Source organism: Ruditapes philippinarum, unplaced genomic scaffold (genome assembly GCF_026571515.1).
Source record: "Ruditapes philippinarum isolate M1 unplaced genomic scaffold, ASM2657151v2 ctg2361_1_1_1_1, whole genome shotgun sequence".
NCBI classification, from domain to species: domain Eukaryota; kingdom Metazoa; phylum Mollusca; class Bivalvia; order Venerida; family Veneridae; genus Ruditapes; species Ruditapes philippinarum.
The window spans coordinates 1-58365 of NW_026853050.1; the positions used below are offsets into that span (position 1 = coordinate 1).

General features: G+C 31.9%; 1 protein-coding gene across 1 annotated transcript; it reads left to right on the forward strand.

Annotated features, from left to right (window-relative positions):
- Positions 1–18708: 18708 nt before the first annotated feature.
- On the forward strand, positions 18709–42363 carry LOC132732437 (tyrosine-protein kinase HCK-like). The gene is made up of 15 exons (XM_060718853.1): positions 18709–19030; positions 28528–28611; positions 29366–29430; positions 29795–29915; positions 31380–31497; positions 31942–32046; positions 32209–32303; positions 34744–34899; positions 35348–35494; positions 36229–36485; positions 37125–37281; positions 37662–37793; positions 39263–39472; positions 41829–41915; positions 42227–42363. Exons 1-15 carry the CDS (start codon positions 18742–18744, stop codon positions 42361–42363), a joined length of 2160 nt encoding a protein of 719 aa, XP_060574836.1. The 5' UTR covers positions 18709–18741.
- Positions 42364–58365: the final 16002 nt, after the last annotated feature.

The following is a 58365-nucleotide window of genomic DNA, read 5'->3' on the forward strand; positions in this document are numbered from 1 at the left end:
AAAAAAGGGACTTCAAACTTTATATGTAAATGCACCTCACGAGTTCTACCTACCACATCCACTATCCTGTTTAATGGTCAAAGGTCAAGGGTAATAATGACCAACAAGGGGAAAGAAATAAATGGTCATATAAATAAATGCTTTGACCTAAAGCATTCAAAACTTTCTAATACAACACATTTTAGTTCGGTACGGTGACATTACCTTTGATTTTGTACTTTTAAAATATGTTTGGCATGCAATACTTACCATGTCGCATCATATATACTGTTAGTAGGTTGTTGATGTTATCTGTTTGAAATATTATAAATTACAAATTTAAAGAGACTCGGATACATTGTACTTTTTGCCTAATGAGACAGAAGCAGGCACGAGTGAACTTTGTTCAAGACATACATTTACTAAATAAACTTGTCAATTGACCTAAAGTCATCGTCATGTTGTAAGATAAACATTAATTGGTATATGTTTCTGTCTGTCAAATTTGGTCGGACACACATTGATTGATGGATTCCCCAATTATATATTTTAAACAGATTACGTCAACAAATCTTACAACAGCATACGTGGGTGTGCCATGGGTAATGAGCAATATCTGCATTCGCGTATTTTTTATATGCAAACTCAAATGTCATTGATTTGTTCCACAGATTAATCCAAAACTCAGCTCATTATTGTCAATGAGTTTAGCATGATTGAAATATTTATTGCGAAAATACATATATATATATAAGTTTGCTACCACTATGACGTTTAGCAATTTTATTGAATTTGAGGTGCGGACATTAACAAAAGTTGTATATATCAACATAAGAATAATTCATAATGATCAGAAAAAAAAAAACCACTGTCAATTATAAATGAGGATAGTCCATTATTGTTTCCACAGAAGAGGCTGTCCCTGTTCATCTTCTAGCCTTGTAGGAGTACCGGTTTGTCCACTAGATGGGCAGACCGTCGGCTGCAGATCTCTGCGGCACCACGGAGTGTGATAATAAGGGGAGCGGTAGTTTACCCAGTAGGTTCAGTAGTACCATATATATACACTAAGATGGGGGATTTTGTAAAATAATTTGGCATAAACGTTCATCATCGTAAGAAGAATTGCCCGGTATACAGACACATCTATAACCTTGAATCATAAAAGGTCAAATGTCAAGTAAGGGTCAACACTAAATGTTTACATTTCAGACGAAGGCTTATGTCCAAATGTAAATTGTGTTAAAACATAAGGCTTTGGCTAAAATAATAAAGAAGTTATAACAGATTAGTTATAATCTGTCCAAGTGACCTGACCTTCCAACACAGGGATGTGGCTGTATACTGCGACACATCGTCTCGTGATGGTGGACATTGTGCCAAGTTATTTCAAAAACAACCCACTCATTCATATAGAATGGAGGTGTTTAACCTCTAAGTGGACTTGACCTTCAGTGCGGAAATGTGTCTTATACTGGGACACCTCTACTTATGACGGTGAACATTTGTTTGCTAAATTAATTTCAAAATCCTCGATCCATGTAGTGGAGTACAAAGCGGTGCCGAAAATATTTCATGCCAGTTTGGACAGTGTTGTGGGACAAATTACCATAGGTTACATTTGTATAGCTATTCATATATTTACAGCTGTGTAGGTGGTTGTTGCATTGCGTTTGAGTCACAGGTTGTCTGCTAACCTACCAATTCTATGAGCTCGAAAAACAATTTGCAAGGCTGTATAAGGCGTCATGTGGCATTTGCAAATCCGGTTTCAAGAGTTGAGCAATTCCTTAAAGTATTTAATTTTGTTCTTCGGGGTGGAATACATTCGTTGACAAACAAATTAAAGTCTTGTATACCAATATTGTAACGAAATCTTGATTATACAATAGTTCTGGTAAATAGAAACATTACGTCAGGTTTCCATAATTGAGCTCGTTAATCTTTGGGGTCTAATCGCGTGAGTATTCCAGTTTTGAGGTATCCGATCAAATAGAGAATATACTTGAATCCCTAAAGAAAGTCCAACACAACACAATTGAAAATGTTGCAGCTCGGTTTGATTGAGCCTGTTCAATGGACGGTACTGGAAAGTGCAAGTTACCGTCCACGCCCCTTAGCACCGGCTTAAGCAGAATCAACATTTAACACGAAAATGGTGAAATTTTGAATTTAGAAACATCCTCAAATGTGTGAACCACTCAGTCAGCATGCTACCCTGATCTTTGTGTTTGGGCGACATATGCGCTTGCTAGCACCTTGATTAATGAGGGGGGGGGGGGGGGGGGGGGGGAGGTGAATGATAAATTTCAAAAATCCATCAATTCTCTGATGTATCAGATTATTATCTAATATACATTATATAACAGCTTTCACAAACCGTCATTCAAACTTTTAAGAGAATCTACATGTGACAGAGGTTTTGTATAACACTTACATTTTAATAAGACAGACAACTGTCGACAATACGAGATGCTCAGTAGCCTTCAAGTCGCAGCTAACCCAGATGATAAAAAAACGACATTTAGAAGAGACCTGTGTTATAAAAATGACGCTAATAAATGGAGAAAAATGTTCTAGAATATAAATCGTTTTTGTGTGCCATATTTCATTCAAAAACGCGCCGAATTTTTTTAGACAGGTTAGTCACAAATCAGAAGTCAAAAGTCATAAGTTGCAAGTCATAAGACACAAGTTAAAAAAGGGCAGGTTTATATGGAAGCACTGGAGGGCCCTTTTGACTTCTGACTTAATGACTTTTGACTATTGACTTGGGAGTTATGACTTGTGACTTCTAAGTTGTGACTTGTAATTTGTGATGATGCATTGCCGCTCATTTTAAGCCAGGAGATGCAACATGGCGGCACAGGGATTTGTCAGATGATGTAAGTTTTTTATAGTTTGCTTGAATATTCTTCTTAAATAATGTAATTTAGCGATGTTATCATATCCATCACTAATCGGGCAATACAATTTGGACGGTCTGGTGTATTTTTGTTTACTGAGATCTTGATGCGTTACCATAAGAAATTAACACTCTCCCTCAATGTAAGAAAAGTGACTCCTTTCAAGCCTCACGGGGGTACCGAGTCTAACTCCATCAATCAAACAATCTAACTTAATAATGAAACTTATAAGTACTTAAGATTTAAACTTGCAGATAAGCTCGAGTTTTCAAAAATATATGCCAAATCAGTTATTGGCTTCTCGTTAAGATTGAATTATTACAAAAAAGCATTTACTGATATAAAATGATGATACTATGATAAGTGTTTTATACAAGAATCGTTGTAATTATCTATACCCAAGTATATATATATACATAATTATTCTGACCACTATATATACATGTACATAGAAAAGGTTGTCGGAATGATCGATTTCGTTTAGTGTATTAATGCCATTCACAAAACAACTAAAAATCAAGAAACACTCTTCTTTAAATGACTGATCATGCATAAAATACAATATTACACACCAAAATTTTTATTCATCAAGGTTATTCATCTGGTCCTCTCCATGTATATGAGAATTAGATTTATCACTGGGATTCGGGTTGGTAAACACATTCGAGGACGTCCCCATATTTATAGTTTACTGTTCATTACTGGAACAAAAGCTCCTCAGATGAAAAAACGGCATTATTATATTTGAAAGCCAGAACTAGACCCCAGGAGGCCATAAGTGGCTCAAAAACACTTTGGGGTTCAGCTAGCTAGTTGATCAGCTAGACCTTGTCAGAAATCAAAATAATAAAAAAAAAATTGCTATCAAGTAATAGTGTAACAGAATACCGTTAGGGCCATCGTGGTTGAACGTTATAATCCAGAGGGCGACGATGTGATAGTGCGACAACGCGATGGCGATAGTACGAGAGTACAGTGACGATAGTACAATAGTGCGATGATGACAACGCGACAATGCAATGGCGACAATGCGATGGCGAAATGCGATAGTACGTTGACAATAATGTGATAGTCTATAGCATTGTCGTCCTCGTGTTATCGCGTTGCCGTCATCGTACTATCACCATCGTGTTGTCGCACTATCAGCATTGTCGCCCTCTGGAATAAACGTACCAACCACGATGGCCCTAACGGTATTCCGTAAACTGTGCTTTTCGCTTTCTTTAAGCTTACTTGACAGAAAGAATTAACTTTGATAAAGTTAGTCTTCTAAACTAAAGTGATTCAGTTTTAATTGTGCTTAGGCCAAATCGAAAAAATATGTTGGTTTGGTAGTGCCCGCTACTTCCCAAACTTCAATTGCTTTTAGGGTCATCGACTTGATTTTGTTTTATTACAGCGATATGTATCCTGTTCTCCCATAAATTACCTTCCCCTAATAAGAATATGCCATTTGTAATAAAGATTAGTAACGGAATATATTGCTATGTTTTATTAAAACAACTAAAACGATTATCTCCATGACAGTATACTTGTGTCGTTAATGGTTAGTATTACAAAATTGTAATTCTGAACTTCAATTAATTGAGAAATGTTTGAATGAAGTACACAAAATTCACAAAATACTATCTCTTTGTGCAACAGTGATTAAATTAATATTATTAAACACCAGGTAAGCAATGTTGATAAAATGAAAGCATAAAATGAAGCACCTTTCGAAATTTTATCTTTTTTGTAATTTACAGGACATACATAGGAAACAACGTAAAAAAAAGGCAAGTCATAGACAACATTAAAAAACAGAAAGGCCAAAGAAGAAAAAAACAGCCCCCAACTACTAGTTCGCTGCTCCAAGAAATGGAACAAAAATATTATAATAAATACTGATTTTTTTTCTACTTCAATTGTTTATTGTTAAATAGAAGTTCTTTTTTAAAATCAATATTATAATAATACTAACATTTTTAAAAAGATATTGTCATGTTGGGCTTTTAGAACACAATTGTGTTAATCGTCCTTGATTTACATCCTGTCATTTATAGCTCGACTAAAATTCGAAAACTAAGGGAGAAGCTTCCACCTCATCCGGGCGTCGGGCGTTAGTTTAATGTTCTGTCCAATTTTCATACCACACAATTACGTTCCCCAAGTCCCTTAAATTTAGATATCGCTTTGAAAGTTTGCAGACTTGTTAACCACATGACCCCAACCACCTGAAGACATTGGTAGATAACTCTGTCAAGCATTTTCGTAAAATTGACTGCCTTGACGACTAAGATGGTTTTCATTTTACTACCAAGAACTAAGAATAGTCGAGTGTGCTGCCCATGACGCTCTATTGTAGTTTTTTAAAATTCAGCGTGAGCTTAAGTAGAACTTTGCTCGAGAATGATATTGTTGTCATCTAGAGGAAAATAAAACAATAAAGAAACCACCTTCCGTGTGCTGGTTTCTCGTATCCAAAGCTGTGCTATGTCAATCTTAAAATTTGCTAGAGCTAAAATAGGACTGGTAGAATAAGAACAAAAATCAATAGTTTTTGGTGCATGACCTTGCCTCTACACGGGCGCTTTTATACTAGGGCTAGAAAAAGTCTAGTTGTTTAATCCATTTTGAGGGATTATTGCGAAACGGTTGTATTTTAAACTAGATAAAGAAGGAGATACAAAACTGTTTTGCACCAGCCCCCTCGAATTATATTTTTAGTTGCATTTTATGATACACGTACAGCTTTATTGGCGGTTGAATATCTGTTCCTTTGCCAATCCCCAAACCATATATTAAATTCCATGCATTTGTATAGAGGTCGAATACGTAAAATGTCCCAAGACCACAAGTGTTTGAAGTCCACTACTTCACAAGTAGGAAGTCAAAAGTCACAAGTAGGAAGTCACAAGTAAGAAGTCAAAAGTCACAAAATAGGAAGTCTCTAGTCAGAAATAACGAAGTCACAAAGTCAGACCATTGTGCACGAAGTGTCATTGCAATATCGTTTAAAACGTCCTTAGCTTTACAAATGCGTCATCCTGGAAATTTCCTTGAAGCTGACCTTACCACGGATAACTACTATTCGACCTAATAAGAGCCAATGCTTCTATAAGCGCCATCCCCTTTTCCATTGTAAGTGTTCAGCGCCCAGGATAAATTGTCTAAAAAGAAAAAAATCAACTGACCACAATCGACATTTTAAAAATTTTTAATGCATGTCCGCGGGCCTAGAAAATTTCACTGTACAAGGAAAGACTGTGAATATATTCACATTTCAAACACATTGTAGTGATTTGTCAATAAACGGGACCACTTTAAATACGAGATATCAACAGAATTTGCATAGCTGTGACTCTTACATATTGTATACTTTTGTACGACCTGACTCCAAATAAGCGCCCACGTTTCACAATTTTCTAAGCGCCCTGGGCGATTACTAGGAAGAATACGGTAGTACTGGCTAGATATCCTGTGCAAGTTTCGTACTAGGGCGTTTGGTCTACAAAGATGAACGTGAGGCAGTGAATTTATTTTAATAGCCAGATTCTAATTAACAAGGGGAAAGACTATAAATGGTCATATAATCTAAATGCTTTGACCTAAAGCATTCAAACTTTCTAATACATACACATTTTAGTTCGGTACGGTGACATTACCTTTGATTTTGTTACTTTAAAATATGTTTGGCATGCAATACTTACCATGTCGCATCATCATATACTGTTAGTAGGTTGTTGATGTTATCTGTTTGAAATATGTATAAATTACAATTTAAAGAGACTCGGATACATTGTACTTTTGCTAATGAGACAGAAGCAGGCACGAGTGAACTTTGTTCAAGACATACATTTATAATTAAACTTGTCAATTGACCTAAAGTCATCGTCATGTTGTAAGATAAACATTAATTGGTATATGTTGTCTGTCTGTCAAATTTGGTCGGACACATTGATTGATGGATTCCCCAATTATATATTTTAAACAGATTACGTCAACAATCTTACAACAGCATACGTGGGTGTGCCATGGTAATGAGCAATATCTGCAATTCGCGTATTTTTATATGCAAAACTCAAATGTCATTGATTGTTCCACAGATTAATCCAAAACTCCAAGCTCATTATTGTCAATGAGTTTAGCATGATTGAAATATTTATTGCGAATACATATATATATATAAGTATGCTACCACTATGACGTTTAGCAATTTTATTGAATTTGAGGTGCGGACATTAACAAAAGTTGTATATATCAACATAAGAATAATATCATAATTGATCAGAAAAGAAAAAAACCACTGTCAATTATAAATGAGGATAGTCCATTATTGTTCCACAGAAAGAGGCTGTCCCTGTTCATCTTCTAGCCTTGTAGGAGTACCGGTTTGTCCACTAGATGGCAGACCGCTCGGTGCAGATATCTGCGGCACCACGGAGTGTGATATAGCGGTAGTTACCGGAGTAGGTTCAGTAGTACCATATATATACATAAGATGGAGGGATTTTGAAATAATTTGGCATAAACGTTCATCATCGTAAGAAGAATTGCCCGGTATACAGACACATCTATAACCTTGAATCATAAAAGGTCAATGTCAAGTAAGGGTCAACACCAAATGTTTACATTTCAGACGAAGGCTTATGTCCAAATGTAAATTGTGTTAAAACATAAAGGCTTTGGCTAAAATAATAAAGAAGTTATAACAGATTAGTTATAATCTGTCCAAGTGACCTTGACCTTCAACACAGGGATGTGGCTGTATACTGCGACACATCGTCTCGTGATGGTGGACATTTGTGCCAAGTTATTTCAAAACCCACTCATTCATATAGAAGTGGATGTTTAACCTCTAAGTGTGACTTTGACCTTCAGTGCGGAAATGTGTCTTATACTGGGACACATCTACTTATGACGGTGAACATTTGTGCTAAATTATTTCAAAATCCTCGATCCATGTAGTGAGTACAAAGCGGTGACGAAATATTTCATGCCAGTTTGACAGTGTTGTGGAGACAAATTACATACATTTGTAGTAGCTATTCATATATTTACAGCTGTGTAGTGGTGTTGCATTGCCGTTTGAGTCACAGGTTGTCTGCTAACCTTACCAATTCTATGAGCTCGAAAAACAATTGCAAGGCTGTATAAGCGTCATGTGGCATTTGCAAATCCGGTTTCAAGAGTTGAGCAAATTCCTTAAAGTATTTAATTTTGTTCTTCGGGGTGGAATACATTCGTTGACAACAAATTAAGTCTTGTATACCAATATTTGTAACGAAATCTTGATTATACAATAGTTCTGGTAAATAGAACATTACGTCAGGTTTTCCATAATTGAGCTCGTTATTCTTTTGGGGTCTAATCGCGTGAGTATTCCAGTTTTGAGGTATCCGATCAAATAGAGAAATACTGAATCCCTAAAGAAAGTCCAACACAACACAATTGAAAATGTTGCAGGCTCGGTTTGATTGAGCCTGTTCATGGACGGTACTGGAAAGTGCAAGTTACCGTCCACGCCCCTTAGCACCGGCTTAAGCAGAATTCAACATTTAACACGAAAATGGTGAAATTTTGAATTTAGAAACATCCTCAAATGTGTGAACCACTCAGTCAGCATGCTACCCTGATCTTTGTGTTTGGGCGACACTATGCGCTTGCTAGCACCTTGATTAATGTGAATATAAATTTCAAAAATCCATCAATTCTCTGATGTATCAGATATTATCTTAATATACATTATATTAACAGCTTTCACAACCGTCATTCAAACTTTTAAGAGAATCTACATGTGACAGAGGTTTGTATAACACTTACATTTTTAATAAGACAAGACAACTGTCGACAATACGAGATGCTCAGTAGCCTTCAAGTCGCAGCTAACCCAGATGATAAAATACGACTTTAGAAGAGACTGTGTTATAAAATACGCTAATAAATGGAGAAAAATGTTCTAGAATATAAATCGATTTTGTGTGCCATATTTCATTCAAAAACGCGCCGAATTTTTTTAGACAGGTAAGTCACAAATCAGAAGTCAAAAGTCATAAGTTGCAAGTCATAAGACACAAGTTAAAAAAGGGCAGGTTTATATTAACCTACCATTTTTACTTGTGTCTTATGACTTGCGACTTGTGACATTTAACTTATGACTTAGGACTTGTGACTTTTGACTTGTCTGTTGGACATGATAATTCGGCGCGTTTTTTTAATAAAATATGAACTAAATAAATAAATAAAATAAACTAAACTTCTTTGTCAAAAACGAGTTAAAACTTCTTTGTCAAAAACGAGGTTTAAGTTATGAGTTTAAGTACTACTTTGCTTATTTAATGATTATATAATGTATGTTTTAAGTAAACTTAACAATTTTTACATAGATTATTTTTGTTCAATGAATTTTATCAGTTAATTTTAATATAATCTACGTTTTAAGTACTTGCGTTTGTTTAATTTTAATATGGTGGCGGTGATACGAGTACAGAAATGGCCCTATCTGTGCGTCTGACCTTTATGAGTGTAACCTTTAGTTAACTATTGCTACACAGATTCAGATTTTTGTAAACTACTATATTTCTTCACAATGTGCATGTACATTTAAACTAAGCTTTGGGTGTGAAGTTTTTTCTTCAAACTTACACACTGCATACAACTTATTTAAAACAACATCTATTTTACATGTAGTAACAATAGGTTATTCTATGCACCGCAATTTAATTTGTTATCGTTGTTGTTTGTCATTGTTTGATCGACTATGTAGTTTAATAATAATTGAACAAATTTTAGGATATTATGTTGATAGTGATATTAAGTAAACATCAGCAAAACCTTAGTAAAGAGAAGGACAATGGTTTATGTCCTTATGAGGTGTAGTTGTATGGGTCGTTGTACGGTCCAATAAAACGAGGGGTGTTGTAACTTGACCTTTTCTGAAAAACTAATAGAGCTGTTATAAAAAGTTTAATTGCATTTGCTAGTCATATATATTCGTGCTTAACATCCATATAATACACGAAAATCAATGCACGCTTCATATCAGCAATTCATATTAGTAGTTGGTATGGTTTATATACTGGGCAAAAAAATCAAATGGTTATCTTCAAGATTTCAGAAAGAGAGACAAAACGTAGTCTTAAACAGAAATAACATTCTTTAATGTGCAAAATAAATCTTTAATATATCTTTATTGGTTTTCCAGAAATAGGTCATGTGGCAATAATTTTCGAACACCCCTTGCTTTGTGTATATGTTCCTACTATAGTTTAAAAAAATGAAACAATTGGTTTCAGAAATAAAAGTGAAATCTTTGAGGTTTTTTTCTTTGCAACCAGAAACACCTTTGCATGTACCTCATTGAGGGAGTTGCATGCCAATGTGAAACATACTACTGCCCATGATGCCGCGCCAACATGACACAAAAAATCTGTGTGATGACCAAGACATCTGGTAGAAGTGAACATTTTTGCCAGGTAATATGAAAATCCAATCATCAGTGAATGACTTATATTCGAGACACGATACATTACACCACAAGTTGACCTTTGACTTCTAAATGTGACATTGACCCATTGACCTTGGACCTTCAAACTTAATATGTAAATGCACCTTCACGAGTTCTACCTACCACATCCACTATCCTGTTTAATGGTCAAAAGGTCAAGGTAATTGTGACCAACAAAGGGAAAGACTTTAAATGGTCATATAATCTAAGTGCTTTGACCTAAAGCATTCAAACTTTCTAATATATAATATTATATACACACTTTAGTTCGGTACTGTGACATTGACCTTTGACTTTGTTACTTTAAAATATGTTTGGCATGCAATACTTACCATGTCGCATCAACATATGCTGTTTGAAGGTTGTTGATGTTATCTGTTTGAAATATGTATAAATTACAATTTAAAGAGATTTGGATACATTGTAGAGAAGCAGGCACGAGTGAACTTTGTTCAAGACATACATTTGTAATTAAACTTGTCAATTGACCTAAAGTCATCGTCATGTTGTAAGATAAACATTAATTGATATATGTTGTTTGTCTGTCAAATTTGGTCGGACACATTGATTGATGGATTCCCCAGTTATATATTTTTAAACAGATTACGCCAACAATCTTACAACAGCATACGTGGGTGCGCCATGGTAATGAGCCATATCTGCAATTCGCGTATTTTTTATATGCAAAACTCAAATGTCATTGACTGTTCCAGTTTTGGGTTTCTTGAGATTAATCCAAAACTAACCAAGCTAATTATTGTCAATGAGTTCAGCATGATTGAAATATTTATTGCGAATACATGTATATATAAGTACGCTACCACTATGACGTTTAGCAATTTTATTGAATTTGAGGTGCGGACATTAACAAAAGTTGTATATATCAACATAAGAATAATATCATAATTGATCAGAAAAGAAAAAATCACTGTCAATTATAAATGAGGATAGTCCATTATTGTTCCACAGAAAGAGGCTGTCCCTGTTCATCTTCTAGCCTTGTAGGAATACCGGTTTGTCCACTGGATGGCGGACCGCTCGGTGCAGACGTCTGCGGCACCACAGAGAGTGATATAGCGGTAGTTACCCGAGTAGGTTCAGTAGTACCATTTATATACATAAGATGGAGGGATTTTGAAATAATTTGGCATACATTCATCATCGAAAGAAGATGTGCCCGGTATACAGACACATCTCTAACCTTGAATCAAAAAGGTCAATGGCAAGTAAGGGTCAACACCAAATGTTGACATTTGAGACGAAGGCTTATGTCCAACTGTAAATTGTGTTAAAACATATAGGTTTTGGCTAAAATAATAAAGAAGTTATAACAGATTAGTTATAATCTGTCCAAGTGACCTTGACCTTCAACACAGGGATGTGGCTGTATACTGTGACACATAGTCTCGTAATGGTGGATATTTGTGCCAAGTTATTTCAAAACCCACTCATTCATATAGTGTGACTTTGACCTTCAGTGCGGAACTGTGTCTTATACTGGGGAACATCTACTTATGATGATGAACATTTGTCCTAAATTATTTCAAAATCCTCCATCCATGTAGAAAGTACAAAGCGGTGACGAAAAATTTCACCCCAGTTTGACAGTGTTGTGGAGACAAATAACATACATTTGTAGAAGCTATTCATATATTTACAACTGTGTAGTGGTGTTGCATTGTCGTTTGAGTCACAGGTTGTCTGCTAACCTTACCAATTCAACAATTGCAAGGCCGTATAAGCGTCATGTGGCATTAGCAAATCCGGTTTCAAGAGTTGAGCCAATTCTTTAAAGTATTTAATTTTGTTCTTCGGGATGTAATACATTCGTTGACAACAAATTACGTCTTGTATATCAACATTTGTACCGAAATCTTGACTATCAAACAGTTCTGGTAAATAGAACATTACGTCAGGTTTTCCATAATTGAGCTCGTTATTCTTTTAGGGTCTAATCGCGTGAGTATTCCAGTTTTGAGGTATTCGATCAAGGTGTGTTTGAATTATATCTATGAAGCAAAATTTCAGATTAACAGAATGACTGGGTCGAGTTCATCATATCGTCGAGAATAACGCAATTCTTTAAAGAAGCTCAGCCACCACTGTAAACCTTGTTGTCGAAAAGAGTCCAACGAACGTTCAATTCGCTGATTGGTAGTACTGTTAAAAGGCATACATCAGAGCTTTTTGTTCCAGCATCACAACGTATGATACGAGGTGCCTTTTTAATTGACTTCAGGAAATCTCAAAAATACTTTAAAATGAGCTTTGAATAATTGTTTGTATCCGATACCTTTGGCCAGATCGGTCTTCTACTAAATTCATCAGTAGCACCATTGATACAAAATCCAAACGGTTTATACTTGTCATAACCATCTAAATGCCAAATATAGTTGGGACCTTTCACACAATAAACACGCCTTTTGAGACGGTGGGTTCTTCTCAGATGAGTGCCCTCAGGATCTAACATCTTCATTACCTCCATAACTTCCTGATGAGTTGTCTTCACATTATGATTAACTCCAAGCCGTCGTCACAAAGACCTATAACCCAGAGTTTTTTCCACAAGCTCTTGATGAATGGTATCAATAACTGTATCAATTATTGGAGAGTAGGGTTGTAATCCCCGACGTTTTAGGTTAACCTTCTTTAGGATTCTATATAAGTGCCGCATTGGCAACAAAATCCCATGTCTATTTAATAAAAATCCTAGAATATCTGTGAATTTGAAACCAAGTTTGAAATATTCAATAAAAAGTTTGGACCTCTGATTCAAAGTTTTCTTTGGCAAATAGGCTGATACAACACAATATCACCACATCAATAAGTGCCAAAATCATTAATATAATGAACCCGATCTTCATTTTTATTTCTGTTCAACAATATCAGTATCTGTCGGTATCTGTAAAGGATATAAATATAGTGTGAACAGTCAGGATAATAAGTGCAAATAACAACACTATATCTGGTACTATATGTTCTAGCAAAGAGTAAAGAAAAATCTAACTTGCATTGTTCATGATTTTTTGTTTGTTTCAATCTTTAAATCGCATGTCAAGGGTTTGCTTTGGATAATACATAACAGAATTTATTTAAGTCTGATAGTGCAGAAAGGTTGGAGCTTACAGACACTCTCTAGAATCTCTTATAGGAACGTCGGCGATGGGTGTTTAGTTTCTTACCCAGTCAAGCACCAGCTAGCACAAACCTAGCAGGGATTTAACCTAGACTGCCAGCAAATCCTCCAATTACAAGTCAAATGTGTGAACCACTCAGTCAGCCTGCTACCCTGATCTTTGCTTTCAGGCGACACTATGCGCTAGCTAGCACCTTGATAAATGTGAATATAAATTTAAAAAATCCATCAATTCTCGGATGTATCAGATATTATCTTAATATGCATTATATTAACAGCTTTCACAACCGTCATTAAAACTTTTAAGAGAATCTACATGTGACAGAGGTTTGTATTACACTTACATTTTTAATAATACAAAACAACTGTCGACAATACGAGATGCTCAGTAGCCTTCAAGTCGCAGCTAACCCAGATGATAAAATACGACTTTAGAAGAGACTGTGTTATTAAATACCCTAGTTAATGGAGAAAATTGTTCTAGAATATAAAGCGTTTTTGTCTGTCATATTTCATTCAAAAACGCGCAATGATTGATCGTCATATAAATAAATATTCATTTTCCCCGATAGATCTCGCGGTTGGGAATTTTACCATTGACTTTGCTTTTAAGAGACTGCAAATGCATAGCGTTAATCAAGTGGGTATCATTTGAATCACAAACGCGTTTTTATCGGACATATTTTTATATGTTTTTTACATGATTTTATGTTCTGTAAATTTTCAAGTGCGTTTAACATATTATGTTTTTTGTGACTTAAAATGTCTTAATAAGTATGCTATGATAACAGTTTCATATAATTGAACTTGAAACGTCCACTTTTGTCATATTGTGAACTTAATCAATGCTAGGAGAATCGCTATGATTATTATAACTTTGAAAAATGACGCGATTTACTTAAGAAATAACATCGGCCTGAGAGGTGTATATCGGCTATTTAACACCGGTTTGGAGTTTTGATGCGTAGGAATTGACCGCGAAGGCCGTAGGCCTGAGTGGTTAATTTTGTCGCATCAAAACGACAAAACCGGTGTTAAATAGCCGATATACACCTCTCCGGCCGATGTTATTTCGATTCTAAGACGATAAAATAAGGAAAATCACTAAACTTATTTTACAAGCGGAAATAACTTCCGATGCCGATTTTCGTCACAGGCAAAAGTATCGGACCTGGGAAGAAAAAATATGACCAGATTGATAAAAAAAACCTGTGTTCATCTTAAAAGTGTCAAAAAAAACAACAAAAAAATGTATATAATGACCCCCTTTAAAAATATACTATAAGTTAAGAGAAGGCCGGAAACTCCAGATTCGAGCCTACGAGCAAGGGATTCATTTCCCGGGCCGTTGTGAAAACAATTGGCCAGACAATTAAAAAAAACTTTTATCACTATTTCACGTTTATATAAAGCTTCAAAATGAGACCAACCCCAAGTCTCTAGCCCTTCCCGTTCGTGAAATATCTATCAGGAAACGAGCGACTTCGTGCTAAAAATCCTTGGTAGACATAATTGCGGCACAACAATTCGGTACATAAACATAGACTAATACATGTATGTCAGCTGACTACGGGTCAAAATTACTTGAATTTACTAAATAATATTACTAAATACATTAAGTTGGACCACTCACAACCGTCAGTAGCATCTGATACACGCAAAATTTGAATTTCTAACATTTCCACGGTCTTTAGATTACTTTCTACGCCATTGTCAATCAGCTGTTCGATATTTTGTAACGAGTCTTCTGATTGGCCAATAGCAACGAAAACCGGAACGTTTCACACAAGATGCATAATGGCGTAGAAAGCGATTGAAAGACCGTGTAAATGTTTGAAACTCGAATCTCATGTGTATTAGATGCTACTGACTTAACTTATAGTATATTTTTAAAGGGGGTCATTATATACATTTTTTTTGTTGTTTTTTTTGACACTTTTAAGATGAACACAGGTTTTTTTTATCAATCTGGTCATATTTTTTCTTCCCAGGTCCGATACTTTTGCCTGTGATTTTCGTATAACGCTGTTCGATTTTCGCACCCTACTGTTGCGAAGATATAGAAATTATCAAACAAAAGAAATAATAAGAAAAAAAACGTTATTTTATCAAGTTTTCAACAATAAAAACTTACGTCGTATCGTGTTTACATCAGTGCCATATTTATCATTCTTGTATGTATGAAATAAGGTCAGCTTGTTTATGAATGAGTTGTTTACTTTGGATGACGTCATTTACGCTGCTAACGGATTGGCGCCGTTTTGTCAAAGTATTTATTAAATGATATGGATCTAATATGTTATGTAGTGTATGTGAGATATTATTTCGGTATTGTATGAAAAGAAAACATTATAAGAACTGAAAATATAAATAAAAATGCTTTTTATTGTTGCTTTAAAATGCTTTGTAAACTATACAATCGAGGGTGAAAACATAACATCGCATATACAAGTAGTCCCTAACCGGTGTTTATTGTCAGTTTAACACCAGTTTTTTCCTTCTTTGTCTATAGTGACAAAATCACGTGAGTGTTAGAATAAATCATATTTGTGTCTAAACTTTGATATGCCGCTCTTTTTTTTAAGATCTGATATAGGGATTGTTGAAAAAATTGTTCAATTAACATAATGTTGTTTAAAAATTTGTCTCAAGAATTTTTATGACCGGAATATTATGGCATTTACATTTATTTTTCATTTCTGGTTATTTTCAATATTATCGCAAAAGTCAAATTCTCTGATAACTAATGCTTAAACATGACACTGATTTAATAGACATTACGCACGAAATAATAAGGCGTACCAAATCAAGACTATACTAGATAGCCATAGTTTTAGCTATATTTGGGACCAACAATTTGAAATCGACATCCCTTTTGATATAATTAAGAAAATATTGTATGAGTCATACCTGCAAACATGGTAAGGGGAAATCGAAATTCATTCATATGCGATATATTAATATGAATTCGAGCTTGAGAAATACCTTAAAATCATCTACGAAAATAAACATCGAATAGCATTAACTAGATCTAGAAGTTCGTTACATAGCTTAAATATTGAAACCGGAAGATCCAACAATACTTAAAGGGAAGACATTTAATATGAATTAAATCGAATCGGAATACCATTATCTTCTAGTTTGTCCTATTTTATCGTGATTTAAGGAAAAATATTTCAAGCCTTACCCCTGTCACTGCCCGAATATCAAACATTTGGGGTTCTGTTATGAACTCGTTCGAAAAAAACTATTTATAATGAAGCTAAATTTATATTCTATGCGAATTTAAGTCGCGACGTTATTACAGCGTTTTCATAAACACGATTTTTTTTCCGGGTTTTGTTGATGTATTACTAGATTATTACTAGCTTTACTAGTGGGGAAAGACCTCGGGTGCCCTTCCGTGCACTCTTTTAGACACGAACGGGCACCTGAGTAAAAACCACCAACGTTCCGTAAGCTACCTGGCTAGCTTCCTCACATGAAAGAATCCAGAGTCCCTGTCGGGATTCGATCCTACAGCGGTGAGGGGCAAGTGGTTTGAAGTCAGTGGACTCCAATGAAACCTTTTTTTAGCTTATTCAATTCATATTTAAATGATAAATATTTCTTAAAAGTTAATTATAATCAATTAAGTATTAATCATTATTGACAATCATTTACTCTTCTGTAAACCATGTTCTCTTTGTATAATATATATACGTTGTATGCTAAAAACATTGTAAAATGTTTAAAGATCCTGTATGTTGTAATTAAGGTTGTTACCAAACTTAGGTGAAATTTTGTATACTTATGTATATAATTATGCGTCTAAAACAATTTTCTCTCAAACATCAAATAATATGAAAAATATTTACAAAATATTTGTCCACATTATATGTAATTGTTAAAATATATGCATTCATTTCTTACTGAAAAAAATGACTTAGACTTTATGGAAAATAAATACCTAATTACCTCTCTTTATTAACATGAAAGTGTAAATTCGATAATATCTTTACAAATAATGCTTCTTGGAACTTACAATATTAATAAATTTTCATTTGAGCATTATATTTATGACATAAAACCATAAAAAATGAGTTGCGGGATTTTTAATGTTGAATAAACTATTATTGTATTATATTGTTTTGTATTGCTTGTTTTGGTGAAGACAAACCCATAAAAATGTTTATAATATGATCTTAATATAAGTGCAATGTCATTGGTCCATACAGTAGTCAACAGAACATTTTACAAAATCATATTCAGTGGTATAGTAGTATATTCACTGGCTAAATTGGATTTTCCCAGTCTAAAAATAGATTGAGACTCTACATCGTAGACGGTTAATTACACGTGCGTATTTAAAAAGATAATTGTTGTGTTTTGTTCATTATGGCATATTTACCGATTAAAATAAAATTACTTTACTATTATACTTAAAAGCTACACCGGGATGATGAGTATAAATGTACGTGCAGCGTTTCCTAGTCGTTGCACGTTTGACACGTGCATCTTTTTTCCCGCGCTTCAACGAATCAGGCAAATGTTGTACATGTGTAAGGTTGTACATTTTGTATTTCTTTTTAATCTCTAGCCTTTTTATATAATAAAACAATTATTGACCACTGAATCATTGAATATGATGTGATATTCACCGGCAGAAAGTTATATTGACCTCGGCTGTCGCCAAGGTCGATATGTCATCTGCCGGTAAATATGGCATCACATTCAATGGCACACTAATCAATAATTGTATATCAAAAACTTCAAATTATTAAAAAGAGTAAAAATTTGTTTCGTTTCTTGAAAGAATAAATATACTATGTGAGAAATAAACTGAAATTCAGAAGTAATTTCAAACTGAATAATTTTTTATGAAAAATATCATTATGTGACTTGATCCATTCATGTTTATTTAACCTATTTTCTTATCTCAAATAGTTAAATGTGAAGGGGTACTTAAAGTGTATTTCGTAAAATATATTCAGGATTTCAGATATATATAACATTGCAAGTAATATTAACTTTTATCCTTAATACGCACATTAGTTGGGTTTTTTTTGTATGTAATAATTCTTGCATTAGAATATTTTTTACAAACACGATGATGTGAAATATCGATGTTTCTTAAGGCAGTGATTAGTTTGGAATATGTATTTTAGTTCTAACAAATATGTTTCCTTTATTTGCGGAAAAATGCTTTTTCTAAAATAATATCGATATTCTTCATATATTATTTTTCAGAAGTTATGGCTGAACAAATCGAGACAGACATAAGCGGCAATGCAAACTGGAGACTGAAGAAAGTAAATGAACTCTGGTTTTTAGATATAGGTGGCAAACTAAAAAGGCTTAAAATGTTGGACACTGCAATTAAAGTTGATTTGAAGGAAAACATAATTTTTGCAGACGAAGACATGTATCAGATAATTGACGAAAATGGTGAAGTAATGATTACAGAAATAAAGAACATTGATCAGGATGTTCCTTTCGTGAGAAAAAGTAGGAAACAGAAGGAGGAAGTGGGACTTTTTGCAGGTATTTTTTTAACTAAAATATTTACAAGTGTTTTATTTAACACTTTACTCCGCAGATATTCTTTGGAACTCACTTAGCCAGTAGTATATAGATACTCATTAAACTCACTTATTCATTACTCCATAGATACTCATTAAACTCACTTATGCATTACTCCATAGATACATATTTGAACTCACTTATTCATTACTCCATAGATACACATTTTAACTCATTTATTCATTACTCCATAGATACTCATTAAACTCACTTATTCATTACTCCATAGATACTCATTAAACTCACTTATGCATTACTCCATAGATACTCATTAAACTCACTTATTCATTTCTCCATAGATACTCATTAAACTCACTTATGCATTACTCCATAGATACTAATTTTAACTCATTTATTTATTACTCCATAGATACTCATTTAACTCACTTATTCATTACTCCCTTGATACTCATTTAACTCACTTGTTCATTACTCCATAGACACTCATTTAACTCACTTATTCATTACACCATAGGCACTCATTTAATCTAACTTATTCATTACACCATAGACACTCTTTTAATTTACTTATTCATTACTCCTTAGACACTCATTTAATCTCACTTATTCATTACTCCATAGACACTCATTTAACTCACATATTCATTACCTGAAAGATACTCATTTTACTCACTTATTCATTACTCCATAAACACTCATTTAACACACTTATTCATTACTCCGTAGATACTTCTTTAACTCACTTTAGCGTACACTATATTATCAATAAAATACAGGCACAAGAAATTCCATTCAAAACATTTATAGAAACTTTTCAAGTTCTATGTTTTGATTTTTAAAAGGATTTCTTTATATTGGAAATTTTTAGCAAAAAAGGTTATACTCATTGATAATAACCGATAGATTAACATTAAGAGTGGTAAGTAGATGTACTAAAATAATGTCCAAAACTAGGTTGACATTGCTTTGAATACTCGAATTACATAATTATTTTCATCGCAAAACTAAAAATGATAAGGAAAAATCAGATTATATTGACAAAAATAAACATACTGAATTGTGTAAGTCACCCAGTGCATTATGAATTTATGCAAATTAGCTGAGGAGTCAACAGTAATTCAATATTGCACAGCAGTCAAAACAAATAAGTGGTGATGGATGACCATAATTATTATACTCAATTATTTATAAGCTGATAGAACCTATTGCTAATCATTTTAATATATTTTGATTTCTTGTACAAAGTTATATAACTGCACTTCAGTAATGGCACTTGGCTGATCCAAAGATTTTTATCAGTTAAATATTAATTTAGCAATATGTTAAGAAGTATTATAAAGCTAATGAAATTTTCATTCTTACATAATTTTAATATTTTGATTAATATTAATGTGTAATTCAATAAGACGTAGAAGATATTTTTTAAAATCACCTGAAAAGTAATATTATAAAAAGGTATTATTTATCAGTGATTAGTTGTTATCAAGCATATGGAGAAAAGAGTGAACGTTTGCATTATCTTAAAAAAAAATAATAAAAAAAGAACTAGAGAAATGAAAGCTGATTTCACACCGTCCTTGAACCGATAGCAAAAATATTTCAGTTGTTAGGGAATAAATAAATAAAGCCGCAAAGAAGAGATTAAATCAATCAATAAATCTAATATCTTTAAATACAAAATGTGTATATCTGTCAGTCGTTAATACACATACCGAGTTTTGACGAAAATATCGATATGGATTTCAGGTAGAAACCCTCTTAATTACTGGCTAAATAATGCTAAATATGATAAATAAAATTTTGTCTCAAACTATCAAACCAGCATGGTAAAAGTATTTAATACTTATCAAGATATAACAATGCACCTCTGATTATATCAAACCAGAATGGTAAAAGTATTTAATACTTATCAAGATATAACAATGCACCTTTGAAAATATTTAGGCAATCTTTGAAGAGAATTTTAGGGTATTTAAATACGGCTTCTAAAGCAGGAAAAGTGTCAAACTAGTGTTAAAGTTGGTAGACTAAGATTTTTGAACAAATTCTAAACAATTTTAGTAGAAACAATCAGTTTGCTTGTATGGTTTGTAAGCTGGATGTTATTATTTGTTTCTTATCAGTAGTCAATAGGAAAACATTTTCATTAGGATGATATCATATATTATTTAAAGGCTCCTTAATTCTTATAAAGAGTCCATCTTAATACCAAGATATAGTTCAGAGAAGTGTCCTTACGGTACATTTTGTTAAAAATAGACAGAAATGTCTCCTAAAGGTATATAACGAACATTTGATGTAAATTTTGTAGTTCCTAAAAGTGCCCATTAGCTTGGTCATACCTTAAAGGGTATAAAGCTTTGCATCTTTTGGGTGTAGTTTACAACATATAGAGGCTTGAACATATATCGGTACGATACTTTTTTCAAGCAAGGTGAAATGGTGCGATACGGAATAATGGCGGATTTTAGACTGTAAACACATGTCAGAGTGAGTATATTTATAAAAACTGTGAATTTTGTGTGGAGTATGTGGGACTTTGACCTACATGTATTTCTTCGAAATCATAGAAATTCAGGTACAATGGTCAAAACGTTATTGAAAGGAAATTGGCAGTAACTGATTCTGTGTCCGTGACAAAGTCATAAAATTAAAGCCAATACCGTGAATGTTACTTGATAATTTCTACTTACAGCTTATGTAAATGCTCATTATTGAGCTACACAGCAAATAAATATGTTTTGTGCTACGATATATATTTACGTACTGTTGACAATATATTTATGTGTATGACGAGTTTTGATATAATAAGATTACTGTACGCTTCAAATGACCCGATAGTGTTGACAGCGCTAATAGCTACTTGAAACTATATACCATAAATTATCTGTTTTTTGGAGGTTTGGGGAGGAGTTGGGCTTACACTTTGAATTTCTCACATAATCCCGTCACCTTTATTTCAAGAATTACCTTCCCTTTGATCTCTGAGTTTCGTGATATTTTTGTACTCTGTAGATTTTTCTACTTTCTATTTTATTTCTGAAAATTTTATTTCGAATTCTATGCAGTTTCATGAAGTGCAAAACAGAAATTTGATTTGACAATCTATATTTTACTACCATTGTTCATCTCAAAATTGCCAAAAATCACTATTTTGCATTGTTTGTTTTTTTTCATCAAAACTGATTTCAAAGTGCTGCAACATCTCAATGAATTGAGATAGAGTAAAAGGCTTTTCAGCGTCGGTTACTAGTTACCCTTACATCGACCTGAGGCCATCCTAGCATGTCACATGTCCAAAATTTTCTTGGCGATGAAGGGGACTACCGCCCCGCCCCCTTCAAACTCCAAAAACAGAAGGGGGCACATCCCCTGATGTAACATTTAGAAGGGGTCAGCGCAGAAAAAGTGGTCACTTTTTTTAACAACATTTCTCAAACGAAAAACAGTGTTTGGGACCTAAATAGTGCATTTTTCTACTGTTTGAGGCCTCAAAACTGGGGGGACAAAAAGCCGTCAAAAAACGTCTAAATAAGGGAAAAAGGTTAAGTATTTCAGAATCCAAGAACCTGATTACGATCACCAGGCAAAGGAAAAATAAGAAATGAATTTCAAGGCACTTTAGGAACAGGAAACGTCAATCGGAGTGCAATCTTTTAGAATGCGTCACCCGGTGGAAGAACGACTGATATTGTCTTTGTTAGTTTTAGGACAAACCAAGGGCATGCTTCTTAGTTTATCAAAAGAAAGAATTTGACAGTTTTGACATTTTATTTCAAACAAACATCTCAAACAATATTGAACAAGACTATAAGAGAGATTATGTGTACAATGGATATCCATTTTGGATAGTTTGTAGCTCGAATGTTAAATTTCGTGATGCTAATTTCCGATTGTTTTTCGTAAGTATTGTAATTTAAGGTCTATATACATGTATGTTATTTCACACACTATTTACACTTGCTGAATATTGAAATAAATGTAAAATATCGTGTTGAAGTTTCTGTTTTTATAAATCTTACTCATAAAATCGTTATGATATCCTAATCATGTATATGGTTTTCTCTCTCAATGTCTTGCTGATTGGTGGAATGTCCTTCCTTGCTAAATATCATGCAACATTTTTCACATATATATGGGCTTAAGACTATACTCAGATAAAATCTTCCATAATCAAGGAAAACATACAGGAGGCCTATGTGCATTGCCATGTGTGTCTAGCGGATCATTCGTTAGATTGGTCATGTCACATACATTCTACACTGTCCAGTATGAAGCTGTGTCTAGATCTAATTAAGCTATTTTTCGCACACACCATAACATATTACTGAAAAAACACACATCTCGAATAAGATAGTCTTCTAAATTTAGTTGTATTAGTATATAGAACTGTCCTTCCTTATTTCTATTTTTGAATGCTATGACCATACGCATAATTTATGTATGATGTTGTAAACTGTTCACGTAATAGAACTGCTTTCAACCATACCAGTAACTAATTGTAAATACGTAGAGAACAGATATCAGCCGATCATGAAAACGCATCGTAAGGAACCAAAGTATTAGCATACAGGTAGTATATCGGACCAGTTATCATGCGCACAGTAAGAAATAGTAAGAAATGTTGTAGATATATGCGAAAAGGATAGTTTAAACTTTTCGTGTATTATGTTTTGCTATTTATAGTAAAATGTTGTTGCTGTAACTAATATCTGCCATTATCCATGACATCAACGGATGTTTCTAAATTCAAAATTTTACCGTTTCGTGTTTAAACGTTAAATTCTACTTAAGCCGCTGCTAAGGGCGAGGCCGTCAGTTTGTACTTTAGAATACTGTCCATGAACAGGCTCAATCCAACCTAGTATGTAGTATTTTTTTTAATTTTTGCTTTTTTTATTTACTTTCTTTGGATTCTTATTTCTTGTATCTTAAAGTATTAAAGAATGTAGTAATTCAGACAGATGACAAATCAACAATAAACCTATTTATTCTTTAACTGTGGATTATTTCTCTTATTACATACAAGAAAAAATTTGAATATTAACACTTAAACAATGCCATGGTGTGGTTAAGTGATATGATGAATAAGTATTTTTCCTATGTATTCATCTATTATGTTTTTATATCATCTAATTGCACATAGAAAACTGTAATTATTTAGAACAGATATCAGTCGATCATGAAAACGCATCGTAAGGAACCAAAGTATTAGCATACATGTAGTTTATCGGAAAAACTGCAAAAGAGAATGTATTCTGTTTAAATGATATCACGTTTTCTTAATAATATCTACAAAAATGTCCTAATAATTCAATTATTACAAAATGCCAAAGTCCTCCAAATATACTCTGATAATTTTTTGAATCCATTTCATTTTTTGTTCTTTGAAAGGGAACAAATTATTTGACGGTCAAGATCATTTAAAGGTCATATCTAAATTATTACACAGGTCTGTTCGGTCACACGTGTTATTTTGTCCACATATGAATCAAATCCATATATAAATAACAAAAATATGACAATTTAACCAACATTCAAGCTTTGACCTTGCTGGTCAAGGTGATTGATTCCTGAAGGTCAAGGTCAATTCAACCTTTAAAAAATAAAAAAGTTGTTTTGTCAACGTATGAAAACAAATGATTTATTAACTACAAAGTAACAGCCAATAATAGCAAATGTCAGTAAAGGTTAAATAATTTGACATTCAATGTCAAGGTCAGACATGAGTCAAGGTCAATTTGAGTTTGACATCTATGAAGGTCCTGACCTAAAAAATGTTGTGTTTTACTATGAAGTTAATTAGCCAGTAAATGAAAACAAGAAAATTTTATTAATTTTACCTTAGCAGTCAATGTCGGTTAAATGTCAAGGTCACATCTAAATTATTGAATATGTTTGTCCAGTAACAAGTCTTGTTTTGTCCAAGTTTAAATCAAATTAGTACTTAAATAACAAAATTATGACAATTGAACCAAAATTCAATAATTTGACCCAAACGGTCAATGTAATTTAAAGCTAAAGACCAAGGTCATGTCAGCCTTTTTAGAAGGTCTTGTCCAAAATGTTGTTTTGTCAAAATATGAAGATAATCCATTTGTTATTAATAACCAAGTTACAGTCAATTGTAGCAAAACTCAGTGAACATTCAAAAATTTAACTGATATACATGAAGATCGTATCTTAAGAATGTTCTGTTTTAATATGAAGTCAATATATTCAATAATAACAAGTTTAAGCCAGTTACAGGAAAAAAAAATAAAAAAAAAAATTTTACCTTCAACGTCAAGGTCAATTATGAGAGAAGGTCAAGATCTGACTACTTGATGTAAAGGGTTATCCTGATAGATTATTATGCTTAAGTTTGAAGCCAGTCCATTCATCAATAACAAAGTTATAGCCACTAATAGCAAAAAAAACAAGCACAATTTAGACTTTTGTCATTAATTTTATGAAAGAATGCCAAGGTCTGTCTTGTTTACTTTAAGGTCTATTCTTAAAAAATATGCTCAAGTTTGAAGACAATTTATTCAAATATAACAAAGTTACAGCCACTAATAGCAAAATTTTAATATTTTACCTTGAAGATCAAGGTCATTTATAAATGAAGGTCAATGTATGTCTAGACTACTAAAAGGTATAGTCCAAAGGGTTGGTGTGGGCAAGTATAAATACAATCCACCAAGAACTTAAAAAAATATCATCAAGGTACAAGTTTGCGGATGGGAACATCTACGGCAATGGCGACACCGACATAACTGTTACAATACCTCTTTTATCAAAAAAATAAAATAAGTCGTGCTAAAAAGAGAATTTACTCGACAATACTTGTTATAAAATCTTAAAATGGTAAATAATGTTGTTTTATAAAGTTTTTGTCCATTTTCGAAATGTTTGCTACACAAAATGTCTCTATTATTTAACACCAATGGCTTTTGCACACGAACATAATAAAACGCCCTAGAGTAGATTTAAAAAAACCAACATGATGTTACTTTCGCATGGAACCTTCAAAGTGACACTTCTTTGTTATTTATTGACAAACGGCGTATGGTCCCCAAGTTATAGTAAGCGTATGTCATAAACAAGAAAACAATAGGCGGAACTAATCAAAATGGAATTCAGAAAGATCAGAGGTTATTAGGCTGCATATCGCAGATAAGACTTTTAGAAGACAAAGTTAAAAAGCAGGCAACATAACCCTAGGGTGATTCAACAATTAATCAAGTAGGAATATTGGAACAACCCAACTAGATAATGCCAAATAGGTTACACTAAAAATAACACAAACACAACAATGATGTGGTACTGAACGATTTGATTTCTTTATATCATGACGAAATCCAAAGTATGATCGTGAAAAAGGTTTGCTAAAATAGTGAAATATTAATTTAAAAAATAAACAACAACAACAAAACAAGTATATAGTGCTTAACATTTACCACAATTTTTAACTGAAACAATATAATTGTTCGAGGGTTTGACAAGTGCCCTTTTCAAGCGGAACTCTCAGTTCAAATGATGACAGATAGTCACAGAGCTTTTGCAATGTCCAAGGGGTAGCATTTTTAGTTGAATTGAGATATTTTTTATTTGTTCGTCAAATTTTATATATTCACTATTTGCTCAAATCGTGGACTCAGGCAATGTTAGTTGTAAGTTGCTTGGGACCATCAATCTTTATAGAGTTAAGTTTGGGAACATATCTTTTTAGTGTAATGTTAGGCATTTGAAAGTCCTTACAGTTTTCTCGAATCATGTCTCCTGGATTTAAATGGGTCTTGCTCCATGGATTACTTGATTTTTAAACAAAACTAATGTTATCTTTCGGCACCAGTATTATCTTAATACAGATTTATCAGAAACTTAGTAAAACGTTGAATTGCACAAACATTTATAATTTATTTTTCACAGTGGTTTCAAATATATTGACAATTTCTTGAATAGTTGATATTACATTTTATCTAGGGTTTGAGGAAACTGCTGCCACAACACCGGGACTGAAATAAAATGTTTCACTTTTCATTATACGAGGAACATTCATCATATATCATCCATATAACCCTTCGAAGAAATACATTTTTAGCCTTTAAATTCACTCTGTAAAGGCAAATAAGTACGCTTATTTTGGCACACCTTGCTGACACTGGAAAATGGCACTACCTTACTCACTTCGAGGGTCATATCGACGTCCAGTTAGAGTGTTCTGCAAACAGGGAAACAAGAAAAAATCACAGGGACTTAGGTCCAGTGAATAAAATAGAGAAAATAAGAATCCCTAAAGAAGGCCTAACACGTCAAAATTGAAAATGTTGCAAAAAGGCTCGGTTTGATTGAGCCTGTTCATGGACGGTACTGTCAAGTGCAAACTACCGTCCACGCCCCCTAGCATCGGCTTAAGCAGAATTCAACATTTAAACATGAAATGGTAAAATTTTGAATTTAGAAACATCCGCAGATGTGTTCATACGGCGGTTATCATGAAACCTTCAATGTGACACAGTAGTGTCATTCCATGAAAAGCGGCGAAAAATGCCCCCCCCCCCCCCCCAGTAAAAAAAGCGTGTGCCCTAAACGAGAAAACAATGGGCGGAACAAAACAAAATGGAATTTTAAGAGGCGGGTATAGTTGAACCAGTTTTTCTTTTCTTGGAACCATATAGAGTCTATATTCGATTTTTCATAAATTCATCGCGTATATTTAAAAATCAACTATTTTTACAATAACTTTTATATATATAATAATTTCGGTTCAAAGACTTTATCTAACATCAAAATTTTATATGTCCATTGATAAGATGCGTATAATGAAGCCATTGTTTAGCACGCGACTCATCTGGCACCTCCATGCTAGATGAAATTTCCGGCATATGTAAAACGGAAATACCATTATGATATGCGGGAAATAATCTTCCAAGGTCAGTGGCCTGTGGTAAAGACAATTCTAACTGCCTTATTGTTGTTTAGTACAAAAGCGTTTTGGGGCATTTTGTAACCAAAATATTGATGTAATTTGACACACATTAAAGAGTTTACCAAATTTAAAATATCACCACATTCTGCACTGCTCGTGAGCATGTGCTTATTGTTGTGTTGAGTTATTACAAAATATATTTGATCAAATGTCGATTAGATCTATGTGTTAGAGTTATCTCACCAAACCTACATAGCTCTATTTGCACTGAAAATAAAAAATGATTGCAAGTTTATCCCGTTCTGGCACAATATTGAATGATTATATAATGATAATGTTTACCTTCAATCTCCTGTAAATGTGATTCTTCCATCATTAGCAATAACTGATCCTATGAAAAACCTTGTGATGGTTTGAAAAGGTCTTTATCTATTTTATTGTAAATTATGAGTTAGGTCAAGGTTGCAAACGGTAATAAGAACCATTGCCTTTTTGTTATGGAAAACTTACTTTAAAATGACATATTATGGTTCGGGGCTCTTACTAATAAATGTATTTTGATGCATTTTGATTCCTTTTTTAGGGAATAAAAGAAAAGAACTCACTTTAGATAATAGACAAGAAGAAAGTTATGACATCGGGAGTGATTTATACGTAAAAAAGAAGGGTAAGTGAATTTTGGAATGAAATTAAATGAAATAAAGCTATTTAAAAAAGAAATTACCATGGTTATTTTGAAGTTATTTATGTAGATTCGTTATAAAAAAGACTAAAAGTAAAGAACATTTTTATATAGACAACATACAAGTTACTTTCAATAAATGGGTTTGAAGTGTTGTTTTGTATGGGTTTTTTTAAACACTAGTTGTGTTGATGTATATTCCAGAAGAAGCAGTTATGACATTTCATCAATTTTTAGGAGAATGTGTTCGATACGGAAACTTGTTTTAATGACTTATGATAAATAAGAAATAAAAAAATAATGATAAGATAACGTTGCAAAATGTTATGAGTGTTCTGTTTGTTGGTCGTTTAATACGCCGATATTTACATGAATTTTTGGTTGAATCTGGGCCTACGATCCACCTTTACGCTTTCCTGAATAAGTAACAAGTAATTGCCAATTTTATTGCATGTGACCGACTTCTTATACCACATGATTTTTGAATCAATGTTGAGAGATGAATGACTCAAAGTAAAAGTTAATTTATAACAAAGAAATAAAACGAGAGATGCCTGTATTATAAACCCAATGCTTTTCCTATTGAGATAAGCAAGCTGACTAAAATATGTCCCAAAGAATTTTCAATTATCATTTAAACATCTTATTTAAAAAATGCAACAATCTAAAATGGCAAATTCTTGTTTACCTGATTATTTTTAATGCAATATTTGTAACAGTTTTTCCTTTTATTTTAAAGGAAAATTCCGGGTATTCATTGATCGCATAAGACAAATTAAGAAAAAGAAACCAGAGCAGAAAAAGGTACGATTTGCTTCACTGTATGATTTCCATCTGATATAAGATTAAGATCGTGTCGACTTTTTTAACATTTTTGCAATTTATTTCAGTCATCCGTCCTTTAAATAATTAATGTGCAGAATATTGTAAAAACAGGAAACAATATTTTATAGAAAATACATGCAATTTCACTTATACAATTAGTATTTTCATTTCCTACATTATACCCAGGAATACCACTAACAAACAGTGTAAATCAAGAGTTTGCTTACAGACTATGTTTTCTTTCAAGATCTAGCATAGAAATTTTAGTTGATAAAAAAATCAAAAAACAATTTTGGTACCGGTACTTAGGCTTGCGATTATTATATTTTGGAGTTTATTGTAGACAGAGGAGCCTTTATACGAAGCTATCGATATGAATGACAGCCTACGTGATGATTTAAGTGTTACTGATTTTGATGACGAGGACACTTCATTCAAAGAACATGAGGACGATTACGCCACTGGTTTGTTGTTCACAAAACGCTATTATTCTTAAACGACATGCTGACTCATGATAAATGCATTGAGTGCTGTTATTTAGTACTGTAGTATTAAAAAGTAATTTTAAAGAAAACGAACTTATTCCCAAATCTTATTCGTTGTATCATTATCTTTAATTAATATTTGTTACATTATATGATATGTTCTGTCCCTTTTTTCTCCACCAATCTTTCCATTATTTAGTTCGATGCGCTTCTGTGTTTCTTTATTCTCTTTGTTTTTACAACTATAAATCAAATTTACTTATATAGACAATTAGTTACCATTTACAATATTGAATATTTACGATTAAATCTATATCAGTGTTCAAAGACAATAATATTTAGTCAATAGGCCACGTGGCACATGTTCACATAATCAATGTCAGGAGATTTAGAGTAAACTTTTATCAACATCTAATCGAAGACTTACTTCATATGGGACGCCAATCTGCGTCTTATATAAATTCATATTAGGTTCATCATATCTTGTTTCATATTTCTCATTAGAACTGTAAAGTATGTAAGATGAAGTAAATTACATTGAAAGTATAAAAATACAGTTGAATAACTCATTCTTAAATTATGACAATTCATCACTGATAAAATAAAAAATTTCGACATTTTTAAACATCACTCCTCTAGATATACCAGAAAAAACTACCGTCATAATAATATTTCAAAATCCCTCTTTAAAAACATTATATAGTTGAAAGAAATAGAAATGACACTTCAAAATGTTCATATTTTAACATTTTTGCTCAGACAGTTTGCTCTTCCGCCACCAGGATATAATTCTTTCTTTTATTATCCAACGGATTTCTTTCATCCAAGTTTTTAATACCACGTGGTGGTTCTGGACAATATCGCGACCTGTGATCTTAAACGCACGGCATCGCATCAAACATGGTCGGAAAAGCATAAACTGCTTTGGTTTTGATATCAGTAGTTGTGACAATAAAACTATAATTGAATTATATCATATGCTGACAAGTTTATCGATTCAAACTTTAGCCTGAAATACGATTAGGGCTTCTTATTAACAAATAACGATGTACGACCTCGGGCGTACCGGATACCAGTGTTTTCCGATCTACTGCTTCTTTGACACGTTACCATGTTAAATAAATCATCTTTCTTTATTGGCTACTACGTTAATAATGCTGTAGATAATGTAAAATTAATTAGATACACGATAATTTGGCGCTTATGTCAACATTCCTTCTTAATAATAGTTTAACACATTAAACCTAACAAGAACAGTACTTACCACTCACTTAAGATTTTATTTCATTTTACTATCTTGAGACCAGTGGCGTCAAAGATAATAGATAAAAACAAGTATAAACAATGTTGAACACAAAATTAAAGCCATGAGACCTTTAGCGCCTTTGTTATATAAAGCTTGTCGATTTTTAATTTTAATCTTTTATTTCCTATGCAAATTAGTTTCGTCGGTGTCGGGAATGAAGAATGTTACAGCAATTTTTGATTTTGAAAAACTTTCTGACGAAGAGATGACCTTTAAAAAGTTTGATGAGCTAACAATCCTTGAAGATATCGTAAGGTAATTCACGGAAACAAACTAAGGATGTCACTAGCTTTTACCTATATTTTTTAATACATGTATAGTCTAGTTAATACAAATACTAATTATTCGAATTTTTTTCAATTTCTTTAGTATTAAGTAACACCAACATTGTAAGGTTCATCTAGCATCTTTTCTGCTTTACTGGTAAAATAAATCTGGCTGGCCGGAGCATGAACTGAGTATAAACAAGACGTTCCGTAAGCGAGTACCATATCTTTTTCACATGACAGAACCCGATACTCAACGACAACCGCTCAGCAACTGACGAGCTATTGATTATAAGTCTTAATGTTTGATAAAACTGATACAATACAAATTGTTTATAAATAAGAAATAATTTTTACATTTTTTAAAAAGATGTAAACCTTTCAATCACAAATGTTTCATCAAATAGTCGGACAAAAAATGTATCCTTTTCAGTGAGAACTCTGAATGGTGTTACGCAGAACATTTGTTGACGAGAGAAAAGGGCTTCGTTCCAGTTTCATACGTAACTAAAGATGATCCTGAACTAATTGCACAAGAGTATGATAAAAATTATTTTAATATTGACATAGTTATCGGATTCGTTTACGTTACACTTGATTCACTTAAAGAAAGTTCTTAAAATCATTTTTTTGTAAAATGATTATCAACTATTTAATCAATAATGATAATTCAGTACATTGATGATTGGGCTTTTTGCAGTTGGTGGCATAATATAGGAAGGGATGAAGCGACAATTTTGTTATCTAACCTTCACAGACCTACAGCAGGAACATACCTTGTAAGGCCTTCTGACGGTATGTTTGTGAAAACATTTAGTATATTCGTCACTGTAAATGTTCTTTTTAATTTAATTAATTTAAAAACTTTAATGTCAAATAATATTATTTGATTTTTTAATTTAAATTACAACAAAAATAAAGTGTTCATACAAATACATGTAACTTTTAAATGAACACATAAATAAACATTTCAAACTTTCGAGGACAAATTAATACCCTAGCTAATATTGAGACAACGCTAGACTTACTTAATATGAGACAATTGCAACAAATTTATTTTATTAAGTCATATCTATTTTATTAGGTCATATCTAGTTTACAAATTGAAGAATGACAATTTGTCTGAGGAACAAAAAGCACAGTAAAAATATTTCAACTGTAAACTGAAGAAACAATTTGTATAACGTTCAAACATTTACTCGATGATTGTGATTCTGGTGCAACTAATTAAATAAAAAAGAAACAACCACAGAACACCGTCCTTTATTTGTATTTAATATGTGATAGCGAAGCGCACATAATCAATTTATAATATGTGAAATTTAAATTTATTGCTTAACTTTATACCCATTGTTGACTGAATTCTTCGTTTATTCCCTAATTACTTAAGAAATGGCAGCTGAGTTTGGGAAAATCCCGGATTTGCAAAACCTGAAACTTACCACATTTGATTAAAGTATACATAATTGTGACCACGATAAGACTAGAAAACAAGAACCATTGAGCGGAAAAGCAGACACTTTAACCACATGTCATCTTCTTTTATTCTTTTAGGATTTTTTTATTATTGTTCCAATACAGAATATAAAATCAAGTTGCAAAACGTATAAGAATAAGCATTCATATTTGATTTTTTGGACAGTATTTTAACTGAGATAAAAAGAAAGTCCACAATATGCCTAAATAAATTGTGATTGCTCAGCAAAATTTTGTTAAGTGTTAGTGCGGAGGAAAGGGACAGAAGTCACATAGTTATTCTACGTGTCTCCTGTATAACCTTAGGTGTCATGACCATGTTACCTTAAGGTATTACCATCCTGATGCCTTACCTCCGCTTTGAAGAGTATTCAAATAGGCTAGAACTACAGTTTACTACATTGAAAATGAGGGCCATGGGTTCAAACCTCAGATGGGTCAACTTTTTTTTTCTTTCTTTTTTTTTTCTTTTAGCATTATTTATGTATCTCTCCATCCATTTTGGATAGAAAACAGTGTTTAATTTATTATTTAATTTATACAGGTATTTATTGGCTAAATAATGCTTAATCTAGTAATAAATATGGTACCTGATATTTTCAAAGTGGAATAAAATCAAAACTAGACGGTAAAAGTATTTAATATTTTACAAGATCAACCAAATATACTTTTTTAAAAATTTAGAGAAACTTTGAAAACAGGCACTCATTTGAGTAAATTTTAAGGATTTTTTAAATTAGGATCCCTAAGAAGAAAAATGGTTAAAAACGTGTTAAAAAATGGGTGGGGTAGGGTAACATTTTTATACATATTTTATAAATTTTGAGTAGAAACCATAATTTTGTTTATGTTGATTGTTAGCTGAATAGTACGTTTTGTTTCTTACCAAAAATTAATGAGAAAGCGTTTTTCATTAGAATGTTATTGCAGATTTTTTAAAGGTTACTCATTTCTGAAAAATGACCCTCATACACCCTAGCTTCAGTTCATAAAAGTGGCCATAACTCGATTTCGTACAGTAAAGTTTGTTTAATTTTTGCATACAGGTGTACTTCAAGGTAAATATCTTACCTATGATATAATTTTTTCAGTTCCTTATAGTGCCCGTTAGGGTGGTAATACCTTAAAGGAACTCCACTGAGATATATAAGCCTAAAAACATAAAATTTTAATTTTTCACATAGATAAACATGAGCACTTAAAACAGAAATATAAATAAGATATAATTAAGAAATATACAAGAATTATATTGAAAATCGTATGTCTGTGCTATTTTCAGTCCGATTTGAGTGAAAAGCGTTTAAGCGCTTTTCAATTTTGGGTCATTTTTCACTATTATAATAATTATTCTGGAAAAACGGAGCAAACTAATGATCTGAAATTTTGCACATAAGTTATTGGTATAGATCTACATCAAATAGAGTAATAATCTCAAAAAAAATATTTCCAGTCTCGTCATGTCAAAAGACCTCAGTGGAGTCCCTTTAAGTCATTTTCAGAATAAAATTTCAATAACGATTAAATTAAAACTAAAGCTGTCCACAAAAAACTTAATAAATTAGTTAATGTATGCAAACGCTTTTGTCATGATTAAAGATATAATTATATAGTATATTGTTTGGTGATATTCAAATACATGTATATTACTGACAATATGTGACTTTAAAAACAAATGATAAAGCTAAATTTGATGACAAATCCCATGATTGGCACGAACAATACCAAGAAATCATTGGCATTTGTATTTTGTTTATTTAAGGAGACAACATTTATGCATTATCGATGATTGTTCCGGCTACACCTAACAAAACACAGCAAATTGTTCACTACGCTATCAAATCACGACTCGGTAGATTATACATATCCTATGGCAAGCAATTTAAGGACATTTTTGCGCTTGTTGATCATTACAAACGTATGTAATTGTTTGGTGTTTATTCTAGATACCTTATTTAAATTGAATATTATAAATTTTAAAGTAACATTACGTTCATTTTTTGCATTAGCAAGTTTAGGAAAACTGACTATTTCAAAAGATTGTTATTATGGTAGTTTATCAATAGTTGATATGAGAGTATGTTGAATGAGATAAATATTTATGCCTTGCTAAAAGAAAACTAAATACACTCGATGTCTTTTTTTTGGACAAAAAATGCTCAAAACCAAATGGCAAACAATTGTCGGTATAAATAAAGAACAATGTGATAAATGTAAATTATAATTAAGAAATATAGTCTTCATTATTGTCTTTTATCTTTATAAAACTGTTGAATTACTTGTGTATGCATCTGTATGTATTAATTGGTTGCTCGTTTAAGTTAAAGCAAACTATATTAATTTACTGAATTGTTATTTTTGTCAAGGTGAAGCATATGGACTGCGATGGAAACTGAAAATACCTGCCCTAAGACAAAAACCTGTTATTTACCCAAAGAGTATAGAAATTCATAAAAAATCTATTGATATTATAAAGTCTATAAAAGTTGGTAAATTTGGAGTCCTTTATGAAGGTTTGTATATCTTTATTTCTGATTTTGAGACAAATAGTATTGTAACAACTTAACATTGCCAAAGGCCGTGCAAACATTGTTTTGCAAAAAAATGTATCAAAATAACAAACACTTTTCTTTTAAGTATATACTGATTAGCAGTAATTTGAAAATAAAAAGTTTGTTATTTTGATTCATATTTATTTACATAATTTGATGTGAAGTCATTTTACTTATTTATTTCCCCTTTCGGGATTTTTCTGGGTCTATTTTATACCCAACGTAGAGAGTGTCAGGTGTCGAAGTAATTAAACTTCGCTTTGCATTTTTAAGCCTTTGAAACTACTGTTTGTGTTTTGCATAGTTAACCTTATTGAGCAAAGTTACATTACTCATTGCTTAATCATTTTATATTCTCCGGAATAGTTTACTTTAAATTATTTTGAATGATTATTCAGTACGAACAAAAAATATAAAAACGCTTTTTGACGTGTTCTATGTCAAATCGATAAATACGGTAAATTTTAAATAAATTTTCAACTTGTATTTGCTCTTTTGTTGTGTACACATAACCTGTTAGTACACATTACAAAAACATTTTTATTTATTATTTGTTATAAGATTGAGCATTGTGATGCTAGTATCATTTTTTACTGGCAAAAATCGTCTCATGTTGCATACATTGGTTATTTTAGAGAGTAAAAGCAAACATTTAGTTTGTATAGAATTTAAAAATGTATGTTAAACTTTTACAGGAATATTGTGCAACATCTTTGATGTTACTATCGTAACCGAATGCAAAAGTGAAGTAGGACATTTTTTGGCTGAAGCTAATCATCTATACGAATTTCTTCACAGCCAACATTTTGTCAGAGTGATAGCTGTTGTACTAAAACCCAAACCATTTATGATTGTGCTCTTGGAGACTGTTCAAGATACGCTGCAAAATTATTTGAGGAAATGTGATCAAACAGGAGTATCTTTTAAAAGGATGACAAACATGGCTGCAGAGGTATATCGAAATGACCATGCAAATTGTTTTGCTAAAAATGAAACCCATTTTGCATGCAGGCAAAATCTGTAAAAACTCGTAGCTCAATTAAGATAAAGATGTGTATATAGCAATCCACAAGTGTTTGCATAATAAATGATTTATAGAGGCGAAGACGGAAGCTTACAGTTGCCGCTAACGTCCATGAGGAAACTGGATTCACTAAGCCGCTATCCGTTTCCGACAGGTCAGTCACAGAAAGGATTTTATGAAATCTGGGCTCAAATGCCTACCTGAACAAAGCTATGGGCAAAACCATTGCAACCTATTTTCCATCTTGGCACAAAAATGTACACCAACAAGGTGATGTGCAAAACCTATGTTGTCGCTGTGTTTGTTCAAGGTCAATGCAAGACTTAAAGAACAAATGTGTCCACTCCGAAAATCCTATATACCTTGAAATACTTTTATTAAAGTTGATCACATTACATAGAGATGGTGGAGTTATTCGTAACCCCTTAGACAGCCAATATCTTATTGTCAGAGTCTTTGATAAGACATTAAAATATAAAAACCTCGTTCGATATTTGCAACAAACAAAATCATTTGTACTCATCGATATAAGCTTGTGTCGTGATTCATATTAAGATTCAATTTTAGATTGCTGAAGGTATGGCGTTTCTGGAAGAAAAAGGTATTGTCCATGGAAATTTGAAAGCGGAAAACGTCTTAATTTGTGAGCATGATAAACTTAAGATATTGCATCCAAAACTCATAAAACTTATGGGAACGAGTGTCAATGATAAACATGAAGAAGGTATGGAGTTCTTTTTTAAACTCTTTTGTAGTATGATATCAGAATCCAATTCTCAAATTATATGTGATGTCTGATAAATTCATTTATGTTTCCCCTTAAGGTAGATATTTCAAGACAGTTATTGTTAGTTAATATATGATGCATATAAACGTTTTCTCTCCACGTAGATTGAATCATAAGTACTGTAAGTAAGAATTCAATTAAAAACGGTAATATTTCCCGAAAAGTTAAGAATAGTCTTTACATTTTTAATCACTATTTTCAAAAGGTTATTCATTTCTTGAAAATAAATGACAAAAAACTCATTTCACTTTTAAAGAGCAAGCAAGGTAATCTATTGATATTTGCTTGATTTTTCATGATATATTTATATTATTAAGGCGACACGGAATGGCAATGGATAGCACCGGAAGTAATAACAGATGAAAGTGTATTGTGTACAAAGTCTGACGTATGGTCGTTTGGAGTTGTGATTTATGAAACACTCACTTTTGGTGAAGTGCCGTATGCAGGTTAATCCATAATTAGCTATAGAAGTTAAGAGTAAAAATGTTAAGAAAAATTATATATACCTATTTATCTTAATTGCCGTTTGAGGGCATCCCTCAAATACTCAATACATTCTCTCAGATAATGCTAGATAACTTTTTACATGAATGGCGACTATATCATTGGTGATGTTTACATTATGGAGAGCCAGTACGTCGAGTTAGCACCTTTTATGTGATTGTAGCAATTGGGTAACACTGAATGTGCGTCTAAAGTCAGATTTGACCCATATCGCAGATATTCTCTAGACAGCTTCTATTTGATTAATTCGCATTTGACACTGGGAATAATGGTCAAACTTCAAATTCATATTCGTGATCTAACAAGCAACTTTATTAATTAATATAGCCTTAAAGGATTCTGAGTCACTGTTTTGGTTTGCCGTTTTGATTGACGTGTTTATGTACCCGTTCCATTATAGATCATTTAGGAAATTTGGTAGATGCAACCACCTCTAATATAGTTCCATAAAGGAATAGTAAATTGGTATGGAATATTTCATCCTGTCCAATGCTGTCCCGATCGTTATTCATTTTTAGGGCATTTAAGTCTTTTTGAAGGGTGTTTGATTGCGACTTGATGTGTATGTTAGGTATATAGTGGTATCATTTTCAAATAGGGAAATTTTTAATTTGATATCCTGTTGGGGATCATTTATGTATAGAAAAAAAGAGAACGGATCCGGCCATCGACCCTTCTGATCCATATAAGTGTTTGACATCATGAACTATAATTATGCATTTTCAATAGAAGTTTTTCATGGCTCACCTTTTCAAAACTTTAACTATGTGTAAGTATTTGTTAAAGTTCCGAATTTTAAGGTGTGTTTTCTCATTATATTCATGGCAAAATCTCGAGGGTAGTTTTAAAACCTCACAGAAAAGAAAGTCATAGAAGCTGAGTGTTCACAGAAAATGCATGAAGGGGTGAATACCCCCCCCCCCCCTCTCGTAAACGTAAAGCCAAAAATGATTCTGTCAACATCTAGCATTTGGAAACCAAGATTGAAAACTGATACTTATTGTATGGTGCACTTCAAAACATAATTGTTACTCGACAATTATGTTTTAAAACGGGATAAAAAGCAGCCATTTAGATTAATTGTTATTTGCCTATATTGGTGTCTGCCTCAGTAGAGGTTTCTCACGGTATAAAAGTGGGAGCTTAGCTAGGGCAAACATTTGGTAGGTCACGGAGTTTTATTTATTTTTCATTGCCCTTTTCAGTAAATTCCCAATACCGCTCGCCGTTATAATTATAATTATTCTTATCTATCTACAAATATAAAAAGGCGAATTGCATACAAGTATTGTTTTAAGTAGCTTCAAAGCTTATGTTATAATCATTTCTAAAAAAACACATTGTAACATTTTAGATTTCTATTGCTCATTCTCAAAATATTTCAAATAATGTTATATCGCACCTCTTACAGGTTTGGAAAAGGAAAGGACTTTGCATGATTTTTTCAGTGGGAATTTCCGGCTACCAATACCAGAAGGACAAGTCCAATGTCCTGTTGAATTTTACAACACGATCATTCAATGTTGGAATCAAATTCCGGACCATAGACCTACATTTGATTGGCTTTACAATTATCTTGATGATTTTGAAAACGCTTTGGAATCAGAAAAGTTCTCAAAAGGTAAACTTTGTGATTTTTTACGATAATTCATTGCCGAGAGAAGATTTCAAATAATCGGACTATGTAGGTATCCAAAAAAAGAGTTTGTTATAACATGTATAAGTTATATGACCAATTCGGATAACCGTTAACTTCTTCATTTAGGTAAAATACTAATTACTTGAATTTTACGAACTTTTTAACAAAGTTTATGATTATTAATTTAAGCGTACTCATAAAAATTAATCGTTGGGTTTTGTCTTTTATAGACTAATTTGATAATCAGCAAATACAACTTCACTATAATAATTTCAAGTTACGCCATATTGATGATTATATTCTTGAATTACTTTTGTTTGCGCATCGTTCGAGTAGTCATTGATCGTCTGACGTCAATTTCTTTATTTTTCTCTTTTACCAGGCTTGAATGAAAACATGCAGTAGTTGCTTTTTTACTTATTACCAAGAATTCTTATATAAAAACATCCCTGTGATTAGGCATACAATAGTATTGTTTAAACTTTACATTTTGCTTTTTTAATCTTAGACTATTCGTATAATGATCATCAAAAGCATACTAGTCAATAATTGTGTATTTTAACTAGTCTTTTTGTTGAGGATGGAAGATACGTACGAACATAGACTTGCTCACATAAACATAACCGTCAGCGGATGCCTCTGGTCTTATTTATCTTATTTGTGCAACATTCTCCCTTTAAATTCCGTGAGTAATTTTCAATTTATTAGTATAAAAGGTTGCTTCTCGGTTTAAGACAAAACGTTTATAACTGATAATTTCAAAACAATACAAGAGGCTGTAAACTGCATGTCTGTTGATGTGCTCAAATACATTTAACAATTAAATAAAAGAAGTTGCCACACAATTGTGTGTCAGATGATTGTTTTGGTGAAAATATTTATCAATTGAAATATTTGAGTTCGTATAACATTATAAAGAAAATGCGATACGTACCAACTGGTTAAGGTGTTACACCTTATAAAATCAGTTTTACTTCAGATCAAGAATTATTGCATGCATAGAAACAAACATAAAAAATAAAATTAAGTCTTAAATAAATGTTAAAGACATTTTTATGTCGGTCTTTTCACAATATTTCGGATAAGCACATCTGAGATAGGAATTAAAAATTGAAAAAGAAGAACTGAAGAGAGGGACATTAAAGATTAAAATAGAAGAGCTAACGAAAAAATGGGTGATCCAAAGGAACATACTCTTGTTAATGTGAAGTCTAGTAATAAATAAAATCTTGATTCAAAATAAAACAAGTTTTCGTCATTAGTTTGTACAGCTCGGAAAGAGGAATAATCTAAAATGTAAAAATAATTTGATAAATTTCAACTGAAATATTGAATTATCTAAGATTTAAAACAGAGTACACCAAATTGTACCTTGTATGGTTTTCTGGTAATTTTTCCTTTTTTAACACGTATGAAAGGTAGGGTAAAAAGGTAAAGTAAGTAATATTTTGTATAGAATTACCTTATTGCTCTATGAAACAAAACATGAACATGGGTTGAAGTAAGATTTCCTATGTTGATGGCAATCTGAATAATGTGGGTATGTCATGTTTTCTTTTTGGTTACAACAGAAAACTGGAACTCTTAGTTCATTTAGATATCTTTTAATTTCTGTAAACACTAACATTTAATAACCAGTTTATACAAAACTGGTACAGTACTTAAGATAAAAATGCTTTAAAAAAAGCAAATGATAATTCTAGTCAATGCTTTTTTGTCAATTTAAAAAAGTTAACGGAATGTATGGAGAGTTGTTAAGTACTTCAATAATTAGAATCAAAAGAATCAAGAATCAAGCCCATTGAGATTGCATTTCTTAATCATTTCTTATTGACGCATCCATAATGGAATTTTAGGTACATATGGCATGTTTAACTTTTTAAGGCGATTTGTTAATTAACACTTAGTAAACTATCATGAAATTGAAGTTTCCTATAAAGTTTTAACATTACCATGTTTTTATGCATATTGTTTCTTCATCATTTAATTTTCAAACTTCTTATAAAATCTACTTTTCTAAAAACTTCAAATTGTTAGAATTTAATGAATTTTACTGATATTTATAAATTCAACATCAATTATAAATAGCAAAACAATACATATTTTATGAGAAGATTTTCTTGATTTTAGATAGCAATTCGAAGTAATTTCAACATTGTACATATGCAAAGAAATATATATACAGAAAGTCGTAATAAGTCTTATAGTTACATCATCTTTCAATCACATTGTGTTGAAGTTTGACCAATCGGTATTGTAAATTTCTTTATTTTCAAGTAATATTTATGTTCAAAAGCATTGCAAGTACATCTGTTTTGTTGGTCATTTATTGTTCCAGATGCACATGTTGATCAAACTGCAAGCAGCAAAAATGTTGACATTACACCAGGATTTGATGTGACAGCCTTGTACGATTACACAGCAGGTATGTTTGTAACAAATTTCATTTATAATGTATTTTTAAATCCAACTACTTGTTATCAAAAGAATTGCTAAGAATAAAAATTAGGATGAAATGTTTTGGTTAAATCACAACGGATTGTTTTTTATGATCTTTAAACACTCTTGATATCTTATGTAGCTCAACTGAAAAATTTCAAACTGTAACACTCTGGATTTGGTTTTAATAACTAGTCAGAATAAATAAACTGATCCTGTTTTCCTTTATTTTTCTTAAGACGATTTATCCTTCGTTAATTCAATGTCTTAATAATGCTATATTAAATGTTTGTACAGAGGCTGATAACGAGATTTCTTTTGACCCAGGCGACATCATAACAAACATAGATCCAATAGATGCTGGTTGGTGGATTGGAACAACAGCAAGTGGAAAACGTGGGCTGTTTCCAGCAAATTATGTGATAAGTAGGTGAAGACCAATTATATTGTTATTTCGTTTTATTGAAATGAAATCTATATTGCAAAAAATGCAATACTATAATTAATCTTAATTCCATTTTTATGTCGATCATTTAATACTTCAGACCTTCATGATGATCAAAGTACAGGCAACAGAAATGTTGATTTTATTCAAGGATTTGATAGAACTGCCTTGTATGGTTACACTGCAGGTACTTGTTACGAATGAAATTTTTTGTGTATAGTGTGCTTTTCACTCAACTCAAATACATGTATTTAACTTTATTGTATTAAACAATATATATAAATATATGTTAATAGCATTACAATACATATATATCGGCAGAAGACAAATAAATATTAGGACAGAAATATAAAATGAATGAGAAAAATATTTTAAGATACTGTTTAAAAGTTCAAATGGGAAAGAAGTACATTTGTACTACAACCAAGCAAATCAATTGGATATATATTCTCTGTTTGTAAAGCTATATGATAATGTGTTGTATTCAAATGCTATTATTTTGCGGTAATTAATCATAAATGTAAAAATCTTTACAGAGACTGATGACCAGATATCTTTTGATCCGGGCGACATAATAACAAACATAGAACCGATAAATGATGATTGGTGGAGAGGGACAACGGCAAAGGGAATACGCGGGCTTTTTCCAGCTACATGTACTTATGTTGAAGTTCATGAAATCAGCAGTGATAATGAAATAACAAAATTATAATAATAAAAAGATGACACTACCCAAAAGACAATTGAAGGCATGCAATTAAAATAGAAACCTAAGATAAAACTTTAAGTTTAGATAGCAGTAATTTGCTCGTATGTCATATTTGTTAAGTAAAATCCTTCTTCCGGCTTTTATAAATGATAAAGCTGGAAATCTTATATATGAAACAAGTGAATGACAAAATATTATGTGTAATTATCTATTATATGAAAACTGTGTCATTCGCAATGCGTTATACAGACCTATTTTTAAACTATTATGGACCTAAAGGTTAGGAAATGTCTTTCTTGTAACACTTGTTAGTTCCAATCACTGTACCTTTCCTTGAAGCTAATATAATATGCTCAACTTGTAATTTTTCTTGCGATTATAGGAAGCAGACATTTTTACATACTGTGGAGTTGAAATATAGATTTGTCCAGAATTACTTTTATAATTTTAACTTTTCACATATGTTAGCTGTCTTATAGTTTATGCTTTTTGCTTATATTACATTTGTACTTCTTTATATTACGGATATCATATTTCATTATTTCCTTTTTATATTTATAAAACAAGCCTAGAAAAGAAGTGAACATGAACGTGTAACGAAATTACATTTACATGTGATTACATTAACGTACACAATCAGAATTAAACGCATATCGAAATTGAATTAATATACGCCATCGGGCAACTCATGCAAAAGTGTGCTAGTAATTTTGATTTTTTGAGCAAAAGCCAACGGATACAGAATTAACACCATTCATGAAGATATGACTAGTTATTTTACAATCATGTGTGAAGCACATTTACACGGGACCTGGGGTTTTAAAATCTCATCCAAATGATATAAATATTAATTTTTTTACTTGCAGCTTGTATGTTTAATTTCATATAAAAACATTAAAACAATTTTTGAGTCATGAATTTATAGTATTTTGTATTAATAAATGTTGTAACTTTACCGAGTCAAATATAAGAAGGGTGGCTTTTGCAACCGTCTACAGTTGAATCTCTGCTCACAACTGCTGTAAATCAGCAAGATGGCACCAGATAAATTATCGGGTTGAACAATATGTTTTTGTGCTTCGGGAAGGTAACAGGATCTGACTCTCTGCGCATGCCTCAATCCCGGATATCGGCCATCCAGTTCGTACCCAATTTTGGTCGTACCCGGTTATTACCAAATAAAATTAGCTGGAGTAGTAAGGGTTCGAAATCACTTTATTACTATTGATGGTCATTTAGACGACTGTAAATATATAGGACATGGCATTAAGCTTTTAAAAAGTAATACAAAATTTCAATTAAGCCGTATATTTTATCACACAAGTTCAACTTTTTTAACCCTTAACCCAATGAAATCCTTGCATTTTAACATAGTTTTAATGTTGTTTATTTGTACATTATAGGGGTCAGACTAAAGTAAACACAAACAGGTGTGAATAACTTCAAATCATCATAAACTAACAGTTATTTCGCATTTTGCCTCTTTGGTGATTTTTATCCCTTTGAAATAATTGATTCAAATACCATTTTGCTTTTCTGCAAACTGCGAGACGGTCACATAAGCGTGTTATATAGATTGCACTTCACAAAAATATAATTTTATGACCGAACTGAACGGTTAGCAAGTCATTACTCATACTCACAAACGTTTTACATTTCCTGATAAAAGTTTCTTTTAACAGTATTGTTCATCTTTACAGAAATGAACCCAATATTATAGAACCTTCTTCAAATCACGACTGATATCCTCTTATAAGCGTTCGTATCTACTTGAAGTAATACAGTTACTAAAATGGTCTTTATATAAGAAATAATGCTTTATTGACGGCCATTATCAAACCCATTTTGTTACGCTAACATTGCAATATTTTCATTTTGGGAATAAGCTAATTTTGGTTAGATAATTTGGATATGATAAATAGTATCGATAGATTTGTAATTAAATAGCTTGAGCTTAAAAAACGATAATGTCATGTAAAATGCATACTGGCAATATATAGCTAGTACTGGATGCAATTTAACATTACATTTTCTGACCAGAATCTGTATTGTCAGATGTGTCTATACAGTTTAAGGTATTCGTATTTTACTTGAATTTCACTTGTGTTATCTCAAAACAAGACGTGTGAAGTGTGATCCCTGATGGACAGCACGCATCATAAATTTTACATTTGTGATGTAGATATGCAGTTGTAAGACACGCCCTTTGGTATTGATAGATCCTTCGTTTGAGTTCAATCAGAAATACTGAGACTGTCATTTAACAAGAAATGCTTTTGTTTCACTTCCCACAGCTGTTATTGAGAATCTTTAGGTGTATTCTTTCGTGGCGCCTACATTTTGGCTGCAATAAGCATAATGAAAGAGAAATTTGAGTGATTTAGCATAATGACTAGATGTAAACTTGTTAAGTCGGCGAATGTTTCACATACATGAGAATTAGTTCATAAAATACATTTCGGTTTTAGTCCAAGAGATGGCGGGGTTTTATTGCAATTTACCGTATCATCAAAAGAAACATTGCCATTATAAAGCATATTGTTTGCAGTTTCTAAAAACACATTTCTTAAGTTACGCAGCCCGGGCAAAAGTACAAAAATCCAAGATGGCCGCCAATATGGCCGCCATAAATTACAAAATACCATATAATTTTTGTTTCTTGATTTTTTACATACGGATTTTGTACAAAGTAGTTTCAATTGCACAATATCAGATAAAATATGGCTAATTTATGGTTCAATCAAGCAAAAATGACAATTATATGGCAAACTTTTAAATTATCACTATTAATTTACCAAAAAAAGTGGTAAAAAACAGCATTTTTGACAATATGATGACTTTCGTTTTTCCGTATTTACACAATATAAACAAAAATGCATTTAAAGTGTGTGTACTTTATCAATTTAACATAGTTAGACAAGTTAAGCATAAAAAACATTTTCTGGGCATTTATGCCGTAAGAGTAGATCTTCAAAAGTGGGTGGGGTAATATCACCGAAAAAAAAAAAAAAATTACAATGTTCTCAAAACTTGCCTTTACTTTATAATTTCAGTTTAATGTGTAGGAAAATTGTTTTTAATTGTATGTTCTTTATCATTTTAACATTGTTTGATAATTTAAGCATAAAAATTCATATCCTGACGTATTTGTAACAGAAGAGTACAGCTGCAAAAGTGGGTGGGGTAAAATAGCCCCAAGAAAGCGCGTTCAAAAAATAATAAGCTCCTTAAACTTGCCCTTATTTCACAATTTTAGTGCAATAATAATATATTAATTGAATTTTGTGGTAAGATATAAAATAAATATTTATTACATTTAAGAGGAAAAGAAACATCATGTCATAGCAACTTAAAGATAATCACAATTAACCAAAACTTTAACAGGTAAAAAAACACAGTTTTTGCATTCTGTTGCCTTTTAGTATATCTTTTTGACACAAAGTAGAAGAATTGTGCTACAGTTGTTTTAGCTGATTATAGCTGTATTAGTTTGCATAAAAAATCATTACAAGAGAATGTATCACAGAGGGATAGAGTTAAAAAAAAAATGGGTCCAACAAAACACTTTCAAAATTAAAGTGCTAATTGAACATGCTTTTTACTTTTTAATTTTTAATAGTCATGTTTTGCCATTTTCTGACAATATATTATAAATAAATTATGTTAACGATGAACCTAGCATAGTCATATTTTGTAAAACACGTTTATTGCAGATTTTTTTGTGAAATCTACGAAATTCTTACTGAATATTTTTAATAAAAAAGTTTGGAAAAGCTTTACTCCCTATTGTTGGTCAAGTTAATATGGTCCTCACTATAAAACGCCAGTTATAATGACGTTATGTATTCTTATACTGTGTTTATCTATAGTGTATGGAAAAAAAAACGTATCAAACCTAGTATGTTTGTACTCAAAAAGATGTTTATTTTATGTTTAAAAAAAAGAGGCTGTATAGCAATTACAAGTATTTTCAAATTTCAGTATAATTATAAATTCTTTAATAAACTAAGAAAAAAAAACATCATTTAAATGTTTTATTTATCATAATTAATTCACACAAAAATGTATGAAAACAAAATGCTAGTATTTTTGTACCTTTTGTTTCATCTTGTAACATAAAATAGATGTAAGTGTTCTTAATTGAAATTGTCGCGAGGCATGTGTCTCAGAAGAGTAGCACTTAAAAGTGTTTGGGATAAAATTGAACTTAAACCTGAAGACATCACGATGCTTATACAACATACACTTATGGGCAGAAACAGTTTTTATTACGTTCTTTCTACCAAAAATTGTAATTTCATTAATTTTTGATACATGTTTACAACACCTGTACATAATTGGATATGTTTTTTTCTTAAAGGCCCATTATGCCTCAGACAAGCTTTTATCTTCCTTTCTCTTAAGCTTTTTATAAATTTTGGTATAGGTTTATGTTATCCATATCGTTACTCACTGGCCAATCACCAGAACTTTTTTATCTGTTACATTTGGCAATAATTAAAGTGAATTAGTATTTTGTATGGAAGTTAAAATATTACTTTGCTCACATTTTGCTACATTTACTACAAAGTATTTTAGATTTATAGCTATTTTATTCAGGTAACAAACATCTAACATTCTCTTAAACCATTATTAAATTTATTTGTTTTTAGGCATAATGTGCCTTTGATAAAGATAAGAAATTTTGCATCATAATTACACTTAAGAAAAAGTGCATTAAAAACTTCAAAAGACACACTTATATATTAATCAAGAACCATGATATCTGTGTTTTGATTTTGTGAGAGTGTAGTTGTGAAATTTGATATAAACACATCATCATTTTTTAATTTAACAAAGGTAACAAGTATTGTCATTTATAAAATTAGCAATCATATATGAATAAGTTTTAGCAAAAGTTGTGAAAGTAACTGCACACAAAACATCCAATAGTTAAAACATGTTTAAGCTATCAATACATGTCACAGCAAGATACATTACATCTTGAAAGTATGCACTAATACATTCTGCTAAAAAAGTCGAGTTTAAAAAGCAACAATTTTTCACATAAAGCAACCGACAAGCAATTTTAGTTGTAATTTACATCTATGTAAGTACAAGTCGCTGTTTTCCTTCAGATCCACCTAGGCTATGTTATGTCGTAGTTCACAATTCAGCAGAATATTTTTTTAAATGTCAGTACTTTGGGAGTCACACTGAGAACTGACTCAGTTGTAGATGGGAAAAATTGATGCACAGCTTCCTGACAGTTTGATCAATCTGGGAATGTTTTATTTTTTATTCCTTGAAAAATCGTTCACACAATAACATTTGCCTGTTGCTGCATAGGTTTAGTTTTTTCTTTTGACTTTTTATCCTGTTGGGTAGTTCTTAGTATTCCCTTTCGTGATAACTGAATATCACCATTAAGGGGAATGTGTTGCCCTGACTTAAGAGGTTCTCCCTTTGTTGGCTTTTATCTGATATTAAGACTTCATAACCCTATTTTAAAAAAGTTCAGTTTTAAGTTCCCAACATAATTTTCATATTTAGGCTACACGCATTAATTTTACTTGGGTTCAATACACTGTTTTTCATGGAGTGTCGCAATTTAATTACATTAAAGATTTCATGTTGATTACCGTCTTATGAACTTGTCTACGGATGCTTAAAATTTTATAGTTTCACTATTATAATTTCATTACATTTTTGTTTAAATACTGAATTTTGCTTGGAGGACGTTGTTAGAAGCTTGCATATATCACTGCTGTCCAAAAAAATAAGCATAATCGAACCGGGCGTAAGTGTGCCATATTGTGTATTCTTTCTATTTGCTTGTACGATTTGAGCATATGTATCTTCTAAACAATGCTTGTCTGGCATAAGTTATAGGTGTTAATAGGGAAAAAATACAATCCCCCAAAAACTTCCAATAAACCAGTAAAATTGAAATGTTGCAGACTTGGTTTGATTTTGAGGCCTGTTCATGGATGGTACTGGATAGTGCAAACTACCGTCCACACCCCCTTAGTACCCTCCTCAATGATGATTCAAACCTTCAGCATGAAATAGTAAAAATTTGAATTTATGAAACTATTCGCAATGTGGTCCAACTTAATTACTGAGGTCTATCATGGAAAGCTCAATGTGACCTTTATTTCAGCCCAGTACATTTTAAACGTGGGCGTATGTCCCCACAATTAACAGAATGGTGTGTACCCTCATGAGAAAAACAATAAGCGAAAACCATAAATTTGGCGGGTTCCTATAAACAATGTTTTGGTCTTACTTTTCGGCTTTCGATCCACCTAACCGGATTTCCTTGATAACTTTAAGTAGAAAATTTCGCAGCAAGTGACCCCTGTTTACCTTCACATGATATTGAATAAGCGATTGAGAGATCTATTTTCAAAGAGAAATTTTACTTTGTCGGAGGATCAAGCAAGTGACTCCTTGATTATTTATCTAATGCTCTCTCTCATTTAGCTAGGCATGCTGGCATACTCCATGATGGACATAACGATTGACTTAATCTTATATGGCATTTATTAACCTTCTAAGTCTTTTGTTGTTGTTATCATGCCCTAAATCTATCTATGAAAACTACTTACTTGCATATTACCAATGCATAGCAAGAAACCTAAGCTTTTCAGATTATATTTGTAAACATTTGGAAACATTGTCATAATTATAGTAAAGTTTACCATCTTGAGGTTCGTACAATATGAAATGGAGTGGTTGAAAGGAAATCGAAATATTACCTGACATGCTGCTTTTTTAAATGATGAAGATGATACTGGAGATCTTTGAAGATATAATGATGATTGATAACGATGATCCATTTAATTAAGCAGCATGTTTACCGCATAATATGTTCCAAAATCTATCAAAGATTTACAAATTTAAGTACATAATTGAGAATAGACAATTATGACCTTAACCTTTAGCCCGAGACTTGATTATTTCTTGTTCGACCTTAACATGCAACACATCTGTTGACCAGACAAGAGTATCAACGCATGAAATGAAAAATTAGGGGTGACTTTGGGCAACACATCTTGTTTTAGCGTGATACACATCAGATCAATGTTAAAAAAAAGTTATGTATAATTGTACAAAAATCATCCATGAAAGACAATGTCGTTGGAAAGACAACGCCATCTATTAATCATATTATGAATACGGAAGTTCAAGTGTGACTTGATTTTTGAATGTGTCACATCGATATAATGTCAAAAATCATTTTTATTAAGTTATTTAAAAAAATCCATCCAGGAATGACATAATTATTGACTTGACATGACCATCAGTGCACAATTTATGCAAAATATGCAAAGGTATGGACCACACTCCAAAGTAAGGAATATGGAAGCACTGTACAAATAATAATTCCTCTCAATTTTTTGTAGGGGAGGGCATAAAATGCTGCTTTTATTTTAAGTATTGAAATTGACTGGTTTCTTTTGTGCAGAATGTATTAATGCATCATATACTTATATTAATATATGTATTTAAATTGTGTTTTAAGTTTAATTGATATGATAAAGACTTAAATACCTTTCGCTATCCACTATTGCAATTTTCTATGACTGTGATTTTATTCAGTATGTTATTTGCACAACATTCATTAATAAATGCTCCTTTCATCAATGACAATAACCATTTCTCTTTTCTTTCATGTTAGATATTATAGTAGTCAAAGTTTAAATGATACCAATCATCCAAAATTAAAGTTTATATTTAAATGTAATGAGATCGAATATCCATTTTCCAACTTTTGCTGGAAGAACATTATCAAAAAATCTTTTCAAAAAAGTATTTATCCATACAATATTTTTGTTTCAAAACATAAAAAATGCCATCATATAACATATATTATAGAACAATAAAAGCAAGTTGATGAACATTATATTTAATGGTTTAGGTGCTATTTTTTCCCTATAGAGTTTTTAAAACTCTAAGATATATAAGGTAACTACTTCAATGACTTATCAAGCTATAATCCAACTGATAAAAAGACAGACAACTATGAAATTATTTTATTCTACGATATATCTAAAGGCAAGAAATCTCAAAATTGTGTTTCGGTACCATTCATTTTTTGTGATAATTTTAAATTGCGATGACTTTCTGTATTTATCTATATTATTTGATGTTTCTTTCTTCTTTAATGTAATACAATCTTTATATTTCTTATCACAAAATTCAATTACATGATAAAATACACTAAAATTGAAAAGTAAAGGCAAGTTTTAGAAGCTTAATAATTTAAACTTTTTTCTTCTTTTTTCCTTCTCTTTCTTTCTCGGTTATTTTACCCCACCCACTTTTGAAGCTGTACTCATCTGTGATAAATGATCAGGGCAATAAATGTGTTAAGCTTAACTTATCAAGAAATGTTCAACTGATAAATAAAATACAATTAAAACACAATTTTACTATACATTAAACTGAAATTATAATGTAAAGACATGTTTTGGGAACATTGTAATTTTAAATTTTTTCACTAATTTTACCCCACCCACTTTTGAAGATCTACTCTTACGGCATAAATGCCCAGAAAATAATTTTTTTATGCTTAACTTGTCTAACTATGTTAAATTGATAAAGTACACACACTTTAAATGCATTTTTGTTATATTTTGTAAATACGGAAAAAACGAAAGTCATCATATTGTCAAAAAATGCTATTTTTTACCACTTTTTGGTAAATTGATAGTGATAATTTAAAAGTTTGCCATATAATTGTCATTTTTGCTTGATTGAACCATAAATTAGCCATATTTTATCTGATGATTTTTGTAATTGAAACTACTTTGTACAAAAATCCGTATGTAAAAAAAATCAAGAAACAAAAATTATATGGTATTTTGTAATTTATGGCGGCCATATTGGCGGCCATCTTGGATTTTTTGTACTTTTGCCCGGGCTGCGTAACTTAAGAAATGGGTTTTTAGAAACTACAAACAATATGCGTCATAATGGCAATGCTTCTTTTGGTGATACGGTAAATTGCAATAAAACCCCGCCATCTCTTGGACTCTTTCTCATCTCATTTTCTCTTTTGCAGCAAAATCTTTGAAAAAGTGTTATATGTTAAGTAAAATTTGGTGAAAATATTTATGAAATTTGGTATTTCAAATTGAATGCATCAATTTATGCACATACACGTGAAAGCCACTTTGATTTGAACAATATAGAGTCTAATTGTACTTAGTTTTAGTACGACAATTTTAATGTATTTAAAGTTGTATTGAACGAGCATAAAGGTATGTCACACCAAGTTGATTTTTCTTTCTGGTTGATTAATTCAAATTTATTTTTCTTTCATGAAGCAACATTTGGATTTGCTATTTAAAACATCCGATATTTTTATACAATTAAATATAAATACTTGAATAAAACTTATAAATAAAACTTAGAAAAAAGAACGAAATTATTAAATTTGATATTGCAAATATATCACATTGATTGCTTTAGAGATACTGTAGATCTCCGAATATTGTTGGAGATTCAATGGATTAAGTTAGCCTTCCTTTACATTTGCAAATATAAAGCTATTGGCAGTCAAACAGTGCAGTGTGACTTGTTTGAAGATTATGTATGATAAATAAACAAAACAAAAACAATAAATTTCGTCAAAGGTATTTAAAAATGATTTATTTGATAAGAACCATGATTAAAATTACAAAAACAGCAATTTGTTTAATTTTCATTTACTTCCACATCGGTTTCCCAAAAACCAAGGTCTATTATAAACTCTGTCTATAACTAGGTGTGCATACAAATGTTTATTTACATTTACACTATCGATTGCATTCACACTGATTCTCATGATTAACTGTTAGAATCACAAAATATCCATATAATATTATATTGTATTATATACAAGCACTATACAAGCAATTTACACTTTTCATTAGTTTTTGCTAAATCTTAAATAGATAAATTCATAACCCTTTTTTTGCATTATAGGCAGACGATATTTAAGCTTTTACTAAATAACCGTTTGTTCGTTTGTTTGTTTGTTTGTTTTTGTTATTGATAAACTGATTGTCACTTTATCATTTGTAGGTCAATGTTCATATGTCAAATTTCGGGAAACAACCATTATTTTACTCTAAATGAAACTAACTAATTGAACATATATAAAATCTGGAAACAAAGTGATCACTAGGAAGCATTAATCACAAAAAAAACCATGAAAATTACAGAATCGGTTTGATAGAGTCTGCACATGAGGGATAATGAATAAGTGCAACTTCCCTCACGCCCCTTGCACCGGCTTGACCGGTATTCAATTCTCAACACTTAAAAGTGCAGGCATCAATGATTCCGAAGGAACAGAAAAATATCACAACACTGAAATGAAGTACGGGGCAACTTTTTGCAGCTGCCTCATAGCACTTGACAGTTGTTTTTTATAAACTTGTTTTTATGACATGGGGATTTAAAGGGAAACCTTATTTTTTACATTGTTTCATAAATTTATTTACATGGACATGAATTATCAAATGCAGGAAGCATATTGTCACGCCGATTGGTAAACTTCTCTGCTAGTTCTTTTTCAAACGAACATTCAAAGTTACAAGGTGATATATTTATTTTGGAGTCGTTCGAAACCACATTTGTTCCTTCTTCACGTGTCAATTTTGTGTTTTTGAAACTTCGCTACTTGGTACCTTATGTCCACGTTTCATATGGACCAGTTCTTTCTTTTCAAAAAAAATTAAAGTTGACTTGTTTTACTCTCACGCCTTCTCACTGGATTTGTGATATTTCTTTCTCGTTGATCTGATCAAAAATGAAAAGAAACTGCCGAAGATTATATTGAATTGTATTTATGCTGAAAATATATTGCCTTAATCTCTAGAAGGCTGGCAGAATGATTAACCTTTAAAAAAACAAATAAAACCTACACATTGGTGTGCCTAAATTCAATGAAGTGATCGGAAGCTATCTATTCGTAATGCTGAACGCATATCTTCAAATATGTGGTTTTCGCAGAGTGTTCTGTTCCATAGCTAGTTTATATGCATATCGTACAGTGATAATTTTGGTGGTAATATAAGCATCGCTTTAGTTATATGATTGACAAGCAAAGCATTGCATACGTACTGCAAACATTTTGTGCGAATATAGAAGGCCTTATTAAAATAAATTCCACTCATTTCTTTAACATTGTTCGGAATTGGTAACTATCAGAAGATGAACTGCGATCACGACACGTTATCGATGTCCTGCAAATCTAGAACTTAGAGAGTGGCTGTTGAACGGTGTTAGATTTGACAAATTCCTTCCTTTGGTTTTTATATAAAACATATATAGTATCTTATTTTTCTTTTTACGAAGGCTTTCTTTCACAGTATAGGTCATTTGGCGACGTTCCAACTTTACTTTTGGTATCTATCAGTAGATGAACTGGGATCACGACACGTGATCGATGTCCTGCAAATCTAGAACTCAGACCGTAGCTGTTGAATGGTGTTAGATTTGACAAATGCCTTCCTTTGGTTTTTATATAAAACATATATAGTATCATTTTTTCTTTTTACGAAGGCTTTCTTTCACAGTATAGGTCATTTGGCGACGTTCCAACTTTATTATTGGTATCTATCAGAAGATGAACTGGGATCACGACACGTTATCGATGTCCTGTAAATCTAGAACTTAGAGAGTGGCTGTTGAATGGTGTTAGATTTGACAAATTCCTTCCTTTGGTTATATAGTATCTTATTTTTCTTTTTAAGAAGGCTATCTTTCACAGTATATGTCATTTGGCGACGTTCCAACTTTACTTTTGGTATCTATCAGTAGATGAACTGGGATCACGACACGTGATCGATGTCCTGCAAATCTAGAACTCAGACCGTAGCTGTTGAATGGTGTTAGATTTGACAAATGCCTTCCTTTGGTGTTGATATAAAACATATATAGTATCTTATTTTTCTTTTTACGAAGGCTTTCTTTCACAGTATAGGTCATTTGGCGACGTTCCAGCTTTACTATTGGTATCTATCAGTAGATGAACTGGGATCACGACAATTGATCGATGTCCTGTAAATCTAGAACTTAGAGAGTGGCTGTTGAAAAGTGTTAGATTTGACAAATTCCTTCCTTTTGTTTTTATATAAAAATACATACTGTTTTTTTCTTCTTCTTATAACCAAGGCTTTCACGAAGCATTAGAACGCAAGTTAAAACTGTATCAGTTTACCTAATCAGGAGCTCAGACGAAAACGTTTTGGTAAGTTTCCGCCGGGACATTGATCCACGGGGAACAGGTGTATTTCGACCCGTTGACATTCCAGATGCTATTGGTGAAACCATGGAACTTCTTGATTAAATATTAGACCAAGAAAGGTATACATTTCATTCCATAATTAATCCGTAATAACATCAAAATATAAATAAATATTTTCTTTTAATTCTATATTAAATGTGGCTTTTAAAGCCCGGTTATTTATATATTATACATGAATTAATTTTGATACGTGCATATAAACCAAGTTCCAAATTTGCGGTATTTTTGTCAATATCTGTTTTGTAAAACATAATATGTTAATAATATGTAATGGCTAAGATTTGTAGCATACGATTTAGTTCTTGTGTTTTTTTATGAAAATATTTTTTCTGTAGAAGTCTATAATACAAATTTGCTGTGCAGTATCGAAGCCATATATAAGCATTCACACTTCATAAAGAAATGAATAAATAATATATTAAAATTACAACACAATAAGATGTACGCGTCCTCAAAAGGTATTCTTGTCATTGTCACCAAGTACGTACGTTCACAATGTTCATTTATTCACTCACTGAATCATACTGGCAGAGGCTTTAACATGAGCACATCAATGAAGTGTTTATCCGACAATAGAAGGAATTAATGCACATACTTAACAACACAAAGTGATTCAATAGTATCAACGTTTCACAGATGTTACAACGATTCGTATAATGTGAAATTTTAATTGCGTTGTTTATGTAACGTTTGGAAAGAGAATATAAGCAGTAAAGTGCTCTGGGTTTTCCCTCAAACTTTAACAATTTAATTGATGTGGTACCAGTACGTAAGTTTGTCACTTAATCGCATTTTAGATAAGTTGATTTAAACAGGCAGTATGATACATGTTAACCTTATTTATCTTACTAACGGGACCAAACCAAACACCCAAAATGAAAATATATAATTGTTTTCACACATTGAACACAGTAACTTGCAGAAGTGTCTAATTTTGCCACAACAAAAATGTAAATATACCTCAATATCAAATCACAACTGAATAGCATACCTTTCGCATATATGTCAAATAATCTCATAAATATCATTCGAAAAGGGTACCTGATATATAATCGCTATGCATATATTGGAAATAAAATGAACACAAGATCTGGTATAAATACAGTTGTATTCTGCAACGATACTCTTAACAAAAAAGTGTTGCCCTAGAGCCCTCTCAATACAGGTTGGAAAGTAGGAAATAGGTATACTACTAAAAAATTGATTGCTTAGCAGAGTCACCTGCCCCTAATGATTAAAAGTATTTAAAGAAAATTAAGAAGATAAAATATGGGAGTTGGATAAGCCAAAATGACATTCAGGTTCACCTGCCTTTTGGCAATGATTTCAAATTTTGAAAGTGAATAAGCATTTTTAGGCTTTAAGTGAATATCGTTTTAAGTGTTCTAGAAATTAAATTTATCCAAAGATTATTTAGGGCAAACATAACAAATTCAAAGGGGAACAACTTAACAAAATTTATGATTATCTGCCCTTGTGATATGGCGTTACATTTTGATAATGAACTAGAACACTGAATTTGAAGTGAATAGCTTGTTAAATTGGTTTGGCCTGTATAACTCATCAGGGGAGTGAATCAGAATGAAGAAAAATATAACCAGAATAGTTTCTTTCTAAAACATAACAAAACGAATCTGAATATAAGCTATTAAAAGCTACAAAATTTATATATTTTGAACATACCAGAATGTTTTCAGCAGAAATGTGCCACGGAAAATTTATTCGTGATTGTGTCTTTTCGCTTCAGACATTCCAAATATAACAGAAGTTCAAAAAGATTTATTAAAAAAGAAGCGTTATATCTAAAGTTTACCATATACCCATACATACACAATGCATAGATTAAGTGTATCTAAGCCTTGAAAATAAAACATTAAATGAATGAGCGCGTATGACGAAAATATAAAAACCCATAAAAATCATTGAAACGAAGTTACATCCCCATATCTGCGTTTTTGCCTGTACTAATGTTTTAAAACTTATCTTCATTTATCTGGTGTGTTTATTTTTATATGATTGCAAATACTTGATCTCTATTTGACTTTCTTGGCACACTTCACATATTTGAAGCGACGAATTTGCTTATGCACTCAACTGACATGGTCCGACAAATATCCCTTTTGTCAAATTGAAGGTGGCAATATTTGCACATCATGTCAGTTTCCAGTATTTTCTTCCTTACACATGTCATCAAATGTCTTTTGATTGAGTACTTGGAATTGAAATTATTGCTACATCTGTCACATGTCAGTTTTTCTTTCTCAAGTGACCTGGATATTGGATTTCTAAATGAAATTCTTATTGACTTATGTACATTCATATTTACGAGTATTTTGTGTTCTTGTGTGTGTTTTCGTAAAGTACTTCTGTTCTTGAATTCTTTGCCAAACTCTACACAGTCTTGTCTCATTTCTTTATGAAAATATTCTTGCATTGCATTAATTGTAATACTGGAACAAAACAAAATATTTAACATGCAATCTTAAATAACATTAAGTGTCTAAAAATTTACACAAATCAAACTATGAAGACAACCTTGACGACAACAGATGTTGTAAATCTATTTTGTGTTGTTGTTTTACGGGGTTTTTTTGTTATGTTTTTTTTGTGGCAAACAACTATTTGTATAGAAACCTTATAGAAATATTATTTGTTCCTATGACTAAACCGTTCAAAAATCCCGTTCCTACACCGTTGTGTGCGAAACAATTTTGTGGTTTACGCCGCTGCATATTTAGGATTTGAACACATAATGTTTTAAGTTATTTATAGATTTATTTTACAAAATGAATGTGAGACACGTAAGGTTCGACTAAAACATATCCAGAAACATCGAAATTTATCGGAAACTTAAGCTTATTTAATAAATTAGAACTGAAAGCAATGTAATGTCCTCGGTTCAATTTTAGAGTTTACATATTGGCAATTTTTACTGCAAGATATCTCAATTGCTACAGAGAATAAATTGTGACACCTACATTTCTTCACTTTGCGGGTCG

Excerpts from the sequence above, each read along its gene's own strand:
- LOC132732437 (XM_060718853.1), top strand. The coding sequence starts at position 18,742 with ATGGCTGAACAAATCGAGACAGACATAAGCGGCAATGCAAACTGGAGA. Across the intron at positions 29,431-29,794 it reads AGAAACCAGAGCAGAAAAAG|ACAGAGGAGCCTTTATACGA; the intron begins GTACGATTTGCT and ends AGTTTATTGTAG. Across the intron at positions 41,916-42,226 it reads CTTGTACGATTACACAGCAG|AGGCTGATAACGAGATTTCT; the intron begins GTATGTTTGTAA and ends ATGTTTGTACAG.